This window comes from Crassostrea angulata, chromosome 5, assembly GCF_025612915.1.
Source record: "Crassostrea angulata isolate pt1a10 chromosome 5, ASM2561291v2, whole genome shotgun sequence".
NCBI classification, from domain to species: domain Eukaryota; kingdom Metazoa; phylum Mollusca; class Bivalvia; order Ostreida; family Ostreidae; genus Magallana; species Magallana angulata.
In genome coordinates this window covers 8,557,941-8,630,029 of record NC_069115.1, presented here as the reverse complement: position 1 = coordinate 8,630,029, position 72,089 = coordinate 8,557,941, and the positions used below count along the sequence as shown (strand labels likewise).

Below are 72,089 nucleotides of genomic sequence, written 5' to 3'. Positions count from 1 at the left end.
GTGCTGAAAATTTAAAGATGTCACATACATTGTCACATTTTGTTCTATAAAGATAAAGAATGAGTGTGCGTTAGAACTCTTCCATTTAAAGTCATGTTTTAAAATAGAATGTATGCATTAACTTCGCTTTTTTTTTTACAATTATAACTTCCGTAATCTGTACTACCGATTAAATTCTTAAATTTCTTTTGGCTTGAGATAACTGTTTTATTTGATTACTTACTTATAATGTCAGTAGTTGCCTGGCATTTTATTTTTGCATTGATTGACTCAGAGTTTCATTAAAACAAAAATAGCAATTTTCTGTATCTTTACAGCCTTACACTAATTGCATTTTTAAATAACATTCACAATAATGTCTAATATGCATTAACATGTTTTAAAATGTGTTAAACAGCTAGTCTTGTCAATAAATGCATTTCAATTTTGGTGTTCTAAGAAGTAAGGAAATGATGACGTCAGCTAACGTCGTAATGAAAATATAAGGTTTTGAGAAACTTTTAAATCTTTAAAGTTTTTTTGCCAAAAATTGGCCGAGAACACATACTGATATTTTTTTATGAATTGATTCATAATTATCTCCTCTGTTTTTGTGCGGAGTATGATTAATTTCGTCTGAATCGTTCAAAAGTTTGGAGCATAGTTTTGTAATGCGTTTCTCGGTTAAAATGTGCATTTTACTATATATTTCATTGAAATGGAGTTGCTTGATTTTATCAATGACACTGTATTTGAAACACGATAACATTATTACCGCGCAGACGAATCTTAAATAAATTTTAGAAATAAAACTATAAAACCTATGGATCACGCGGACAAATTTTCAAGGTAGGTTTTCTCACAAGCAGGTAAACCCGCGAGCTACCTTAAGCGAGTACTACAAAGAAATCTGTAAACTGTATTTTGTTTTGGTAGATTAAATCTACAACGTATCGTATCATTACATAGCCTAATATTAAAAAAGTCAGAAAAAACTCTCTGGGAATAGTTGTTTTTTGTATTTTGATTGATTTTTCAAAAATATTTATTCGCCTTTTAATAACGTTATCTATCAGTAAGCGAGCGAAATAATTTGAAGAAAAATGGAAGAGTAAATAGAGAGAGAGAGAGAAAGAGGAAGAGAGAGAGACGAACGGACTGACAGAGAGTGGAAATTATATTCTTTATGTGATAACATCAAAGTGGAACAATCAAGGTTTAAAATTTGTTCTGCCTGTAAAATTGAATAAAGTGATGAAAATAAAAACCAATATTATTGATTTTTTCCTCCGATTTTATACCGCCTCTCAGCGGAATGAGAAGTAAAAGTAAGTTTGAAACATATATTTTCAAAAACAATGATGCCCAACTTAATTGAAATTTCATAACGCATATTAAGTTTTATAAAGTTTAAGATTTTTTAATGAAAGTATTTTATCAAACTGAACTTCAAGATTTTCTTTTACCAAAAAAAAATTTTTTCTCAGTTAATATGGTATCCTAAAAGTAAAAATAATGTGATTAAAACTTACGATCAGATCTTCTCGAAGAAGGCATAGCATTATGCTTGGTGTTTGTGTTAAAGGGACTTGGACACGATTTGACATTTTCAAATTTTATTTTTCCATTTTCAATGTTTATAATGATAAATATAGAAGGTTATAATGCTATTTTTATAATTTATTATAAAGTTAATAATATCAAGTTATATGCAAGATACAGAGTTCATAATTCTTTGATTTGTAAACAAAGCGCGAATATTATCATTGTTTACATATGTGTTGTATTGGTGTAAGTTTCAATCAAATGTATCTTTCTTTTGTTGATTTTAGTATTTATGAAGATATTGAATTAGTTAAAATTGTTTTTTACTTGTCATTTTGTCTAAAAAATGGTAATTCTCTTCATTACATTTTTTGTAAACAACTATAAGACTCGAGCTTTGTTTACATAACGATCAAATTTTACCTCTGTATCTCGCTTGTAACTCGACTTTAACATTGAATATTTTGGGCAATCATTTAAAATGCACCAGTAAGCTATTTTATACATAAAATATAAAAATAAAATTTTTGATCCCAAATCGTGTCCAAGTCCCTTTAAATATCCAGTCTTTGACTGAGGAGAAGCCTGGTTCAGGTGATAAATGAGTATTGACTGGGCCCAGGTAGAATTATGATAATAAATGTCCTGGTCTACATTTATACATGTAAGCTCTGCTAATTTGGTGAGTTCGGGTGTAAGGGACATTCCTATTAATTTTGAGTGATAAAAGCTAAAAAAGTTGAAAAAAAATATTATAAAAGGCACGGAGCATTCAATCGATCAAAATTCAGATTAACATTGTCTACAGTTTTGTTTCTTTATTTCTAACTGTTAATCTTAAATGAACATAATTTTATGAAATAAGATAATTAAATTAAGATTTTTTTTCTACATGTACATGTATTACCTTCATTCCTTGAAAACATTCAATGTAGTTTCATTGAAAATTATAATGCATGACATATTGTTTATATGACTTTGGTTATTATATTCATTATATGTTTGATATAATTGAAATATAATGTTACAGTAATAGTGAGAACAGATTATTGTTTCTGTTATAATTATCGAACAAATATTTGTTTAAATTTACACCGAGTAAATTTTGTTAAATAAATATATATATATATATCAAATCCCAAAATGTTTTATTAAAAATGAGTTGTCAAATATAGAGTAAAGGTAAATCGGATAGAACAGATTCTAAATTATTCAACAGTTTCAAAATTTGCTGTTCATTCAAAACTGTGATTGCTAGCACCCCTGGGCACTACCACCATTGGTTTTTTGCTTGAGTTGCACATGCTTAGTATTATAACTTTTTTAAAAATATAATTTTCCGTTTAATTGTATTTATAGATGTCACCTTGCATTGTATTTTTGCTAGCCAGCCCGCGGACTAAGTTATCAGTTACATTAGAATGAAACGTCAAAAAAGCTCGCTTAGCTATGAATAAGAAAATGTGTGTTTTAGAAAAAATGCTTAGTTTGTAGGTCAACCTGCACAATGTCTGTCACTCTTCTTTATTATAATACTGTATATGGATAACTGCAGCCAGGGTCTACAATTTGTTTGTATAATCGACCCTCTTATTCAGTTTGAAAATGAAATATTGGCAGTGGTTTGCGATAAGAGACCATAAAATTCAAATATTATTCTTCGCGACGTTACAAATTAAGACAGTACATACCCAGTTACTGTCAAATACTGTTTAAAGATTTACTGACGGACGGATTAATGAATCTCTATCCATCAAAACTTGTTGCACCGGCTATAAGAGTAACAAATTAGTTTGTTTTAGTTTAATTGTCATTACAATTTTTTTTTAAATTGATAACATATCTATTTCATTTGAATATCTTAATTTAGAAGTTTAAACAAACATCAGTTTCCCAACCAAATACAAGTTTCGTCATATTATGCAGCATATCAGTTTGAAATATTAGCCAGTCGACCTACATACAAACAACTGGTGCTTGTTTATCATCGGTACATGTAAACGAAATATCAGAACCAGATCAAAACAATCTGGTTTTGCTCTAATTGATTTTAACACAGGACAAAAATGTAATTAAAAATTCTCTGCGGTGTTTTCCCAAACACATTTACTTCAGATAGCGATTGCAAAATACTACTGAAGACCAATGTAATTGAAGTGTCATTAATAACATCGGGGGTGGGTGTGGGTTTTTTTTTTCAATTAAGTTTATCTTTACATGAAATTACTTGTGTACAACTATTTTTCGTATAATGAATGCATCTCATCTTTTTGTTGGATTTTTGTCATTCTTAATTTTTTGAAAGTTTAGTACTATCTAAGCATTTCTAATTCTCCACCATTATCAATTCTGTCGGTCATCTATATACTTTTTCGTATATTATTGAGTTATTAAAAGAGATCATAAGATCAATTTTATTCTAGTATTAAAATAATCTATACATAAAACACAGAACTTACACTAAACCCAAAGCAAATATTTTAGCATGTACTTTACATGCAGCAAATCAATAAAAAGCACGAATCTGTTCTTTGACATCACATCAATTTATTTTCAAGATATATTTTTATTTTACAAGTGACGTCATTCAAATCAGTCTAGGAGATTATCTTTAATACGTCATGGAGAACATTACTGGAGATTCACATTTTATCAACCTAGAGCATGATGACGTAAAATTATCCTACATATAGACTTGTTATATGACCCGATGTTAAACTAGTTTTCATTGTCGTGTTTTAAATTAATAAGAGACTATCAATGCAAAATAGCCATTTCAAAGTTGTTTACAATTTTGGTGTTTAAACACCATGTATTATCGTCTTGCCTTCCATATTCTATGCGGTAAAATATCACCATTGTGAATGATCACAATGTACAATTCGCAAATTAAATTTGCAAAAATTTTTAAAATATTTTTCGCGTGCCTTCTCTTCTGAAATTATTTAAAGTGAAATACAAACACCGCTAATGTAAAGGTACATGTATTAATATCAAACAATGAGTTGGCATTTTCATTATGGAAACAACGTAGCTATAAACAAAAGATACGTAGCCTAACCGAGTTAAAACACTTTGACATATATTTCAGTGAACTTTTATTTAGAATTTAAAATAGACGTTCCCAAACAAGAGTAGTAACTGTTATGTCATAAACGGTTCGATCGTTAAGGCGAGCGCAACATACAAAACATCAACTATTCATACGTATCGCTATAGATTGTTTTAGATCATAGTATTTAGTAATTAGATCCCTGAAAAAATCATTTATAAATAAAACTTGACTTGAAAAGTAGAATCATATCAAACTTAAGGATCGTAGACTAAGATGGTGCCGAAAATAATAATCCTTTTTATGCATTATGTTTTGGTGTTTGTTTGTTGGGGGTTTTTTGGGGGTTTTTTTTTTGGGGGGGGGGGGTTTGTTTTGTTTTGTTTTTTTTTTTGTTTTTTTTTTTTTGATAAGGTAGAGTTGTTATTGTAATCTCTTCCTAGAAGACATGATTTTGAATAGGTTTTTTTCTTGTCAAGTGATTAAATGTTCATGTATGTACAACTACTACTTTGGATCAATAACAGTATTGAAAATTTAAACCCGTCTAAAATGTGCTACTTATGAAAACTTTGAAAATACATGTAATGTAGGTTATTGCATGCGCATTTTCTTCTTTAATTGCTCAAAGTGAAGGGAAACCACCTCTCATGCAATGGTCCAATTGATGACGAGTCATAGGAAAGAACCAATTCAGCTGTTAACATAAGAAAAGTACAATAGCCAGGATTAAACACCTTGACATATATTAAAGTGAACTTTTCTAAAGAATTTAAAAAAGGCTTTTTCTGAACATGAGTAAATAGCTGTATTATGTTTTACGATTCAAAACGGTTAAGACAAGCACAGCATATAATACATCACATTTATATAAGTATCGTTACAACAAGTTAGGGATTTGAGGGGAGGGTATAGACGCACAGACTTGAAAACTAATTAAGAATAGTGATGAATAATAATATTCCCTCTCTTTTATAATAATTAATTATTTTGTTATTTTCTAAATATTTAGTAAGTCAGGTTTATGCTTGCTTATTTGGACAAACTTTTGATTCATTAATTGCATCTCTGATTGTACTTGTACTTAGATGAAATAATGCTGCATGCAACACTGTTTTTCTTGAAACATGTCAGAGATGTTTTAAGATAAATTTAAATTAAAACAGTCAATAAACTTCGAATCTAGCGTCTACATGTCTAACATCTGTATTGTGCAACTTTATTTCACGCTAAAAAAATCTTTAAAATTCTATGGACCATATGGATATTACGGAGTAACCAGATTCCAGAATGAATTATTTATAAATGAAACTTTACTCTTGACTAGTAGGATAATATCAAACTTTAGATTCGTAAAGGATGGACCAAAAGAATATTAACCTTCAGGCATGCAAAGTATATGAACAATATATAAATTTCTTAAAATTTGTAACCATATCTTATTATTTGTTTTATTTTTTAAATGGGTTTTACTTCTTATTGCATGCGTTTTTCTCGCAAGACTTTGCTTTAATTTTGTTTTGCTTGTCATGTGTTTAAAGTAGAAGAGATACTTAGCTCCTTAATTTCTGAAATATGTTCCTCTATCTCTAAAAGGTGCTATTTAATTGAAAGTTTATCTACTTAGTAAACTTTAAAAAATAAAAACGAATTTCTTGTAGAGAACAGCCAAGTATAAAGGTACTGCGACCACTTACCTTTAACGGGTATTATTTTGGATTTATGCTGGTATGTATTTCATTACAGACACCATTTCAAAACCAAAATAACTCAGAAGTATATAATGTTTCTAATATTTTTTTTACATTATATAAGGAGGAACATGTAAAATAGACACTGTAAAATATGAACTAAACCAAACATTGAATCACAAAGAAATGTTACTACTGGTTTCTGAACGATTTTCAAAGCTTTCAATGATGGTATTTTGTGAAATTAAATCAGTCGTAAAGTATCATCAGTTCCCGCAAAGCAAAAACGAGGAAAAATAATCATTTCTTAAAAAACAAGACCTTGTAAGACAAACGAAAATATGAAGAATGGAGTCTCATTTCTGTAAAAAAAAAAAGTACGTTGTGAACAGTAACATTTCTTTAGAATAAGTAACAGAGACATTGGTTGATCCTTGAAGATTGGTAAATAGAGGACAAACAAAGTGTTTTTGAACAGAGAATGCGCATTTGAAATCCTATTTAAACTAAAGAAACTTAGCACAATACGGATTAAGGAGGTTTGATTTCATTCAGTGAGATATGTAAGTTACAAGGTAATTTTATTTTCCTTGGCAACATCACATAAAAACATCGAAAAATAATTGTTAAAGAAATCGCTTACAAACAAACCAAATTGATTTTAAAAACCCAAGTAAAAATAACAAATGTTATAAGTTTATTGGCCAATTGCCTTAAAGTTACAATGAAACAATATTCAATCAAACGTATTTGTAGTAAATATTAAACATTACAATGTTTCTTTAAAATATAACAATCTAAAGTTTTCGAAGTAGATTTGGACATGCATCGAAAGTTCGCCCGACACCTATTAGCCAGTATTTCTGTATATTACACATCTGGTTTTATAACGAAGAAAATATTATTACAAATTCATTATAAGAACAAGGTGGTTTACGGCCCCAGCGAAGTGTACCATAGGGTTATTTGGAGTTTGCCTTTAGGATTGATATCTTCTGTATGATGTGAATCCATGAAGACGTAATATAATTGTGATCACAATCAAAATAATTCCTACTATGACGGAAATGATTACATAGTTGCGCGCGCGTCTGGACTCTATTTTCGCTTCTATTATATTCCCATATCTTGCTGCAGAGCTAGCCTGTTTAGAATAAAAACAAAAAATTTGAAAAATGAATTAGACATACATGTACGTTTTCAGAAAATGCTCAACACAGCAAACAAGAAGAAACAATTTCATCAATCATATAAAACCTTTGGCATATCTCTGCAAAATCACTTATCAGTATTGGACGCAGAGCGGGACCTTAATAAATTCACACTTTCAACAAAGTTTAAAACTATCCTTCACCCCCATCCCACATAATCCCGTACAAAAATGCTAATTTAACATGGTGATTGTGTTTGTGTTTGTTAAATTTTGTTTTATTTCATTACGGTCGTTATAGATAGTGTTTCTGCATATCATATGCCTATAACAAGTGGCTGCTTGTACATATAGAAGACATACTATCAAATGGATGAACCATTTATTCCCAGAGGCAATAGACAAAAAATCTGATATTTCACTTAAATTTAGAAAAAGAAAAAGAATTCCAAACTGTTGCTTATAAGACTGCCAGTGGGTAATTTCTTAGTAAGAAAAACAATACAGATTTATGATTTAATATTTTGAATATTTGTTACTGTGATGTACTATTAATAAAACCCCTAACACTGTTTGATATTTACATTGTTGGCAGCCATGATTGCACATATCCCCGTCGGCCAGAAACAGCACAAACAAGAGAGGACAGCAGGTACCATCCAGTCCCGGGCTTGAGGGGCTCTTTTGACATCCATAGGCACAACTCCAGGCTGTGTGATCTGCAAAGAGATAATATTAAAACTTACATCCTTGATGGTGAAAAACAAAGTCAAGTCATTATCTTTAGAAATTTTAGATATCAGCCTAATATAAATATTTTCTAAACGTATTTTCAGTACAAGCATAGGTACATGTACATTTTTTTATTTCTTGCAATATATTTTCGTGATTTCGTATAGGTTAGAAACATTGAAAACAAAGACAAGAAAGCATCTTTTAAGTATTTATTTGAGGTCAACTGCGCTAGCATCTTTATTATTTTTTAAAGTAATTTTTTTTAAAAAATAAAATAATCACATACGTAGATAACAGCCACCAAACAAAGTTATGTTAAGTTATATTTCCTAACATTTTCTCAGTATTGCTTTTTAAGTTTCTGAAAAAGGCTGACGACCGGTCCCACCCGCCGTGTGCTCATTGTCAAGATCATGAAAAACGGAAGAAATCGTAGTCAGTCCGTTGTATAAATAATGGTCTAACAAGTATGAAACACGTCGGTCAGCTTGTCTCTTAAGGAAACATTGTTGTATAGAACTTGTGTAAAGATGATTTTAGTCGAGGTTCTTGATATTCTTGTTCAAACAGCTTCCTCGTTTAAGAAATTGTATGTAGAGCATCATTTCTGTAAAATAGTTACAATTACTTATTTTTAAAAGAAACTCTGTGCCGAATAATTATATATGCCAGTGAAAAGGTTGCATTTGTGACCCTCTAAAGATGCAGTTTCGTAAAAATCCATATATTCCACATATTATGATTATATCTGTCGAAACCGATGATATAGCAACGGGTTTTGTATTGGGCTCGTTAAAATGTATGAGCATGCATCGGAGAAACTTGAATCATCAATATTGCATTTAACTCGTCCCTGTTTCTCTTAATACAGGAACTGCTCACTAAAACTCATAAGAAATAATACTAAACCTGAAAAATAAAATATTTCATTTCCACTCAAACTTAAATAAGAGAGTAAAGTCCCCCCCCCCCCCCTCTCTCTCTCTCTCTCTCTCTAATTACACATTGACCATTGCCTTTTTCTAAAAGGAATCATTCCTCAGAATAGCATTGTGTCCATTGACTGAGTACCCGGTATTCAACATAATTATTATTTCTGTTTATAAGACTTTGGTTATAAGACAGTTGTGTTATTAGAAAAAAATCACAAGACCCAGTAAATTTGAAAGTTGAAAAAAGTAATCTACCATTAAAAACGGCAGTGGGCAAATGAACGAAAATAAATAAGAGTTGAACATTTTTAACCGTTTGCCATAGATGTAAATCTGTAGCACTCTAAAACATCAGCTTCACTGATTTGAGAGCTACAGTTGTGTCCAAATAAGAAGCTCAATATTGTTTGCTGGAATATTGTTTCGTAGACAAGAATTGAATTTATTTAACATCTTGATTATGTTGTTCAGATTATGGATTTGCGAGTCATGTAGGCAAGTAAAATGTTTTAAGGAGCTTGGCATCGAATATTTTCACAGGTTGTCAGGAATTGCAATATCTCAAACTTGTCATCAAGAAATGTTCATACTTAGAGCGTTCTTGTGCGCAGGGAATTGCATCCTTCTCTTTTGTTTGGGCAATAGAATGCAATGATAATTCTATGGCCGTCTGGTCGGTCAATTCATTTTCCTAGAGAACCAAGCTACACTTACTACAGATTCAGGTTCTCTTAAACATGACTATGTACCAATCCTACAAAATAGATGAATTTATCTAAAGCTTTTCTGAAATTGTAAACAATTAATCAAAGACCAGTGGAGTATATGCAGAATAGCCCTCAAGCTTTATTTATCGTCAAACGAAACACACTATAAAGAGTGCTTATTTATCTGTTTACTTGTCCCCTACCGAGGAAACCGGAGGGGACTCTAGTATCTACCGCTGTTCGTCAGTAAATTTGTCCACACTTCGGAATCCCAGACTTATTTAAGTTGTTGTTTGGTGAATTGATATGCATATCTTTATGATGAAAAACTACAGATTTAACAAATAAAACGACGTCCTTTTAAAATTGTGATTGCCAGAAGAGAACATCGTCTCAAGTCACGCCTCAAATTGCATATCTCTCTCAAGATGGGAGAGGATCGTGCATATTGGCCGTAGTTTACGAAGATGGCATTGGACAAACATTTCTTAGGCAATATTTTCAGAATGCTTGTTTTTTTAATATAAGTTTTTCTAGTGGCTGCTTTATCTTTCTGGTCGCCCATGAAGGAAACAATTATTCCTAGGGTGCCAAATCAAAACAATTTTTATGGTTCTTGCAGAAACTACTTTCACAGTAAATTGTTCCCTGTTTCAGCCATAAAATAACCGCTTGAGTCAAAATGTTTAGTATACATAATATTATATTCAATCTGCAAAGAATTAAACTATAAAATACTGTTTTTGAAGTTTCTTGCCGGTTAGGAAGGTAGCGATAATTTCGAAATAATGCATAACCCGCTAACGAGGTTACGTCGTGTTCATTGGTCCTCCACCGGGCGGTGGGCGGGGCTTGGGTCGTTATGGCGGTTTGCCAGTCATTGTATCCATACTTATGCTTGTCAGGAATTCCGATAGGAATCCGGATAAGATCGAACATTTGTTAAGTTCAAGAATTAAACTTTTTTGTCAAAACTGATGATTCCAAAGATCGAACCGACAGATTTTGGGTGCACTTTAAAAATATCGTCGATGGACAGAAAACCTGAGATACATGAAGGGTGAAATCCTTGACGAACTTCCCATTCGCTATACCGGTACTGTAGATGAGTTTCATTAAATTGTTAGCTGAGAGGTTGGTACTTACAAATATGTATCAACCTTCCAAGAAAAGTATTTTTTTTTTTAGAATTTATATACAAACTATGCATGTACAATCGTAACATAAAAAGATGAATGAAATTGGAAACTCAAGTAACTAATATTTTTGAGATGATCCGCCAACTATCCTTGACCTCATTTTCTTTTCGTATGTTCAATGAATGGGTAGAGTAGATTTCAACATATCTAAACATTTAATGTATTCGAACAGTGATTTTGTAGAGGGTAAAATATACTTACATCTGTTAATATAAATAAACCGTTTTGCTAACAATATCAATAGATTAAGTGCTCTATATAATACAGGGATGGCATGGTTACATCCAAAAATTACTGTTTGTTCATTATAACATACATCAATATTGCACAAGTTCTTTAATTTTTTCCTGTATTGTAATCCAAATGGTTCGTGCACGCAGACAACCATAAAAAAGATGACTCATTGATTCCTTGGTTTCATGGCAAAATGAACACATTTCAGTATCTAATATTTTGAATATAAATAAACGAGAGTTAATGCACATAATTCTATGTAAAATTTGGAATTGGAAACTTATCAATTTTGTGTTCATTGGGACATTGAGGAATCGTAAAATATTGTTCCCATTAGTTTCCTACAATTTCTATAGACATTCTCTCTTCCCATTTGTGATTTACATTTACAGGGGTTTCGGCGACAGATGATAAAAATATAGGGTAAAAAAGTTTTGATACCTTTTGCGCCTTTCTTAATTTTTCAATATTGCCATCAAATATTTATGCTCTAGGGACATTCTTTATCAATTCTTTCCAATGTAATGGGATGGCTGATATTAACCCATTATAGGTTCAAAAATTACTATGAACATTGAATTTCTCTTGAAAGTGTTTGAGTGAAAGAAAATTACCGTCGTCATTGATAAGATCGTTGATAAGGAATATCCCCTTTTTGATCCAATGAGATTTACAAACACGTTGTTTATTAATTAATATTTCATTATTGTGCCATAATGGCTGGCGTAGAATTTCCGATGGGGCTGTGGTAGGATGCGGCATAATTTCGCTCCAAGCTTGCATGTTTCCCGTATAAGTTAAAACCAAACTTAAATTCATTGTGACGAAATCAGAAACTGATATCTCTTTTATGAGTCTCAATGTCATTTTTTACAATAATAAAGGATATACCAGTTAATCTACTTTACCTCATTTACATAGTGCATGTCATTAAAATGTCAAAGTGTATATAGTAATACAATACAATTTATGAACAAAAACGTACAAATTTTTTTAATCCATTTAGATATTTTTTTCTTGTGCAAGAAATTGAACAAATAATGCGAATAACTTACGATCTGATGTTTCTACAGAAGACATCTTGGCTCGTTTAGTATGTCAAATATCTGATCTGGAGCTGCAGATCTTTCTCGGGATATTAGAGAAAGTAATGATTAACGGAGCAGAACTATGTAAATGGCCTTCCTGCATGGTCTCCGTTTATAAACAGTACGAGTTTGACATGAACAAGTGGGAGGGGCATTGAAAATTTTAATATATATTTGTGATGAGGAACATCAGAAATGGAAATAAATGCATATGTTTTTGAGATAACGTTAATTTTACAATCCCCCCTCCATTTTTCGGGGCTTTTAGCGGGGTTAAAATATCCAGCTCATTATTTAGATTTAAAAGTCTCCTTTAAAAAAGAATATTGCCATAAATATACAAAAAAAATGAATAAATATTTTGAATTATTATTAAGCAGATAACATTTATTTGCTTAAGATATCGTTCAAGAAATTTTAAAGGAGATCAGATGTTCTTTTTTTTATCACCTGGCCTCCTTTATCTAAAATGAAAAATGTTAATGAAAATATAATAAGGGATTTAAAAAAGAAAACAAGTAGGTTTTCTTTAATATTATGTTGTTGGCATTTAATATTTATGTATTTTCCAAACAATACTTAACATCCTTTGTATTATGATTTATATTTTTTTTTCATCACTTTTCCTTGTTAACTTTTGAGAGCTCGATTGTCGTGGTTTTCTCGAATGTCATCCTCATCAATGACTAGCAAAGCTTATAATGATTTTATATGAAAAACACCAGTCATTAATACTCTATTTTGTTGTTGTTTTTTTGCAAAGTTTCCTCTAAAAAATCTTAAAGTTGCAACACAGCACCTTGAAAAAGTAGTTAAAATGATATTTGGCTATGGCATACAAATAATCGATTTTCACTTGTTGATCAATCCTTAAAGGGGCATGAACACGATTTTGGTCAAATATTATTTTTCGGATTTTAATATTTACAAGGTTCAGGAAAGGCATTTTTAATGGCAACCAAAATTTGAGTGACATTTGTCGAGTTATAAGCGAGTTACAGAGCGTGAATTTCTTCGCTATGTAAACAAAGCGTTTGTTTACATTTTGAACGTTGAGGTAAACATTTCAGTTTTATACTTAAAACGAATGTGTTAAACGTTAAAAACTGTTTATCTATGCTTAAATAAATATAAAGAAATAAGTTTGAAAAAGATTGTTTACTGGTATATTGAACCTATGTAAACAAAAACAGGGCACGAGCCTTGATTACATGTCAAAGAATTGTGACCCTGTATCTTGCTTGTTACTCTACAAATGACTTTCAAATTTTATTTGATCATTAGAAATGCATTTCTAAAGCATTGTAAATAATAAACATAAGAATAATAATTTTACGAAAATCGTGACCATGTCCCTTTAAACCATTTTAAGTGAAGAGAAAAATACTCACATGAAGTGGTATCATTTACGATGAAAAAATCCAAATCACAAATAAAAGTTGATAACTTGATAACATTTCCGCTTCACTTTAAACAAACGAACTCGATGGTCCTGTCCACTTTTGTACAGTGTTGATCCTTTTTATAAGAGCTCCATATTAAAATATAGAATTATACCCATCTGTGCTGTGGAGAGAGGAACCTTTGAAAAATATAATTTTTGACTGAGCTTTCGCTTGTGTAATACAATACAAAAGCATACTGAATTTAATGTTTAAAGAGGTTCTATAAATAAAAGCGACTGGCAAAAACAAAACATATTAAGTGCAAATAGAAATAAAGTGCATATCATATAATCATATTGAGTTTTGCATTTGTCCAAGAGGTTTAAACACTCATTCAAAAATTGCTAATGTATTCAAGATACACACACTTACGTATTATATTTACTCTAAAATGGCAAAACTTGAGAGGGAATCTACATTATTTGAAAAAAAATAGTTTAATAAGGATATACGAGTACGTTTATAAATGTTATATGTATTTTTCTATTCTTACTAAGACTGAATAATGATTATTACTCTTTTACAATTCCTTAAAATTCAGATGTTCAGATTCAGATTACAATGCGTTTGACTTATAAACATAAACAGCTCTATTGCAGGAGAGAATGTACACATAGCGAGTCTAAAGGTGGCATGGATTGGTCTCTACAAGACCGATATGATAGATATTACATTATAAAGAATGAAAAATTTAAAGTTTTAAGATTTCAATATGTCTCCGAACTTTAAGATGCGTATTTGATTTTCATCTTCCTTCCAATGAATCTTATTATAATTATAATTATTATTATAATTATTATAATCAATGAATATAATTATATGCAGTATTTTTCCTAAAAATTACTATAAGTATCTAAAGCAGGTCTTAAAATACAATGTACCTTAAATTCGATACAAGTGAAAAGCTGTCAATGTGACAGCAATTCGGGTTTTCTTTTATGTGAACTGTATCTATAATCCATGTCAACCCGTATCCAGTGAAATGGAGTACCCTATATGCAATATTTTGCCAAAAAATGACTAAGTTCAAAAGCTAGTATTTTTTTAATAAATAATCAGAAATCAAAATTCTAGCAAAATGCACACCTCTGATATATGTACAATTAATCTGCAAAAGAACAACTTCCTATCTTGAATACTGTAGGAGGAGTTATCCGTACAATGAGGGTACCCTACATGCAATATTTTGCCAAAATGACTTAAGTTCAAAAGCTGGTATTTTTTTGATAAATAATCGAAAATCAAAATCCTAGCAATATACACATTTCTGATATAAGTACAATTGATCTGCAAAAGAACAAATTCCTATCTTGAAAACTGTAGGAGGAGTTATCCGTACAATGAGGGTACCCTTTTGGCAGCCGCCCGCCCGCCATTTTCACCATTTTAATAACCGGATTTTTCCGTTGGAAAACCCGGTTCATAAAAAATCGGTAAATTAGTTAGAAATTATCTTTATGAACAATTAGTCTTGCATGTATCAAAGAATGCATACTTTCAAAATCAGCTGTCAGGGTTTAACGTTTTTTGATGTGCTAATCAATGACTGATAAAGCTTAGAAAAATTTTATATGCAAGAATACGCTGATCTTCTTTGTAACGTTTTCTCTAACATTTATTTATTTGTAACATATTACCTTGTAAATAACTACAATTTAAAATGATGTCAGACAATTTCTAATACAAATAATCTTTATCACTTGTTTATCCTTCAGTAAACCACTTTTAGTGAAGGGAATATACCATTCAGGAAATGGTACTATTTTCAATTAGTCATATAGTTTCATTGTAGAGACGAATATACATTTATTAAACATAGAAGAGCTTAATGAATTGAATATGTTTTGAAGTACATATATCAAGTTTTTAAAAAGAATTTTTAAAATTTATGCTTCACAAAATATTCCGCATCACTTAAATAAAATGAGGAAAATGAATGACATAGTTATCAATGCCGAAACTAGTAGAAAATACCCAGAAATACATTACTGTAAAGTATAACTTAATGATGTTATTTCAGTAAATATTCAAGACACTGTTTTTCCGGAAAGAGAGGGGAAGATTGGAAAAAAGGATAGACTAAGAAAGAAATAATGTTAGTCTTTTGGAATGAGAGAAATTTTATTTATTTCTACCATGATTCTAATTTTAGGGGACTGTCACTCAGATAGATTATTATTTCATCTGTGATGATTAAATAAATAAAATCATATTCATTTTAAATATAATGATCACCTGCGCAATGAAATCAAAACATGAGGAGTGAGATACCTTAAGCTTATTACAGATTAAAATGTTAGGTAAATTCACTTTTTTTAATTTTAGTACATGTATATCCAAAGACGTTTCATGACAATACTGGTCATGTTCATGGAAAACAATTAAGACAAATATCAACGTGAAAAAGTAACCTTAAAGAAAACTGTTCGCAAATGTTCAGTGAGCACAAGACTATTCAAAAGAATTAAACTACAAGACAACATGAAAAATTTGATTTTTATTTTTTTTTCAGCACTATTCAGAATTTACAAGATATCAGCTGAACACATCTTCAGTCAGGCGACCTATACACTGCCCATATCCCAATGGTGTCTTCATTACTACCTTATATGCAATCGTCACTGCCTGTGTGTGTCGAAGAAGACACCAGTCTTGTCACATACCATATCAAGAGCACGGAGAACATCTCTTCAAACTCAAGAGCAAAAGTGAACTTTTTGAAGAAATTAAAATTAGAGACTGAATATTTTGGTCAACGCCTTAAAACGTAAACTTCAGCGTCTCCTTATCTATTGAAAGTCAGACTTTTGACATGTTCATCTATGAATAGCCTGTAGTTTTCGCATGATTTATTCGAGGAGTAGTTCAAAAACTTCATAATTCACTATATACTGATATATAATTCGCAATCAAGTTATTAAAAATGGTTTCGTTATAAAAAAAATTAACAGTTTCGGATACATCTGATGATCTCAATAAAAAATGTTTTAAAAAAATGTGGTTTTTGTGATCGGCTTCGGCTGGTCACTGTTGTGTCCATATGAGGTATCCGGCAAATGCTTCCACGTGCGCGCACATTCCGCTTGCATAAGTAGTTCTTATAAAACCTTGAAGTTTGGTTTTGTATTTATATAACATTTTACTCAGTTTTATTTCAATTCATTTACCATAAAAGATGCATACATAAAATACAGTTCGACCTGTTAAATCAAGAATGCACATGTCTAACGCATAAGAAGATTCATTCAGTAATGCAGTTGACCTCGATGAACTGACCATAATCATAAGAAGATGCTCCATGAACTGACCTCGATCTACTGATGTTGCATAATAGTAGCTAGGAAGGCGGATTGATTTATAAACAAGGTTACGTTATAATGCGACCTCAAAAGCAAGTAATGATGGCATTCAATGTTTTTCAGTCGCATTAAATTATTTTAATACAACTCTTTCTTTGTATACGTGTTAATGCTCTTGGAAGAGCCTTACTCAGTGTAACGATTTTATGTTATGTAATGTTGAATCATGCGTACGGCACATGCCGGCTGTGTTTGTATTGTCGCCTAGCAACCAGCGGAGATTGTCACGTGACCCACAGAGGGTATATAAACGAGCGTGTCGCAACCGCAGCGTTCTTTTCCCTAGCAGTCTTGAAAGAGAAGGACCGAGAGAGAAATTGCGAGACTAAGGTACGGTTTTGGTAGGTGGATTGCCTTAAGAGAGAGGTTTACCATATTCCGGTCGAAACCGGAAGTGAAACAAATTTTTCGTAAAAATGAATTTTCTGATCAAATAAAAAATGAATATGTGTTTAGTAGATCTTATTAAGCTGAACCTAACACTGAAATCCTTTTGAAAATCGGACGATGCATTACAGAGATATTGGGGTTTAAAAATTGATTCTTCCGGAAATTTTGATTCCGCGTCCTTGGTTTAAAAAATAGTGTAATGTTTATAGGGGGGGGGTATACCTATACTTCCAAAAGTAACCAATTTTTTTTTCCCAAAATCATGAAATTCCTAATCCGGGGGGCGGGGGGGGGGGGGGGGCTAGTATGCTTCTGAATCCAACTTCTCAATCTTTCAAGGTAAATTTTGGAACAATAATCTTTCCTGCGAGAAAAAGTGGGGGGGGGGGGGGGGGGGGGGGGCTGAACCCTCTACCATACTATGTTTCTAATGGTTAGGTATAACTTTGCAAAAAAATTGGGGGGCGCCCCCCCCCCCCCCGTTCCGACGCCTATGTAGTATTAGGGAAGGGGTACGCCTTTAGTTAGAGGTTGTATACTGTCCGTCCTGCATAAGGCATTAACACAGTGACTGCCTCTACTAAGGGTTTACCTCTTCAGTAGGTTATCCAGCTAGGGCGTGCCGCGGGTATTCACTACCGCCTGAATATGGCATATAATAGTGTTTACCTCGTGGTATTAATAAAGTTTCAATCCCGGCCGACCAGATTCATTTGTGATTTTACCCTCAGTAAGGGAAGGCCATTTTGTAAATATTTGTAGGCCAATTGTAATCACTAATCATTTTAGAGAGGAAAATTATTATTGTTTGTTATTTTATTTATATTCTAGACCCTAGAATTGACTAGGTACGGACCCCTCGACACGTTACACTCAGTTTATTAAGTTAAAAATATAAAACTAGACAAGGAGTTTACGAAAGGCTTTCCTCAAATTTATTTCAAAATTAAATTTGTTGACTGTTTATAATGATGAAAATATGGGGTTCAGTTTCAAAATATTCTATATTTTGTAAAAATACAGTACTTTTTAAATTATTTTAAATCAAACTGATCATGCTGATTGCTTCTAGCTATCAATGTATCATTATTGCCGATCATTCCTTTAAAAGGAATATTTGTTATTCTATTTCAGTTACTTTGAAAGCCTTGTGTGAAAAATGAGGGGAGGGTGTGTGTCTTACAATGTAACATGATAGGCACTAATTTATAGATATTTATACGCACTATTTAATTAATTTTTTTATTTCAATGTTTGTTTTTATTGAAAATTAATATACACGAACATATTAAAAATTGAATATATATTTATACATATTTAATCTTATAAATTTGAATAATCAAATGTATGTGATTAGCCTATAGATATCATTTTTTATTTTACAATGGATGGAAAATCGCATTAGTGATAAAATACAATCGTCGTTTCATAATATATGCTTACTTATGTTTACGCCCAAACTTACGCCTACCTATGAGTGGACGTAAAATTTTGGCTAACTTAAGTCGGACGTAAATATTCAAACTAGTCCTGTATATACAACGGTGCACGACTCTTTATGAAACGAGACCCAGACATCTATCCGCAAAACAATACAGGTGCTGGGTTAGTTTTTATGATTGTTAACGTAAAGCTGAACCAGAGTTGTTAGGATGTGCGGCCATGTTTTCTTTTAGGTGACATCAGGAAATTCGAAACTGGACCACATGATCCCTGCCATCGTTGATTTATCTGACAGTTATTCTAAAATTTATATGCCAGTAAAGAATTTTTTATATAAGATTTAAAACAATTTACTGCATGGCTATATTGGCCCTATGTCAAGGTCTGAACCCCTGAACAAGGTGTCATGAATTTCACAATTTTGGTAGAGGGCGTTATGGACATCATTGTCATGCATTAAGTCCTATATATACAATGTATGGGAAAACATACATGGAATGGGAAAAACTCATACCATAGAGATGCTTCACATACAAATAGCAACAATTGGTCTTGTATTTACAAGGAAAAAATATTAACTCATCAAAAACGACGACAACGGACGAAGGCGAATTTCAAAAGGCCTTTTTGTGACTCCGTAATTTAATTTTAACTAGACTTTTACCCGTGCACGGGTTGACATTGCATATGATATCGGACATTAGGTAGATACATCGACACACCGTATTGTTGACATTTACATAACCATGCAAGCTTTAAGTCTACAATAATGATATTAATTTCACTACACTCTGCTTAGTTAGAATAATCTGTGTCTTGGGACTGGCCTTCACCCGCTTAAAATGCCTCCCATATACCCGTAAGGTAGCAAAAAATTGCAGAATCTTCCCGAAATGATTATGAAGAAAACCAGAGGCCCAGGGGCCACATCACTCACCTGAGCAACAATTGCCTTAATTCTGATCAAATTAGCATAACAGTATCAAAATATCTTGACAACTAAGTACAGTAGATCTTGCCAAAAAAATGAAAATCTGCCAATTTTTATCCATCTCTTTTTTTTTGGTAATGCCAAGCCCCTGTTGTTGTTGTACCTGTAAGAAGATTTTTCTCTATTCCTATGTTCCCCCCTCCCCATCTCGTGGCCCCACTTTTCTCTAGGGAATCATAGTTTCATCAAACTTAAATCTGCATAACCTGTTCTTTCACACTAAGTAATGAGTTTTGGACCGAAAACTTTTCCAGAATATTTTTAAAAATTTTCTCTATAAATTCCGATAGTAGTAAGGTATATAGTCTGCGGTCAGTGTGGGGTCAGTGACGTCACATCCCATCCCATCAGTGTGGGTCAATGACCTTACAACCATGAACCTGTCTGGGGTCAAAAATCGTCTAGGGTCACCCATCCCATAAAGCAGTCTGGGGTCACCCTCCCATAAATCCATCTGGGGTCACCCATCCCATAAAGCAGTCTGGGGTCACCCATCCCATAAGTCTGTCTAGGGTCACCCATCCCTAAAATCCTTTATATTCAAAATGATTGGTATATAAACTCGAAGTTTCATTCAATTTCTCATATTGCGAAAATGAAATACTTTGGTTTTAATCGAGGACAAGATAATCCAATTCAAAAAAGGAAGAGAACGCTTTGATATACCGGTATACAAGACAGCTGTATAAGTAATTATATTCTTTTTACTTAAATTAACTCTTTTCCTTCGAACCCAATATGTTTTCCCCAGATACATTTTATACAAATAATCCTTATTTTAACGAGGCTGGGGTGTGGCAGCATTTTTATTTTTTTATAAATGAAGTGCTCCATATAAAGATATAGAAATTGGTAAAATTTCAAACTTAAAATTTTTCTTCATCAAATAATTGTTGACAAATATATAGACGATATCTAAATTTTTCAGCTAAATTTGATCGTTAATTAAAATTTTAAGCTAACAACCCCCCAGCCTCCTTAAATGAATAAAAGAAACATAGGTATCATCAAAAATATTTAATATTCATTACATACATCTCAATACAAAACCAAAGACACAATTTTTTAATCTACAAACGACGTTTAAAACGTAGGCTTTGAAATAGTTCTCATTTTAAACATTTGATATCATTTCTTGATATGGGTACAAATAAAACTGAAATCAGCAAGTTCTAAATTACATATATTATAAAATAGTTCACTTAGAGCTAGGAAGCTTCACTTTTTGAACACTTTAATTATAAGATTTCAAATAATCCTGAATGTAGTTAACAATCATCGAGGTTTGTAAAAGGTCCACACGAACTGAATCCACGAGTTCGCAGAGAGCGCTTAGCTCCGCCTTGAGTGGATACTGCCCAGAGGTTTGCGCGGGAGTTGTTTGGGGCACTGTTGTATTTCTGGATGGTGTTAAGTTGTGATCAGGTGTTGGAAGGTTAGAGATCGAGTTCAATTCTGGTACGCTGATTTGCAATGCAATGTTGGATGACACGTCGCTGGGCGATGATGGGCTATAGATTGGCAAGGGTGGGTTGGATGGCATGTTGCAGTTTTTGGGCGATGCAGGGGGCTGGATGCAATAGAGATGGGAGATGCGGGGCTATTTCCCAAAAATCTGCTTTCCAAGGCTTTATATTTTGTTGGGTTGTCCCTCCTGTAATTAAAGTTTGTGAATATACGTGTAAAACAGAAATGTCTGGATTTTTTTTTGTAATAGTTAGCATTTCAGATTTCATTGTCTTTAACATGCACAAATTTTAAAATATTTTTATGAATTTCTTTTACCTAAATTTCGTTAAAACGATGTCTTCTTTCTCAATTTCTTGGTTTTTAAAAGGGAACACATCGTCATTTTCTTCTGTGGTTTTGCTCATTTTTCTGAGGGGGGAAACATAATTAGGATTATAGAAAGAAGTGAAAGTATGTTAAGAAAAAAAATTTAAAATTATAAAATAAGTTTTGCTTAATACGACTTTAGAAAAGATAATAATGCATGAAAAAAAAATACCTCCGGGTCAGAATAAGCGAGTCTTCAGACTCACTTATTTTCCTTTTTACTCCAGTTTTAACTTTGGGCTCGTAAGGGTCATCTGGAGAATTTCTGTATTTATAAAGATTTTTTGAAAATATTTTATTTATTTTAAAACCTTAATGATTTTTTATACAAACTTCCAATAAAAAAAACCCCAGAAATCAATTTACCCTGACTCAAAGATCCCTACATACGACTCCTCTCCTAGTTTGATCCATTCTTCCTCAAAATCGCCATAAGATCTTGAGGGGGAAGATGTACATGGGTACATGTCAGATTCCCTGGAGAGACAGAATGATGCTTTACGACCCAAGAAAGATAACTCTACATAACTAAGAGAGCAATAAACGCTGTTCTTGTCAAATGTAGAAAAAAAAATACGTCATGACATAACTTGAGATAAATTTCATTGTTTTACTGAAACACAACAAGACCAACAAGACGTTTAAAACATTAGTTGTAATGTACCGAACAACAGAGCTTTTCTCCCAAATAATTCGCTGTCTTTGAACATTATTCATGGAGAAAAATACGACCTTCTCATAAAAATTATGTTTAACCATTACATGTATGTACACCTATACATAAAATACTTCTCAATAAGTCAAAAATGTTTTTAATAAGTTAGGTTTATAGCTCTCTTAAGTATGCTAATTAATTGAAGACACGCAGATCTTTATTCGTTATACACATATTAAGTTCAAGACGTGTATTTTGAAAATAAAATTGAAAAAAACTCTGAAATTTGTACATGTATTACGTTATAGTAAATTTTTAAAAAATCAAAAAAAATTAAAACTTTCATAAAAAAGAGTTAAATTGTACCATTTCAAAATATAGTCCGAGAGATCGGGGTTTTTTCTCCTATTTGAAAAATTAATTTAAATACTCACTGAAACTTGAAGAATTCTTCAGCCATGGTTGCTACGCTTTTAAGTTTGAGGTCTATAACTCAGTAACTTTTGTCAAATTCACCCTACCTATTTATACCCGAGGGTAGACTATTGGGGGTATGCATGATTTTTGTGGGTGGTAAAGGGATGGGAGTGAAAAACAAAAGAATTTGTTTAGAGCGTCTCTTTTCTTACGTGTTTATACCTAAAACGGGGTTTTTAAAAAACGCGCAATTAGAGTCATTGCACCTGCGCTTCAAGTGTTTCCGTATCAAACGTGATAAGAGCTGTATGACGAAATAATCATGATAACTTAATATTTCTCACACATTATCGACATATTAAAGTTTTAGTATCTTATTGCTTTTAAAGCGTTACATATCATTAGAAAGATAAAGTGCTCTAGTATTACTGCAAGTACAATAAAAAATTATCACAGTGTTCCAGTGATCCAATACCGAGGACAATGAATTATACCTAGATAGAGTTTAGGACTTAATATTTACAGTACATATTTTAAAAAGTAGAAAAAACAGACATTAAATGATCTGATTTTTTTCCATGAGTAGATGTGATATAAAAGCATAAAGTTTAAAATGGGTTAATATTTACACGTATCATCATTTGTTATCTCCAAGAATACAAAGTTCTTTACAAATCAGGTGCAAAGACCTATGAATGTGACGAATGTCATATTTAATGTAGGTCACGAGAAGTCAATACCCGGATAGAATCGTTCCATACAGACCGGGCAATGTCCGTTATATGTTGCATTACACTCCATGTAAATTGTTATAACATGTATGTCAATCACAATCTCAAACAGATTCAACTAAAGTTTTGCGCAAAAAAAGATACCCTTATCCAACACACTAATAATTAAGTGTGTGTCATCAATACCATTTACATGTAATTTATGAATTCCTTCGTTAAAGTGATAGTCTATATTTCACATTATTTTAACCCAAACCATGCCTCAATATCTGTCATCATGTGTGTATCACTGTATGAGGGTTTCCACGAGAGAGAAAGAGAGAGAGAGAGAGAGAGAGAGAGAAATGATCATGTGACCAAATTTTCGCGCGGATATGTTTCACGCACTACACACATGCAGGCGATGAGAAAAGATGGGGGAGAGACCCGTAAAGATGATGTTCCTTATGTCTATTGTTTTATGTCCTGTGGTTTTTGGTGCTGTATTGCCAAGGAGTACCAACAGAATCGTAAAGACATGTTACTCGCCTTGTATTAATATCACGGTGCACGCGTCAGAAGTTCGAGACGTTTTTGTGACATCATGTAGACTGAACTCTGTATTCGTAATTGGAAATATGTCATCGGTACGAATTCACCCACTAGACCAAAAAAACGGACAATGTGGTAAGTCTTATATTTTTCAGTTTCAATTAAGTTATCTTGTACATATCCCATATAACGAACCTCACCCCTACCCCCTTTTTTTGGACAAGTAGTACTGAAGTAATTAAATTTGCATCAATCTGTTTTTTCATGTTGGTATAGAGATGATCACTTGTAAATTAATCTTTTATCGGTCATTAAAAAAGTACACATAACTGCAAACAGACGCTCAATATTTAAATTAAGATCGGGTTCGACATAATATAAATTCGAAAATCAGAGGCATTCCGAATGTTTCATTAATTCTATTTTTAAATTTCAGAGCCAAAACAAATCCCAATTACAACAAGAACAACGATTCCAGCTAGCCCAGAGATCCAAACACTGAATCTCTCTAAAACAGGTAATGGAGGTAAGATATTTCAAAAGTATTTAACACGTGATGTTTGTGTATTAATCAATGCGTGGCAAGTACACTTTCTTGAACATTGTCAAGGTGAAAAGAAGAAAGAAATGTTCAGAATGACTTTGTTGATTTATCAGAACCAGTTGAGAAAACGACTCGGCCTGGGATTACAACAAGAACAACGACTCCAGCTAGCCCAGAGACCCAGACACTGAATCTCTCTAAAACAGGTAATGGAGGTAAGATATTTCAAAAGTATTTAACACATGATGTTTGTTTATAGTCAATGCGTGGCAAGTGCACTTTCTTGAACATTGTCAAGGTAAAAAGAAGAAAGAAATGTTCAGAATGACTTTGTTAATTTTTCAGAACCAGTTGAGAAAACGACTCAACCGGGGATTACAACAAAAACAACGATTCCAGCTAGCCCAGAGATCCAAACACTGAATATCTCTAAAGATGGTAATGGAGGTAAGATATTTCAAAAGTATTTAACACGTGATGTTTGTGTATAGTCTGATTAGTCAATGCGTGGTAAGTACAGTTTCTTGAACATTGTCAGGGTAAAAAAGAAGAAAGAAATGTTCAGAATGACTTTGTTGATTTTTCAGAACCAGTTGAGAAAACGGCTCGGCCTGAGCTTACAACAAGAACAACGACTCCAGCTAGCCCAGAGACCCAGACACTGAATCTCTCTAAAACAGGTAACGGAGGTGAGATATTTCAAAAGTATTTAACACGTGATGTTTGTGTATAGTCAATGCGTGGCAGGTACACTTTCTTGAACATTGTCAAGGTTTAACGAAGAAAGAAATGTTCAGAATGACTTTGTTTATTTTTCAGAACCAGTTGAGAAAACGACTTGGCCTGGGATTACAACAAGAACAAAGACTCCAGCTAGCCCAGAGATCCAAACACTGAATCTTTCTAAAACAGGTAATGGAGGTAAGATATTTCAAAAGTATTTAACACATGATGTTTGTTTATAGTCAATGCGTGGCAAGTACACTTTCTTGAACATTGTCAAGGTGAAAAGAAGAAAGAAATGTTCAGAATGACTTTGTTGATTTATCAGAACCAGTTGAGAAAACGACTCGGCCTGGGATTACAACAAGAACATCGACTCCAGCTAGCCCAGAGACCCAAGCACCGAATCTCTCTAAAGAAGGTAATGGAGGTAAGATATTTCAAAAGTATTTAACACGTGATGTTTGTGTATAGTCAATGCGTGGCAAGTATATTTTCTTGAACATTGTCTGAAGAAATGTTCAGAATGACTTTTTTGTATTTTTCAGAACCAGTTGAGAAAACGACTTGGTCTGGGATTATAGCAAGAACAACGACTCCAGATAGCCCCAAGACCCAAACACACGACATGATGGGTGATGAAAAAGAAGATCTTTCAGAGGGTATATCTGGTTCATCCATCTATATCATTGTCATTTGTTCACTTAATTTGTTATTACTCTTTTTATTTAAAACAAAGAAAATAAAAAATATGTTTGTAGATAAATGTAAGAAAAAAAGAAAACATGTGAAAAGAAAAAAAAAGTTTAGTTCATGGTTGTTTAGAAAAAATCAGATAGTTAAGGAAAACAAATTACCATCAAAATATGAGCTTCAGGAAATTATAAGACCTTGTACAAAGTCAAATGATGAATTTGATGATGATTTTTATGATGAAGTAAACTTTGATGCAAGATTGTACGCTAATAAAAAATAGATTTTGTAAAATTATTTTTTTTCTAAAACACATGTAAAGTATATGGTGTTTCATAAATTATGTGAAGAAATCTTGTTTTTTGAGAACTACATTTGTTTTGTAGATTATCTGATATGGGCTATCATTGTTACGATTTGCTGTAAAGTGTCTGTGGTCATCATAATTCGACTTTCAATTAAAATTCGATACACAAGAATGCATGACATACCAATGCAATTGATGGATATTGACTCCCCTGCTCCTACCACACCACCACCAGCTGCTCCTTCCGCACCACCAGCTACTACACCACCAACTGCTTCTGCACCTGTCACTCCAACAGAAACACCACATACTTCTACACCTGCAACCCTGAAACCTTTAATTGGTCCTTCCACTCCCGTCAGCAAGAATACCAGGTTGCAGAGCAAGAAGAAGCTATTATTTCAAGAAAGTCAAATGTAAATTATTTCGGGAAAGTGAAATGTAACAGGAGGGATTCTGTGACTAGTCATGTTTCTTTTTTTCTTTTGTTTTTCGGAAAAGACCAGGTGTGCTTCTGCATGTAGGGATTTTTTTTTATTTTTATGTTGCATTAAAATTTTATGACATCATTATATACCTGAAAACTTTTACCTCAATTTTTTTTTTAATTTCTAAAGTGTTTTGTGATCCAGGGTGATCTAGTATTTTGTACATTCCTAAATAGAAAAGTTTGCTTTTTGCGATATGTGGTTTTTTAAACACTGGGTGTACATTGTTAACATTGGACAAAGGGTCCACATTTTTTTTTTACTGGTTGTGAAATATTTTTATGACTTTTTTGTGTAATCTAGTCTTGTTAACTAAATAGTTATGAGTGATTTGATATCAAGCACTGTGATTGAATTGTGGATTTTGTTAGCTTAGTATTTTAGATAGAGATTTACGATTTTGTAGTCTTTAATGACAATATTATATCATTGGCTGTGATTATGTCACAAATTTTTCTCACTTATCTTGTAACTGAAACTGTATACTCACTCATCATGGGTTCAAACTTTAAAACAGAAATAGAGTAAATATTTAATATGTAAAAATTTTCTATTTACAAACCAATATTTTTTACTAAATAAATGTTATATCAGGAAAAAAAACCCCACAGTTGTGAGTTATATGAGTATGAAGTTACTAAGATAATTTTTAGTAGTAGGATGAGACTACATCCTTCTCCAGAGAGAGACTTGATTGTTGAACAGTTTTGATTAAAAGTTATTTTTAAAAATAAAATAGCTTTTCTTATTTTTTTTTAATTAAAAAAAAAGGATGGTTGATTGGTAACATTTCTTTATTTCGGGAAAGTGAAATGTAACATGAGGGATTCTGTGACTAGTCATGTTTCTTTTTTTCTTTTGTTTTTCGGAAAAGACCAGGTGTGCTTCTGCATGTAGGGATTTTTTTTTATTTTTATGTTGCATTAAAATTTTATGACAATATTATATACCTGAAAACTTTTACCTCAATTTTTTTTTTAAATTTCTAAAGTGTTTTGTGATCCAGGGTGATCTAGTATTTTGTACATTCCTAAATAGAAAAGTTTGCTTTTTGCGATATGTGGTTTTTTAAACACTGGGTGTACATTGTTAACATTGGACAAAGGGTCCACCTTTTTTTTTTACTGGTTGTGAAATATTTTTATGACTTTTTTGTGTAATCTAGTCTTGTTAACTAAATAGTTATGAGTGATTTGATATCAAGTACTGTGATTGAATTGTGGATTTTGTTAGCTTAGTATTTTAGATAGAGATTTACGATTTTGTAGTCTTTTATGACAATATTATATCATTGGCTATGATTATGTCACAAATTTTTCTCACTTATCTTGTAACTGAAACTGTATACTCACTCATCATGGGTTCAAACTTTAAAACAGAAATAGAGTAAATATTTAATATGTAAAAATTTTCTATTTACAAACCAATATTTTTTACTAAATAAATGTTATATCAGGAAAAAAAACCCCACAGTTGTGAGTTATATGAGTATGAAGTTACTAAGATAATTTTTAGTAGTAGGATGAGACTACATCCTTCTCCAGAGAGAGACTTGATTGTTGAACAGTTTTGATTAAAAGTTATTTCTAAAAATAAAGTAGCTTTTCTTATTTTTTTAATTAAAAAAAAAAAGGATGGTTGATTGGTAACATTTCTTAACAAAGTAAACTGAGAATAAGAAGCTTTCGTACTAAATATTTATTTTAATTGTTGTGTATTTCTAAATTAAAGATATGACAGACAATAGTCTCTTGAAAGAAATCCTGGACTCCTTAACTGATGTCGACACTATCAATCTGTTTGCTGCAGCCAATGGTCTAACCGGTGACATTGAGGTCGAGAACCGAATAAAGGAACTTGAATGGAACGAACATATAGATCATTTATGGGAAGAGCTCCTCCTTGATCTGGAGCCTGCATCCAAGCGACCAAGACAATCGCCTGACAATGACCAGTCATCAACTAGCGTTCAGTTGGGCGATGGGGATGATGATGAAGCAGAAAAACCTTATTTTATATGGAAAAAAGAAACTCGAACCTATAAAACGAAACTGGCCCGTGACACGACCTTCAAGGTAAAATTCAATGACCAATGGAGAGGAGATAAGTTAATTGATATTTATGACAAATTGCATGGCATGTTCGATGACGTATTGTCACAGGCTAGGGGTCATGATGCTGATTTAGGCAGAGTGGTGTTAAGTCATCCTAATTTAAACAACTCCATTGTCGTCCCATTACAATCGTGGGAAAAGCTCAATGCAGATACCGTGATGTCCGAGATTACAAAGGTGCTAAATTCGAACGAAACGATCCCCGTGGACGAACATTTACTCGTCACTGTAGGATCTATCGACTTGCCCAAGGGCGGGAGCTGGAGTGGAAATAAGTTACCGGTTACGTCACTGTTTGGGCCCAACAATTCCCTTCATAAGAAGAAATCCGTATTGTACGTTGAAAATGACAACAATCTCTGTTTACCCATTGCCATAGGTCTCTGTTTCATGAAAACCTGTAAAAAGGTTAATGCCGAGACGTGGTCTCGTTTGACCGGAAACGACTCTTGCGCCACAATGCAACACGTGATTGAACACCGAACCGTTCCCAAACACTATTACGGTAATCTACTCAAAAAATCGCGCAGGAAATGCCAGACGGATATGGCAATTTGGCTATGTAACAAAGCAGGCGTACCTTTTGACAGATACCTAGGGTTAAATGATATCGAACCTTTCGAAACCCTTCTGAATGTGAATATCAATGTAGTGTCGTCTCGGGTAGGAAACAAATTCGTCCGGGTTGCAAAAGAGGACACAGAGAGAATAAGTCTTTATTTATATCATGTGGAAACAGAAAACGAGAAACATTGGCATGGTATTGGAAACATCCAGGGCTTTTTCAATGCTGCTTATTTTTGCCATACGTGTTTGAAACCTTACAAAACCAAAAGTGCACATTCTTGTGCGACTTCCTGTGACGTATGTCTACACGATAACTGTTCCGAGTCCGAATTGCAGGTAGGATGTCTATCCTGCGGTCGAGTCTGTCGTTCACTAGCCTGCTTCGAGAGACACAAAGTCGGTAAAATGGTGCACAAAAACAAGGTTCCCCCTGCATGTGAATTGTGGTATCAGTGTAAGAAATGTCGCGTTAAACTGGCAACGGCTAAACGCAACCCTCAGCTCCATGTATGCGGCGAGTGGCAGTGTTCCAGTTGTTCCAAATACCATGTAGGGACACATCTTTGTTATCAAAAGGCATACAATACGGATCCAGAAAAAGCGGAGAAGAAATTCATCTTTTACGATTTTGAGACTCGTCAGGATGACATTTTTGAATGCGATCAAGGCTATACCCCCTCTTGCATCAGATGTCGAGAATGTGCCAAGAAAGATCGGCAGTGTGCAAGCTGCAGATTGTGCCTAAATTGTAAAGATCCGTCTTGCGGACTACACCTTCATAAAGTCAATTTTACGGTATTACAGACTTCTTGCCCCTCGTGTGAAAAAAAAGAATTGAAAAAAGATTCAAAATGTAGCCACTGTGGTGCGCGCTGCGCAAGATGCTTTCAAATGAAAAAATCAAAATTCGTTCGCCCTCCCTGTCCAGATACTTGCGGTCACCGAGAACTGATCTTTTGCGGCGAAAACGCTGCACAGCAGTTTTGTGCCTACATTACTCAGCCACACGTTAAGAACACGATTTTAATCGCCCACAACGCCAAGAGTTTCGACTTGTATCCGATATTAGATGTACTCATTGACCGACATTCGATTCGACCAGATAAAATCATTTACAACGGATCCAAAATAATGTACATGCACATCGCCAAGAAACTCAATCTCACATTCTTGGATTCGTTAAATTTCCTTCCCATGAAATTAGCAAAGATTCCGGAAGCGTTTGGTCTAGAGGAACTTAGCAAGGGATACTTTCCTCATTTTTTTAATACGAAGGAACATCAAAATTACGTGGGTCCCTATCCTGCTCTAGAAGACTACGGATACAATTTCATGTCGTCGGGAGAGAGGAAAAAATTGGTCACGTGGCATGCAAGTAAGAGTTCGGAAATATTTAACTTTCAAGAAGAGATGTTAAAATACTGTCGCTCGGACGTTGACATCTTAAGAAGGGGTTGTATGGCGTTTCGAAATACTGTCCTACAAGCCACGACGACAGAAACGTCAAACGTTCGACCCGATGGAACCATTTCTACGAACATCAAAGATGGTGTAGACCCCTTTGATTACGTAACCATCGCAAGTGTTTGCATGGGTATATATAAAACTTTATTTTTGAAACACAACACCGAAGTAGAAATCACAAAAGACCAGACGTCTACCTGGCATGCGTTGGACAAGTTTGAAGGGGTACAAGGGGTTCGGCTTGATGAAGATTGGATTGCGCTCAGTGACCTAGAAAAGGAGGAGAATACGGAAGTGGGAAAACAACGACTAACGAGTCCCATTGCGGTCGTACCTTCCCAAGGATATGTCAGCAAGGACAATTACAGTAAAATATCTATTCAATGGTTAGAATGGATCATGCAACGAAGTCGACAACGAGGTACACCTGTACACATCCGTCATGCTCTGAATGGAGGAGAATACCATGTACCAGACACCAATTATCGATGCGACGGTTTTGCCGAGAATCCTCAGGGGAAAGACACCATCTACGAATTCTATGGTAAAACATTTTACTGTGGAAAAATGTTGGTTCTGAATTTGCCCCTTCCTTTTCCCTAACGGAGGGGAGGGGGGGGGCGGCGGCGGCGGCGAATCTGTTTTTAAAAACATGATTTATACATTTGTGTTTGTAGGTTGTGTGTACCATGGATGTCCGGATTGCTTCCAGCAGGACCGATTAGATGTCAAACACCCGGCGACAAACCAAACGTTGGACGAACTCTTCAAAATGACCAAAAAGCGAAAACGAGAACTCAAAGAGCGTGGATACAGGCTAGTCGTCGTATGGGAGCACCAGTTTCGATATCAATTGACAAAAAACACAGAATTGCAACACTTTGTCTCTACGTTGGATTTGCAAGACAGACTGGACCCTCGTGAAAGTTTTTTTGGCGGTCGCACAAATGCCATAAAACTACATTATAAAGCTCAAGAGGACAAAAAGATTCAGTATTACGATTTCACGAGTCTCTACCCTTGGACGAATAAATATTGTCGTTATCCCGTGGGTCACCCGACCATCATCACGGATGATTTTGAGGACATGTCTACGAAAGCCGAGAAGGATCATTCGAGATTCGAGATTCGAAATACGAGATTCGAAATACGAGATTCGAGATTCGAAATTCGAGATTCAATATCTAAATTAACCAATCAAATCAAGGATCTGAAAATATGTATCCTAGCGACATCAAACTGTTCTAAATAAAACATACGTACATGCTTTTACACAGGATATCTAAGTAGACTAGTAATAATGCAGTGTGCTTCGCGGATCTAAGTGATTTTGTTTGCCCTGGTGCATTTCCACCTGATGCGTTTGAACCCTAAGGTATTTCACCACCAGTAATAGTTTAAAACCCGGGTTTATTCACCCCTTTTGTGTAAAAATGCGGTTATGGTAGAGAACTTCATAAGCGTAGCTAATTTTTTCTGTAGGGGGTCCTAGGCCAATTTTAAAAAATTTTACTATGTAAATTGAATAAGCTCCAATTTTCCCGAGGAGGGGGTCCAGAACCCCTGACCCCCTCCTTTCTAGATCCCCGCATGAAGATTAGTGCATGTATCTAAATAATCTAAATATAAATAATCTGTCCTGTTTCACTAATTAATATAAGCATTACTTATCGTTTTTATGTATGCAAACAGTGATACACTAGTACTATGATTATAAACAAATCATTGAGATATTATCACATCATACGGAATTTTTAATAAATACAATTTTTTTCCTTTTCCTCAGTAAACAACTTATTATGAGTCTTACTTTTGGAATTGTTTTCAATATAGAAGGATACCTACTCTCTACAATTAAAGGTAGGGATGATAGGGTGCCAATTTGTTCACATTGCCGATTTCTTGCGCAGAGAACAGTAAAACCTTTTATTTGATTGTGCATGAATATTTCAAAATTAATTGTTGTACATATATTTTGTTATAATTCATTCATTGATATATCAACAAGAAAGAATAAAAGCATATGTTTCACAGCCAAGTTAAGTTTCTCTGTAGTTTCCTACCCCCTACCCCCACCGCACCAAAATTGACAATAATTACATATAAGTCACACAAATGTTTACTTTTTTTGTAAGTAAATCTCTAAAGATGTAAATAAGCACTGCAAACAAAGATGTATGTATTTAATATACTACTACATTACAGTTAGCCAGATAAAATGTAATCAGGATGAAGCTACAAGGGGTGAGTGGTGCAAATTTACCAATTTGTCGCCATACACACAGAACACCAAATAAAGAAACTGTGAGTGGTGTGTGGAATGCATAAAAGATGGCGGCAAATTATCTCAAATAATCAGTGCAAAAACCCACAAATAGGCTGTTATTTGTTACATATCCTGCAAAAACATTGATAAAAAATGTTATCGTCCCATAACATAGCCGATTAAGTTAATGTGTACATATGGTCAACGTACATGTAATTCTAATATACAAGAAGGCGGACGTATCAGGCGGGGATCCAGAAAATTAAATTTCAAAAATGATCGGTTGAATTACATTAAATGCTTTGAAAATTGTTTTAAACTATCGCACGGTTCAAAATGCGTGATAGAAGCTATGTACAGTGTAATTGGAAACTTTCATTTTATATCAATATGTAGTATTACCTATTATAACAAATGAGAGTATAGCACAACTGTCACAAGCAATACATGTCCTTTACCTGCACCACCTCCCTCCCCTTAAAAAATGAAACAATTGCCGTTTTATTTGCTAAAATGTGTGTGGTTCAAGATTTTTCTAAAGGACATACCCGATTAGAATTGAAAAAGAGTCGTACGTTTAAAACTAATTTTGTCAAAATATTTAGATTCATTTGGTTATATTTTGGTCCATTTGGGTAAATATATGCACCAGCGCAGCTCTAATTTATATATAATCAGGCCATAAATTCAAAATATTTTCAAAAATTAATAGCTTTAAATCCAGTGGATGAAAGAAAAGGAAAGCAAGTCAAACTCGATGAGTGCTAATACCTGTGTTGAATGAATGGTACAGTAGGATATGCGCAAAAAAGTCCCGTCTACTCTTTCCTACCCTATAATTATTGGAATATTAAATCCGATTATAAGAGTAAAATTAAAAATCAAGTACGGATATGTACCTGTTTATCAAAAGTAAAACTACTCATAATTTATCTACAGTGCATCGTTATGGAGCTACACAGAAAGTTTTATATTAATTTGCCGAGCCAAATAAAAAAAAAACCTGGAAAACGAAGAGAAAACAAAGTGGGGACAGAATAACTGACAAATTAATTAGGACTATATAGCCCCCCCCCCCCCCCCCCCTCTTGAAATGTATATACTGCAAACAGATATTTGGCGTACAACATCCGCACACAATTTAAAGAAAATTTCATGTTTTTTTTTTATCATTTTCGCTAGCTAATGTAAGACATCACAAATACCCCAAACCCCCTCACGGAAAAGGAAATGCTAGGTGATGAGAGAGAGAGAGAGAGAGAGAGAGAGAGAGAGAGAGTCGATGTAAATCACAGGTGCGCTAACATCGTTAAAATTAAAGCTTGCTAGTTGGTCTGCCCTACCCTACCTACCTCCTCTCTTTTCTCGTTTTAGAGGCTTAATTATTGTCTATATATGCTTGTAACAAATCAAATCAATTTCAAATTCTAAATCAAACTGAATTTGACACTACAAAACTCTCTCTGTGTCTGTCTGTCTGTCTGTCTCTCTCTCTCTCTCTCTCTTTCTCTCTCTCTCTCTCATATCGACAACGGCATTGCCATACCCTACCATACACTATTCTTATCTGGATTTTTGTCTTTGAGGTTGTAAATCATTATATCTTCTATGGTTTAAAACTTTATCATAACCTATATTTTGACATGTCGATTATTTCATTGAGTTTCGTTTCATAGCTAAAACATTTGGATTAAACAGATCTTTCTTCGCGAGCCGATTTTTACACAGTTGGGGCGAATACACTTCGGGTTAAAATTGTTCGGGGGAAATACATACAGGGCAAACAAAACCACTTAGATTCGCAAAGCCAACAGTGTTATTTCTAATTTAATGGTTTATACTGTGTGAGGTTAATTCATCAAAGTTAATTTAACCATTTTATAACCACTATATAAGAGCTATTAAGACATTTATTTGTAGGAAAGAGCATGTACGAATGATCTTTATTTAGAACAGTTTGATGTTGCTAAGATACAGGTTTCAGATCCATGATTTGATTGGTTAATTTAGATATTGAATCTCGAATTTCGAATCTCGAATCTCGTATTTCGAATCTCGTATTTCGAATCTCGAATCTCGAATGATCCTTCTCGGCTTTCGTACATGTCAAGTTATTTCGGTCTTGCTAAAATCAAAGTCCTTCCTCCTAGTAATTTGTACCACCCCGTGCTTCCATATCGATCCCAAGGAAAACTGAAGTTTCCGTTGTGCCGAACGTGTGCGGACAATGAAAATCAGCATGATTGTGTCTGTTCTATAGAGGAAAGAGCTATTATAGGTACATGGTGTACCCCCGAAATCCAAATGGCATTGCAAAAAGGGTACAAAATTTTACAAATTTATGAAATCTATCATTTTGAGCAATCGTCCCAATATGACCCTTTGTCTGGTGAGGGGGGTTTGTTTGCAAACTACGTCAACACGTTCCTAAAAATCAAACAAGAGGCATCGGGATTTCCTCCCGAGTGTGACACTGAAGAGTCGAAACGGAATTACATTCGACGATATAAAGAAAATGAGGGTATAGATTTAGAGTATGAAAAAATTCAGACGAATCCAGGTCTGCGCTGTTTAGCCAAACTCTGCCTCAATAGTTTTTGGGGAAAGTTTGGTCAGAGGCTAAGCATGAAACAATCCTTGTTTTTTCACGAATCCGAAACTGATAAGTTTTTTCAAATTCTGTCAGATCCCACAAAAGTCCCGCACAATTTTCACATTGTTTCTAGGGACACTCTTCAATTTGAGTGGAGTAACCATCCCATGTTCATGCCCCCGGATTGCAAAACAAACATATTTCTAGCAAGTTTTACTACTGCACATGCGCGGCTGCGACTTTATAGTGTATTAGATAGATTAGGGGAAAACGTTTTGTATTTCGACACAGATAGTGTTATTTTCAAAACACAAAAGTCGGATGACTTGCATTATCTGCCTATTGGAAATTATTTAGGGGAATTAACCAACGAGATCAAACCAGAAGACGGTCACATAGTGGAATTCGTATCTGGGGGCCCCAAAAATTATGCCTATCGCACACCCTCGGGCAAGGAAGAATGTAAAGTTCGAAGGTTTACATTAAATTGGACCAACTCTAAAATGATCAATTTTGAAGCTATTAAATCATTAATTTGCACAGGGCAAGATAAGCAAATCGAAATTATTAACCCATGTAAAATATCCAGGGACAGTCGGAAAAGAAAGTTGTTAAACCGGGTAGAAACCAAACATTATCAAATGGTATACACTAAAAGAAGAATTCTGCCCAATTTAGATACGCTGCCATTTGGATTTCATTGAAAGAAAAAGTATGAAAATAAAACTGTTTACCCGAATTTATTATGATATTCACATTTCAGTTCAATGTTTTTGATTACATCATTACAGTATATACAATAAAATGTTATCATAAAAGGAGTCTTTTTCTTTCTTTCAATTTAACACTCAGTACGTAAGCCAGGGAACTTGTTTCTTGCGTCGTTTCATGGTTAAACCAGGGGGTTTTCCTATTGTTTGAGTTCTGCTGACGTAACCACTCCCTGTCTGTGAGGTGTCGTTGATTGATTCACTCGGTGTTGTATCGGTTAATGTCTTTTCAGGCATTTGTTTTTCATCCTTACTGTCATTCATTGTGTCTGGTTTAACAGGCTCTTCTTTGTCCTCGATTTTTTTAAGAAGATGTTCGTATTTTAATTTAGGTACTAGTATCATTTCTCTCGCCATATTTGTCGATATGATGTACAATAGGTTTCAATAACAGCGAAATTAATGGTAGATGTTTCAATAAAATCCCACATTTCGTTTTCGTACTGACTTCTCTTGATTCAAGGGACCGAATGTACGATTGGTAAGGTTTCAATTTATTTATATCGTTCTTTGTGAGAGGAAATGTTCCCGTGTAGATATTTAGGGCTATTTCACAGATAACATCGTATTGTTCACTGGTCAAAGACTTTACAATCATTTTCTGTTGAGAACTGTTTGTACTTAGCATAAAGCGTATAAATGCTTTCTGCTTCCGTATTCTTCGATTCATTTTTGCAATATGAGTAAAAATGATCAAGTGTATGTATTTATAGGGGTTGGTAAATAACCATGTCCTCTCCAGGCAAAATATGAGATCGCAGTTGGTATTCTTTGTTCTGGGTAGGTTCTAAACACACATGCAAATAGCCAAAATTTGGACGTGTTGCAGCTTCGTATGCTGCTTTGAAAAATGGTACACATCCTGGTAATATTTGTGATCCGAAGGTGATGATCTGGCGAGAATCACGGTAATTCTTGAATAAAATCACATTTAGACAGTTCAAGGATATGGTCCTGGCATATTTACCAGGAGGGTACAAATTTTGAGATAGCATCACGGTGGTAACGTTACGGTGATGAGACGTCACAGTAAATAGATGTACACAATCTTGAGATTGCGCAACTTGCAGCATAAGATCGTCTAATACCACTATTGTGTGGTTTACACCCTCTGTATACTGCTCTATGTCTTCCTTGGAGGGTAACCCTTGATGAAGAATAAATCTCGGTATGTTTGCCATCATTTCGTCAAACATGGGTTGATATTCAGAATAAGCATAGATGATTTTATCTACAGAAGTGGAAAACATGCCATCTGCATTTTGCAAGAGTCGTTTAGTGAAATGTGTCTTTCCACTTTGTGTACTACCACAAATTAAAATTGTGGTGGGTGCTAAAAATGGTAGTAAGGATTTTGTTTTCCACCATTCGCTCTGTGTTGCCATGTTTCCCTTTCCTCTACTGATTCTCTAATGAATTGACACGTAAAACTGAACGAATATTTATAAGAACTCATCCATGTCGTATATAATGTTTATTGAAACAAGAATTCATGTATCAAACTATGTACAAAATCATCATTTAATTGAATGCTTTTAGAAAATAAAGTATAAACACGTGGCAAAGACATTTTAAGACACAATCTAGATATTAAAAACACAAGTACGTAAAGCCCACACAAATCTGAATAGGAAGGTTGAAGTCGTTTACATTTAAAGTTACAGTATTCACTATTCTTATAAATAAAGTTCTCAATCTCTTGGTAATTCCCAGGTGGTTTCCCTAGACTATCGAAAAAGTCGGCCTCCGAGGAACTGTGTATGATTACAGCGACCCAATGCTCTCCTGGAAATGGCAAAGGTTGCGTATTGATGATGAAGGCACAAGGGTAATGCGTCACGACTTCCGGTAAAGTATTACTGGCATATACTCCTTTTACAAATCGTTTTAGGACAGGTTCATTGTGCACGAAATCGAGGAGCTGTTTTGAATTCATGGTTGAATGTAATTGATGTCCCGGGACTTGTCCACTTCTAGTAGAGAGGAAAAGGTGGCAAACACCAAAACGTTGGCAGCTTTTGCTGTTGCTTGTTTGAACTTGAGTTCGAGTCTGGTGTTTCCTCTTCGAATCAGGTTTAAATATTCTTCACCAAAACCACATGGATCTATGGTAAAGACGAACAGAGAATATCCACTTCCAAAGTTGTCTCGAGTAATTACTAGACCGGCGTCTTGACTCCATTTTCCAGAGGCCTCAAACAGTCGAGCATATGCTGATGAATATTGCCCTGTCGTGAATTCTGTTTTTAAGGGTCTTCCTGGGACGCTTTCTCCGTTTACGTATATTCCTACATCCGTTACACCAAAATGCTCGAAATTGAACGGATTGGTTGTGTAATCCCCATTTACAGCTTTCTGATCTACCAATCCTACAACGATGCGGTCGGGTACTGCCTGAGGAAAAATGTTGTCCCAATAAAATTCAGTAGATCCTTTAGGAATGGTGTTCATTTTCAATTCATTTCTTGCGATGGTGTATTTTACAGGGGTAGATTCTATCTGCTTGCTGTGATTCAATAGAACACCAGGATGGACTCGCACTTTGGCCACTTTGTATACAACATCTAGTAATTCTACTTTGTAAGCCGGAGAGTCCTGTGTCGACATTATTAGAAAAGGTGCACTAGATCTAAAAAGCTTGATGTAGATATCTACATCATTGATCAGGTATTTGTCGATGTCAAAAATATCTTCCATCAGGTTACCCTCCAGTTCAAATACTTTACTTTCCTGTGTATAGCCATAGCGCAGGACTAGTCCAGCATTGCCACCATTGTAGGCGTTCGCGTCACCCAAATTTCCATCGTCCTTAAAAAACAACTGGGACTGCTTTTGGGAGGATAATTCCTCTTTTCCACCAAACAAGACTGTTTTCAGGTATGCCTTCCAAGGATAATTATTCGTATTAAAGGAAACCAACTTATTATTTAAGTAGACATCCATCTGAGAAAACATGCTTTGCAATGGTAGATTCACAATTCCAGTCTTCTCATCGGTCGCTAATGAGGAGCCATCCGCTTTTAAAATTCTGGTTTTTACATACAATCGACTTCTTTTTAAATCGATATATTCCGCTCCCGATCCAGATACAACTATTTCTATGGGGGTATCTGACACTCCAATACTGGAAATCGGTCTGGCTTCAGTAAAATACACTTTTTCGACTGCTACTTGATTAGTGGGTGATGCAAAGAGAGAAAGTTCCATTGGTTGGGCTATGTCTTTATTATCACTGCTTAAGAAGGCCATCTTCACTGCTTAAAAACGTTCTTGTATCTATCGATCTTAAAGAGTTTTTTTGGCTTTTGTGATGCCTTTTTCCCTCCAGATGTATGTCGCTTTTTAGATCTTCCGTTTGTTTTCTTTTTCGAGACTGGTTTTTTCTTCACAAGATTGATTTTCTTGTCCTTCCGCCTCTTGTGCGATGTTGACGTCTTCAATTTTTAAGTAGGAATGACAGAGGAGTGCTGCGATGGTCTTTTTATACCATTGGTGACCTTGATAAAGGGAACGCCTTCTTGTACGTCTTTAACATGTTCTGATTTGGCTCTCTCTTCCACCGCAGCCATAGGTGTCACTTGAGGAATAGGGTTAACGGGTTCTAACAGTGAATGAGGTCTAATGGGAATTACGTAAGATTTTTGTTTTCTCATACCCCTTCCAATCTGTTTGGGTTTATATTTGTACGGGTTGAACTTTTTCTCTGCCATGTTTTTATAAAAAGCTTCCCAGATTTTAGGGTCACTTATGTACGTCTGACTATTCATTATAAAACGTAAGGGAATTTCTTAAAGTGAAGTGTAGCGCTCACCGGTCCGTCTAAGAATGACACTAAGTTGCCTGCTCTGTCCGTTATATATATACAGATTTGTTGTAATTGACCAATCTTTACGGGAAGGTAATAAGGTAACGTGTAGATGATGTTGTTTTCCTGTTTTTCTCCAAGAAAAACTCGTCGTAAGAGGGGTACGTCCTTGCCACCAACAATGGTTTCCTCACATATGTCACAGCATATGTACACATCGGAAGTTTTCTTAGATGGATCCCAGCTCTCTGTAGTAAATTCTGTTAAAGCAACTGTCCAGTATCCATCCAATTGAATTTGTTTATTCAAGTGAACTCGAAAACAATTGGGTTTATTGTCAAAATATTCGGAGCTGTCTGTGGACGTCAACACCATTCGTAGACTCATCCTGATTGATACCGAATATTGAAAGTCAACTGCTTTTTAAGTTTTTTCCAGGGAACTTTCCGGAATCCAGGAATTGAATTTAGTAGGCCATCCGTCCCATTTTACAAGCACTTCCTTTTTATTGCCACGCTTTCTTCTTTTCAGTACCCTTTCAACTCTGTACAAAACATCACTTGACTTTACGACTTTTTGAAGTTCTGATTGATAAAATGTACCCTCAATTTGTTCATCAGTTAAATCCTTCACCTTATACACAGGGATTCCGTCTCTTTTGTATCTCTGGGTCACTTTAAAATACTCCTCTGTCCATTTTTGTTGATAATCTCTTTGGAAAGGATGTTTCAGTTGTGAGATGCGTACATTGTCTCCAATTTTGTATTTAAACTTAGGCTTGTTTCTTAATTTTGTATCCATTGACTTCAACGGGGTTTTCATACTGACTTTCGCCTTAGGTCTTTGTTTTCTGGTTGTGAGATAAGTAACTAGTCTTATTTCATCCGCATTTTCCTTATTGACAGTTGAAGGTGCTCGTTCTCCTAACGATCTGTGAGGTCTTTGGTTATAACTACTCACTAAATCTTGTAAAACATCAACATATCGATAAGTTCTGTTTTTAAGAAAATAACGGTACATCAGGTTTTTCATTGTCCTGATAACTCTCTCCGCATAATTTGCTTTAGTTTCGTTTTGAGTGTATATGGTGTGAATTCCCTCTTTTTTAAAAAACGCTTTCACCCAGCGATTTTTAAATTCGCTTCCTTTGTCTGTTCTAATCGTATTTGGTTTGCGTCCACTTTGAAAAACCAATTTAAAACCATCAGTTATACTTTGATGTTGTTTATTTTTCAGTGGTATTAAGAACAGAAAGCGACTAAATATATCGATTAACACTAGCAAAAATTTATATCCGTCATTATGGGAAGAAATGTTGCTAACGTCAGCTAAATCTCCGTCCCACATCGAGTCAATGGTGTCCACCACGACCCTTGAACGAGGAAATGTGCGTCGGATAGGTTTCATTAAACTGTAAGGGTCTTCATTGTTTAAAAACTGTCTTATCCTCACTCTTCCAATTTTATATTTTCCCTCCTTTTTTACAGCTTGGTAAAGTTTTTCTGGTCCTGCAAATGCCTCGGGATTTCCTGGAGTATAATATATTTTTTTTAGATAGTCTGTGTTCTTTGCCATCCTGACTCATACTGATTAATTCTTGTTTTTAGCTAGTATTTAATAATAAAATGAAAACAGGAGTCATTTATAAATATACAATATATATGATTTTATTCAGAGGGTCAATAATTGTTTGCACAAATACGATTGTACTCGCGAATATGTTATTAAAACAATATTTTCATAGATACACATCATACAATATCTTTGGTTTAGTCAGTGTCACATTCGATTATCAATGTTTCTTGTGAGTCACCGTCATTGCATTCCATGGACGTATTAACTTCCTGAGGTTCGTATCCGAAGGGAGTGCATTCTGGGCAATTTAACATCCCAAGCTGGTTTTGATGTGATTCACTGAATGCGCACAGATCTGTATCATTTAGCTCTGGGACACATTCTCTTAATTCCTGGGTAGCTTGAAGCAATCTACTCAGTTTTTGTCTGTTTAGGGTCACACCCTTTCTTGTTGGTACCGGTTTGACAGCATCTTCTGGCTTCCAAAAGTGTCTGATGTCCACTGTTGAATATCCAGGGTTAATGGAGACGTACACTCCACCTCCAATGTGCCACTTCATTTCACAATTGTTCTCTTTGTTCTGCATACATCTTTCTATATCCGGGAGCAGAGATTCAAACATCACCCATCGAGGAAGTGAAAACGTAACCCCTTTCTTTGTTGCGATATAGCGACCGTTGGACTCTGTGAAGTGACGAATGTGAATATTGATCTTATTTTTGAAAGGAACGGCTGTCAGGAAAATGTCACTGAAGTCATCCAGGCTGATTCTGCATCGTTCCTCTTGAGATTTTTGTCGTTCTGTACGGTAGGTCTTTGGCTGGTTGACACCAACAGATGTTTCTGTCGTATCGTGAACTAGTGATCTGGCCATGGCTAACTTTTTGTCGTATTCAGATACAGTATTATCTTCAGGTAAAAGAAGCTTAAACAAGTCTCTTTGATTGGCTTTCAGGAGTGCCATCCTGAGACCTGTAAAAGCTCTCGGACCTCTCCGTAGAATGATGCTTAATAGTTTTCTATTTCGATCATAGCTGGTTTTTTCAGCTTCAATCTGCTGCCGCATTTCATAGGTAATAATGTTGGAAGCAAATAGATGTCCGGCAACCGATGAGGTCGTTATGTTTTGCACTAAAGTAGAGTAGTTTGCCTTGATAATGTCTTGGTGCCTTTTCTCCATATTTTGTTTTATAAAGAGAGAGAGAGAGAGAGAGAGAGAGATGTTGGTTCTTCTAAGTGTAGCTTAGATCTGATGAAAGTCACATAAAAATGCGACGTTTTTATACCAAAAATAACACGTGATTTAATTGACCGCAGACATAAATTTTGCGTGATAAAAAATGACCCTAGACATTTTTTGACTGCAGACATTTTTAATAGTAAAGTCCTGATTCTAGACTTAATCAACAGTATACATCTTTAATTAAAATGACCCCAGACATTTTTGACTGCAGACTTTTGTTAATAGTAAAACCCCGATGCTAGACCATAATGGTCGTATTCAACTTATATTCGATTAGTTTTTTACGTAGTACTGGTGCTAGAGATTCTTCGGCCTTTTCAATTCTTCTCTTAAAATGGGCTCTGTCTATTGCATATTGCATCCATATTCCTTTTCTGTCTTCTAATGGAATCAAATATGTGCACACATTATCATCAAATTTGATTTTCTTTTCCATCGTTAATATTATACTTAGTTCAATTATCTTCAACAATATTAACAGCACTTGACTTCCCAACGACTTTGAAAGAGAGATCTCAGTTCATACAAGTACCATTCTTTTTTCTCAACCTGATCTCGTGATCGCCATATTCCATCTGGACATAAGAACTCCATCGTACCATTGTTATAACTTTCATCAATTGACTTTGAAAGAGCATGTTCCATTATTTCTTTAGGTACACGGTCAGCCATGGTGATTTTAAGGACCTCTGCAAAGTCGGTCATTTCTTTCAAAGACTCTTTTTCAAAACCATCTGCACGCAAACAAAATGTAGACATTTTTGTGGGATCCTTTCTGGATTCCAGGGCCAATCTCACGAGACAATGTTTCTCATGTACCACTTTTGTTCTTAAATAGTACTGTTTTTTACAAAAATCACAAGTTATAGAGTTCTCATTATTCGCTATATATTCATCAATCAGTTTTTTAACAGCAGCTCCATTTTGCAAGAAATTTCTTAGATTTTTTTCTGTTTGTGTTAAATCGTTTTCATTTGTTATGTATTCTTCCATTATTGTTTATTTTAGATGTTTAATAATACAACTCTCTTATATAGACGTATTCTGATCCCAGAATTTATAGGATGGGTGGCCCCAGACGCTGATGGGTGACCCCAGACTGCTTTATGGGATGGGTGACCCCAGACGGATTTATCACGCTGATGGGTGACCCCAGACTGCTTTATGGGATGGGTGACCCTAGACGATTTTTGACCCCAGACAGGTTCATGGTTGTAAGGTCATTGACCCACACTGATGGGATGGGTCGTGACGTCACTGACCCCACACTGACCGCAGACTATATACCTTACTACTTCCGATGTAAAAATTCAAACCGCCATCACGGCCCCACCCTTCCACTAGGGACTGAGATTTTGCAAACTTGAATTTACACTACCCGAAAATGCCTCTACACAGGTTAAAGCTTTTCTGGCCAAATAGTCTTTAAAAAGAAGATTTTTAAAGATTTTCTCCATATATCTATGTAAAACTTCATCCCCCATTGTGGCCTCACCCTACCCCTGGACTATTATTTAAAGAAACTTGAATCTATACGATCTGGGGATGCTTCCAACCAAATTTGGGCTTTCCTGGCCTAATAGTTTTGAGAAGATTTTTAAAGATTTTATTTATATATAAAAATGTATCCCCATTGTGGCCCCGCCCTACCTCCAGGGACCATGATTTGAACAAACTTGAGTCTACACTATCTGAGGATGGTTACATACCAATTTGAGCTTTCTAGGTCTAATTGTTTTTGAGAAGAAGATTTTAAAAGATGTTCTCTATATATTCCTATGTTAAACTTGATCCCCAAATTGTGGCCCCACCCTACCCCCGGGGAGCATGATTTGGACAAACTTGAATCTACGCTATCTGACGATGCTCCCATTTTAATTTGAGCCTTTCTGGCCCCATAGTTTTTGAGAAGAAGATTTTTAAAGATTTTCTCTTTATAACTTTATCCCCCTATTGTGGACCCGCCCTACCCCCGGGGACCATGATATGATCAAATTGAATCTACACTACCTGAGGATGCTTCTATTCTAATTTGAGCTTTTTTGGCTTAATAGTTTTTGAGAAGAAGATTTTGAAAGATTTTCTCTATATATTCCTATGCAAAACTTGATCCCCCTATTGTGGCCCCACCCTACCCCCGGGGAGCATGATTTGGACAAACTTGAATCTACACTACCTGAGGATGCTTCTATTATAATTTGAGCTTTTCTGGCTTAATAGTTTTTGAGAAGAAGATTTTTTAAGATTTTCTCTATATATTCCTATGCAAAACTTGATCCCCCTATTGTGGCCCCACCCTACCCCCGGGGACAATGATTTGGATAAACTTGAATCTACACTACCTGAGGATGCTTCTATTTCAATTTGAGCTTCTCTGGCCTAATTGTTTTTGAGAGTAAGATTTTTTAAGATTTTCTCTATATATTCCTATGTAAAAACCCATTCCCACATCGTGGCCCCACCATACATGTACCACCAGGGAGTATGAGTTGAAGAAATTTGAATCTACACTACCGGAGAGTGCTTCCACTTTAATTTGAGCTTTTCTTGCCTAATAGTTTTTGACAAGAAGATTTTAAAAGATTTTCTCTTTATATTCATTTGTAAAACTCGATCCCCTTATTGTCGCCCCACCCTACCCCCGGGGACCATGATTTGAACAAACTTGAATTTACACTATCTGAGGATGCTCCCATTTCAATTTGAGCTGTTTTGGCCTGATAGTTTTTTAGAAGAAGATTTTTCAAAGATTTTTTCTACATATTCCTTTGTAAATCTTGATCCCCCTCTTGTGGCCCCTCCCTATTCCCGGGGGCCATGATTTGAACAAACTTGAATCTACACTACCTGAGAATGCCTCCACACAAGTTTAAGCTTTTCAGGCCTAAAAGTTTTTGAGAAGAAGATTTTTGAAAAATACCAACAAATTTTTAATCATTCTCAATTAGCTTCCCTTTAAAGAAGGCGTGGCCCTTCATTTGAACAAACTTTAATCCCCTTTACCTAGTGGTTCTTTGTGCCAAATTTGGTTGAAATCTGTCCAGCGGATGTGAAAATGTGAAAAGTTTACAACGACGACAACGAACAAATTGTGATCGAAAAAGCTCACTTAAGCCTTTGATAATTTTGATTTTTAAAAAGAATTTTCGTTGATTATTAATTAGCAAAGCTTGATTGAGAATAAAAATAAAAACAAATTAGTAATCTTCAAGTACAATAATGTTTAACATATATAAAACAAAAGACAATACTCTTCCGATTTCTCGGTTTTAAAACCCAACAATTCGAGTCTATTGTATTAAAATAGTGGTATAGATTAAACCTTTGATTAGGTATGGGTAATTTATATATACATGTGATAGTGGGTTGTCCCAAAGAAACAAACAAGTCCACTTTAAGGGTTCTTCATTTTATTCGGATACATGGATAGGACTAAAGGATTTAAACCCTGTTTATGGAACAAGGTTTCATGCACAATCCTGCAGATTACTCTGACAATGGTAGCTAGTCTCTAATATAAATGACTAATTCAAATATGTTGATGAAATAAATAAATAAGTGAAATCGTCTCTTGAAGAAATTAGGTCTTACTCCTAGGAATACTAGCCTTGGTCTGTCACAAAGGCTACTCAGTTAAAGCGGGAAAAATCATAAAAACATACTATTGGCTAAGTAAACCACCTGATCTTGTCCACATGTATGTAACTGACCATACAGGTGAAATGACTTAGGGCTATAAAATATTAGAAACCACTAGAATAGGTAATTAAGTAATGATTACTTGATAGATGCATAAAAGACAGGGAGTTATAGGGATATTAGTCTGTTTCTAAATATGTACATGTAAAATATGGAATATAGGATGATGATGATGAAATATGAATAATATGCATGAATGTAATTATCATAAAATGCACCCTATTACATACACATCTTAAAAGAATTGAGGAAATGCTTTCAACAAACATCTATATTTAGCGTACGTAACGGAAAATATGAAAACAATAGTTATGTAGCAATTTAGATATGATAAGCTTTATTTAAAGTCTGCATGTAGATTTTAAGGCAACAAACTCTAATTTGACTGAAAAAAAAATAATTAAAATAAATATCAGTTAACAGTGAACAAAAGAAAAAAAAATAATGACAAATAATCCAAAACTGACTGATTCTGCCTTTCAAAGTTTCTCCTAAGTCGTAGTAAAAGACTAAAAATATTTGATCAAACCAACTTTTTATTTCAAAGACCTCTCATCAGCGTTTAAAGAACATTTTGAGTGAGTTGATTATTATGTGGAAGTCGGTATAAAATAGCCCAGGGCCGGACAAAAATGAAAAAAACAGATGTTGGTTGCAATTTTGGATTTTGGGCTTTGGTAAAAGTATATTGTGGGATTGAAGGCGATTCATGTACATGAAGTTTAAAATAATGTGAGATATGTGTAGTTTATGCTGCGCTTACCCCAACAGTCACACTGTAAAATCTATTGTAATCATTATAGAATACAAAATTCTCCTGATAAACAAATTTATTTGACAAGTTCAATACAACAGAAATAACAATTCAATTTATTGATAAGCAACAGCGAAAAAAATTAAATTTTGTTTGCTTTCTGCAATGTCTTGTATCACAAACGCTGATCTAAAACAAAAATAACAAACAAGTGTACTTAAATATGTATTTATAATTTAACGAGGTTCATGTAATATAGACACAAACAATGTAAACTCTCTTTTATAATTACACTTACAAATAATGAACATAGACAACAAAATATATGTATCATATTTAAAATGTCAAGGCATATCTGATTGGTAATGATTTAACAGTATATCCTCTTTTAATGAAAACGCAACCTTCAAAGCATCTTAGATGGTGTGTTTAAATAAGTGAGAAAATTGTTCAGTATTTTTAACTTTTCAATGTAACTACCATTCATTGAAGGATGAGCACTAATGGATCCTATTCATATCGTTAGATGGTTGAAGAAACACCTGAAAAACAATGATCAGAATTATCCCAATAATTCCCAATATCACGGAAACAATCACATGCGTGCGCGCACTTCTTGACTGTCTTTCCGCTTCTATCACATCCCCGGCTTCTGCTGCTTGATTAGCCTGTTAAAAAAGAAAAAGTTCATCAGAAAGAAAATAAATACAAAAGTTTGCAAACATTTTTAAAAAACAACGCTCTATGAACTAGAAACATTTTAATGCACTTGAAATATTCAAGGTTCAATAAAATTAAAACGGAATCGACTTTCATAAAATTTATAATATTTATCCATTGTTCTATTGCATAATTCGTTGTAAATCTTTGACTTTGCTACATAATAATTTTCTTTTAATTTAATTATATCAATTCCATGAACAACATATGATTTGTTTATAAGATTATATAACAATTTGAAATTTACCACACTGAAGGTTGGAAACCTTTATTGTTAAAATCTCATCCATTTGAAACATATGGGCATGCAAAACAAATCAGAAGTAATTATTATATTCAGCATTGGTTGGTACAACAAATATGCTTATACTCAATTAGAGTCACGCTTTCAGAGAAGATTATTCTCCCATCCCTTATATGGAACTGTTATGAATATTGTATGATATTTACATTGCTAGCAGCAATAATAGCACATAGTCCCGTCGGCCAAAAGCAGCACAAACAAGAGAGGACAGCCGGAGCCATCCAATCCCGGTATTGAGCTCGGTTGACAACCGTAGGCGCAACTCCAGGCTGTCTGACCTGCACAAAGATAAATACAAAACTTGATGTCCTTATTGATGTAAATAATTACAACCAAAAATTAAGCATTCAATAGAACATGCGTAACCTGGATTCAAATATAGATAGTGAAAATGTCCAAAAATAACGTAATAAAAATATAATTGTGTCTGTTTTCTTGACATCCCTCGTCTATTTTAGGCATTTTTATTGTTTGATTTCATTTTTTATTTATTGTATCATGACATTGTATTAAAACTTAAACCCAAATTTGCATCAAGGTTTCTAGTTCATCCTTCACAAGCCAATGAAAAAAACACCGCAGAAAATGAACGTCCTGCTAAAACCTGGGTCGCATGAATGTCCGTTTTTTAATACGTAGATCACCAGCGACCAGGCACAGTTTAGGCCACAACCTTTTACGTTTCTACCAATTTAATTTGTTCTTCTCAAGTCTACTCAAAATTAGACATAAACTAAATACTTACTATATGTTTACGCATTTACAAAAGTTATTCACTAAAGAACTTAGATGGTAGTTTTCGTACAAGAAATGAGAACATTTTATGTACTACTAAAGATAGGATGTCTTTTAGCCTTAGTGTCTGTCAAAAATATCTGATTCGATAGTTAAGCAAAGTCTATCACAACTTTTTGTAAGTATCAGTATATAATTGATGCAGGTACGCGCATCATATAAAGTGATTTCAGGTTGAAAATACTGCCTGCGCTAAATGTAATTAAGGGTATGTGCTCATATGCTTGAATACATATATGAAAAAACATTACTGTACCACTGATGTCATATCTTGGCCCTGGGGGTTGTATAGAGGTTGGTAACTGTGTTGGTTGCCTGAATATTGAAAGCCATGTGGTCCTAAAGAAATAAAAACGCAAAATATTAAACAAAAAACCCTACATTTTAGTATAATTCACGAAATAAAACAAAAAAATTATTAATTGATGTGTCTTTACACTTATAGCGAAAATTTAACATTATTTCCAAAATTCACATTAATTTTGGAACAATCATTTGGTTATTAATTCATTAAAAAGTAAGTTATGCTGACAAATTGAATATGCCGTATAATTAAGGAAAGTTCATCATATATTTGTCATATCAAAATTTATGTTTCAGTAAATGTCAGGATCCAAAAAATTTTAAGTACATTTTCACATTTAATTCAATTTAATACCTTACTAGTATCTGTTAAATAATGAACAGTTATATTTTTTAAATCACAAAGTTACAAAACAAAGATCATATATTAGTAATGGCATTCGGAAATTGTTGTTATAATCATTAATCATATCACAAATAGAATTATTATACATGTATAAGGTACAATAAAATACAAATAAATCGGTTCAATTATCATGCATGTTCCGAAAAATAAAAAAATAATGCGAAAAAACTCACGTTCTGATACTGTAACAGACGACATGGTGTTCTGCCCGGTGCTTGTTAAATATTGGATAAATAGTTGCAATGTAAGATCTCTTTTAGAGTTTTTAAGTAAATTTTAGACCAAACACAATTAGATATATGATAGAACATTTCCTGATTTTCATTTATAAATGCTTCAAATTTCAGTATAGGAAGGCAGTGAAGTAAAATTTATGTAATGAGGAAATTAAATAAACGGAAATGGAAATAAACGGAATTACAGGGTTTATATCCATGCATTTCCTCCTGGACCTTGTCTTTAATTTTTGTTTTCTTTCAAAATGCTTGAATCTACTTAAATGATTACGATTTAGGAAATATTTATTCAGAAATCTATAAAATTGAATAAGTGCTTTTTGTTAATATTGCGTTGTTTGATGGGAAAACAGCTATCAGTTAACAGTCATTAGGTTTAATTGTTTTCATTCTTTGGTAATTTGATTCATATCGCTGTTATCTTTGAAAATATGTCATAAAAGTATTAATGCCTACTGATTCCACTTCCCATACATCAAACAAACTCAAAAATGTGCTGAGAAAAGTTATTGATCAGCATATGATAACATGTATTAATAAGTTAGAAAAATATAATTAATTAAGTTTTCTTTACATGTATTAATTAGTTAAAGAAACATACTCAATTTAATGTAAAAAAAAAGTTTATTCTAAAACAAAGATTTACAAAGACGGGACAAAAGTGAAAATGTGGATATAGTACATCATTTATGTACTTTATATAATTTTTAAAGTACATCTATTTCATCAAAAACAAGGTTCTAGTTTTATAAGAAAAAGAATATGAATTTCAGTTATGTTTTAATATCTCACTAAATACATTGTAGATGTCTTTTGAAGTAACAGGTGCGAATTTGTTATTTCGTCTCTCGATGAATGGTTTTTTAATATTCTTCTTACATGTAACAGTCAAAGCAGGTCTTTCAAATACCTTCTATTCATCAAGAAAAAAACGTAACTGAATTTAGAAGTGGTTTTTTTTTATAACTTTTTTGCATGTAGAAAACAATAAAATATATCAAATGATTGTCACTTCGTGACTTCAAATATTGTGCTTATTATTTAACTAGAAAAGGCATGAATGATTTTACACGCAAGACACCAGTCATGAATAATTTTCTTTTAATATATTTTGTGCAAAACATCATTAAGCAGTGAAATGTGCAAAAACACAAATCATACTTTTAAAGTACAACTAGCAGATAAGTATACAGATAATCTATTTTCACTTGATTTTTCTTCTGTCAACCACTCTTAGTGAAGGAGAATACACATCAGAAATGGTACAATTTAAAATCAGTCATATATATGTAGTTTTATTTTAAAAAGTTAATTTATTCAAAGTCCTACAAATAACACTGGTATTCACTCAAAACAAATACAAATAATTATGAAATAGATATCAATGCAAAAACGAGGGGGGAAACCGAGATATATATTGAATGATATTATAATTAATATGTTTACTATTGTTCTGGATAAAGAAGTCCGTTTGTGAGAGACTATGAGTTGCATTTTAATCTGGAGAGAGCAAGAAAGAGAAATATGCTTTCTTTTACGTGAATCTTAATAAGTGTTGTCTTTTAACCTATCTATAAAACATAAAGATAGATACGACGCCTCAGTTGAATAACATACAGGTAAATCGGTCCTGAAGTGTATTCATGTGACTTCACCAGTCGCCATGTTTCGTTCTGTACGATTTGTACTGTGTTTATGAACAGAACGTAACGCTTTTGTAAGGAAGGGTTCGCTTCTTGCACGGCACGGTTCGATTTACTTACTTATTTTACGTTCAAACAGTACTAAACGGATGTTTATTGACAAGGACGACGATTAATGTAAACTATAATTAAAAAATTGTGAGAATTTTTTTTTACCCAAAATACGAAACCGCGAAAGGACAACAACACTGATCGCCGTTATTTCCCTGACCTGATTGACAACAATCATTGTTTATACAAAGATAATTTAAAAGATAACATTATGCATAACTGTTAAAAACGATAAACCGTTAAATCCATTAAAAATTGGATAATTGATAATGATCATGTCAATACAAATTTGTTATAGACGTTAATTTTAGTACGCATTATCTAATCAAGTATCTATGGTAATCAAAAGTCATGGTACGCATAACATTGAACTTATCTCTTTGTTATTTCCGCCATTTAATGCCTAATCTGTTAGGCAATAATATTCGACCTTTGTTGTCAAGAGGACGTGATCAATTATGAAAAGATTACAATGACCTGATAAATATAACTTCCTGGTTGCGTGCATTTTGAATAAAGGTTACATCTCAATGATCATGGTTCGAGCATTTTTTAAAATGTTATCTTTAATCATTATATCAAATATTTAATTCCCGACAATAAGCGAGGGCTTCACCGACGTTATAAGCATCCGGTGTTTCTCTACCATGACGCATAAATGATATTAGGACTCGGACATTAAAAAACCGGGATTTAAACAGCTGTTTCCTTAACGTAAGAAAATAATTAAAAATTTCAAAACTCACAAGGATGTTAACTTGGTTGGTATGTGATTGAAGCAACTCAAAAGTCCATCGCATTTTACAGGATTGAACACATAGCAACCAGGTTCGACTCCAATCCATCTTTTAACTTCGATACAGTATTTATTTCTTCATCAACAACAGTAACTGTACATATAAATCATTGTAAGAATTGTCAGCAATGTTTTTGTAAGATTAAAAAGTATTGCAGTTGTTGTCTGCCTTATAAAGCATAGTACGATGAGTAGAAAATAACACGAATAACGATGATGAACACGTAGATGATTATTCCCAACACTATGGACACAATCACGAATTTGCGCGCGCGGATTGACTGCGCTTGCGCTTCAACAACGTCCCCATTAGCTGCTGCAGACCTCGCCTGTGTGAAAAAAAACATCATGTATTTAAATCTCAGAAATTAAATTCGGATATGATTTCTTATTTTATTTTTCTTAGACTTTTGTATTAAAACAAGCAATGCTTTTAAATATTTAAAAATTGTAAAGTGAAATTTACAGAAAAAAATATTGCAAGCTTTCCGAGAAGAAAGGTACAACTTTGTCCGGTCTTGTTTTTGGAATAAACACAAATTTAATGTCACCAAAACAGCCAAAAACAATTAAAAAGAACACGTTTTTTTGCACCATTTCTGTAATATGAACTAGCAAAACAAGATATTTGGAAGCCAATGCTCACTAGTGATGCCCCTGCACAGATGTGAATATGCAAAATAAGCAAAGGCTGCTTTTAACAGGAATAATATTAAGTAAAACTAAGTAAATGTTGACAATTATGTACTAAGCAATAAAACAACATTAATTTTATAACAAGCATTCTGAGAGTATTGCATAAGCAATACAAGTCCCCTACCGGTTTGTAGATATTTGTGAAAACAATGCACTGTAACATAGCAGAATATCATTTCTTACCGTCTCAACAGACCAACCCGATAATGAACCCGATTGTAATAATACAAAAAACCCTGTCGATTAAATTTACAACACAATGCTTGACACTATTTTACAGAACCTTTTTGTTTGTTAGAAACAATAAAAGGAATTGTCCAAGTAATGCATGGTATTATTACTGACAACATACTTTCCTCGTTTATTTGATACACATCGAGCCCGATAACAAACCCGAACATTAAATATTGGAATATAAAAAATTAATGTCAAATAGACGCTACAAAAGTGTAAACTTGATCTGTAGTTTGATATTTTGAAGCTGTTCAGCAAATTTCATATTATTCCTCAAACGCATAAAGAAAAAAAGTGGGGAAAACTGAAGTGGTAAAGACAGACGGACGAACAGACGGACAGACTGGCGGACGCAGAGGAAAGCTATAGTCCCCTCCGGTGAAAACCGGTTGGGGACTAAAAAAGAGACTAAATATAAATAAATTTTGCAAGAGTTTAAAAATATATATCATGATACTTATATATTTGTTGCGTCTCTTTAAAGTTAATTCTTTTTTTTCAAATCAATAGTTGCATTTATCGCTTAAAACTATAATCTATATTAAATAATAATTGTAGGTTGATTTTTATAAACAAAATATTTCAAAAACATTTCCTCTAAATAAAGCAACATATTTCGTTGTCCAAGTTTTTTTGTTTGTGCTAGGGATATTTATTAGTTTATTAAAGAGAAAAAAAAAGCTATCAGTGTATTTTATTCGTCCTTAACATTGGTTCCCAAAGACACCAATCTAGTTTGGATCTCACTTTGCAAAATTAAAGATATTTTACTGAACGATCTCTACTCAATAAAATGAACTATTATCCATCCCAAGTCGAAGAAAAAATGTTAATTTTTTTGCCTAACTATTTTTTTGTTCAATACCAATTCATTAGAAATAAAAATTTCTGATAGGGCTCCTAAAGAAAGATAAATGTATTTCATTGAATTGAACAAGAATCCCACTTGTTTAAGGCAACATAATTGTCCTGATCCAGAAACTGCAGATAATCTGCAAAGAAAATGAAACATAAACGCACCTTGACTGCTGCAAGTATAGCAATGATCCCCGTGGGCCAGAAGCAGAAAAAGCAAGCTAGAACTGCGGGCACCATCCACTCCTGCTGGGGAGGGACTGGACTCACGACGAACGGGGCGGGACCAGGCTGTGTTAGCTAAATGAAATGATGTAGTCCTGAGAAACAATTTGGAAATACTTCATATACAGTACATCGCTTAAATCAAAAACAAAATTGAAACAAATCTTAAAATAATAATTAAATTATATACAATATATCAGCATTTGTATGTCAAGATATTGTCGAGGGTTGTTTCCAGTGCGCCATTTCTATTTTTCATTTCTTGTAAAAATAATTATAGCTATTTACAGTCAAACATGTTTAAGAGGCCTAGTCGAGAGAACTTAAGACAGGTGGCCTCTTATTCCAGTTCGCGATCGTCTCACAAGTCATTAGTGCAGTTTATGTGTACGTAGTAACTAAATTTATCCATAGTTTATTCTACGACACAAAATAATGATTTTCCTCACAACTTTTTCAAGAAAACTATTTATATATATATATATATATATATATATATATATATATATATATATATATATATATATATATATATATATATTTATATATATATATATATATATTGATTATTACGTATGTATAACTCTGTAAAATCTTATATTTGAAACAGATTATTTTTTTTTTAATTCTGCGGCCATATCGAAGCCATTGTTTGGAACACGTGCGTATGTCACTTATTATCTCGGACATATCTTTGTGCAATACTATTTTCAAAACATCAATAATTCCCTGTATAACCCTCTTGTTTGAGATACGTAACCATATTGAGCAGTTCAAATTATATTATGATGATTTATAAAACATTGAATATCATTACAGAATCGCGATCAATTGCAATTGGCTTGAAAAATTGTTAATAACATGGTGGGTAAAGATTTGACTGGGGGCTGGCCACGTTACATGAGTGGCCGCTCATTCCGGGACAAATATGTAAGAAAAATCGTTCGGGTGAAAGAGAACTGGCCGCTTGTCAAGAGTGGCGGCTGTTTTTTGGGTGGTCGCTAAGAAAATTTTGACTGCATAATTTATTTGATAAAAAATAATACCAATAAAAAGATTGGTTACCACTACAGTGATTGGCTGCTGCCCTGCATTGCCGCTTATCGGTTGATATTGGCAGCTCGGAAATTGAGCGCCAATCGGTGGGGTCTGATATTTGTAGCCCGGATCTTGAGGCCCTGACGATGGTTGAAAATGGTAGCCCGGATGCTGAGGCTCTGTTGGCGGTTGAAATTGGTAACCTTCATGTTGAGGCACAGGTGGCTGTTGATATTGTGTGTCTACATACTGACCAACAGCTTGTTTATCGTGGTTTTCCTGATAACCTCCCTGTGTGAGTTTGGACTGTTCATTTGGGTCAGCAGCCTCACTGTAGCTTGGAGGCACTGGAATAAAAACATCACATGTTGTCATTACTGTGAAAGTGTTTGCAAACAAATGGGCATTGAAAATGTCAATTTACAATGTTATCCTATTGTATCAAGAATAATAATGTTACCTGTCGGTATGAGCAAATGACCCAAAACCGGCTCAATGTTTAAGACTGATTTTATATGGATATGTTCTAAAATATTTATACATCACACTAAGTATAAACTTTTTCACAGTGTTCACAATATTCACTTATTAAGAATTTTGTAACTTTTACGGAATTGAATAATTTTAATATGTATGGAACTATGAATTTAGAACTATAAAGATTAAGAGATAATGACATACATCTTACCAGCCTACATCTGCCAACTCTCCCATACTATGTACATGTAATGATTTGACGTGAACACACATCCTTTTACTCTACCTTAAATCACTTTTATATACGACAATATAACAATGGGGTGGATCTAAAATCCAACACCTGGCTACATACAATAATAAATTATTGAAGAACGATTTTTGCCAAAGAAATATTTTAGCTGACAGAGTTAGAGAGATAGAAAGAATACTTATTAATAACGTCATAATCAATCAACACTTCGTGATTGTAACAAAGTATGTAGTGTCTGCTGTTTCAACAGTATAGTACATGTACATTCACATTTATGCTAAGTAATATTTTGCTCAATTTGACCTTGTAATTATATATAGAAAATGAAAATATTAATTCCACGTCCCGTCCTGTTTGTGGAGAACAGAAGTAGTTTCAACATAGATCGTTATACATAACGGTTGTATATATATAACTAACAGTAATATAAGTTTATTTTCTATACACCGCTGAACATTAAGCTCAGAATCCAAATAAATATCATAAGACAAGTTCTCTCTCTCTCTCTTTCTCTCTCAATCAAGCAAACAAACATATGAATTAATATGGAAAAAAATCAAACCAAAGTAAACCAAACTAAAAAAGATAACATTCTGAAATTCATAAAAGGACATTGTACTTGATCTTACGGCCGGTCAAAAAATGTAAGTATACGCAAAAGATACTCTTTCCAAGTACAATTGTTGGATCTGTGCCGGCGACTCTTACACACAGGACACGAAAGACAACTCTCGTATTGCTCTCTTACACTTCAACTCGAGTATATCTCTCTCCTTTCACCACCTTTAATGCGAGTCAAAGAAAGAGATAATCATATTGCGTCTTCCCCATAATTTTTAAAATTTAATTAGAAAACAACATTAGAGCATGATTAGAAACAAGATTGACACCAGAACATGAGTCGGGATAAGATCAATTTTTCTAATCCCCTAATGATCACGCTTGTTATTACTGGGGTATATTATACAGCACTTTGATCGATAAACTGCACGCACACTGAATTATTAACAGTCTACTTACCGTATAAAATGTAATAGTTTCAAACAATTACTTTTTCAGGATTAAGGATCGGTTTACAACGTAAACTGTAGATGTATTAATATCCAATTAATAATTTCTAAATTATAAACAATTAAATTAATATGGAATTACACAGCTATAACATGACAGGTTTCCGTGACCCGAGGTATGAAGAAAATCGATTTATGAAACAAAGCTAACAGAGCCTACAAGTTAGATTCTGTTTAGCTGTAGATCAATACTTACGACCAGCTTTGTTACCGATAGAATTCATTATGCATCTATTGGAACGATCCTTTTGAGTTTCCTTCTGTTAATAACACCATGTGTGTTTAAACGCTTCCACAATACCGTAGTTATAGGAATAATAAATAAACTTATCTTTTAACAGCGGTTTAGTGGTGTTGTGAAGGTATTACTCCTAGTCGAAAACAATTTGAATATAGAGCGTACCAAGACCAAAGCAAATTATAGTGCTGTCGTATTACGATCCCGATGAAAAATTTAATGCCGATTCAATACATAGAGGTAAACATGTACATGTAACAAGGGCACAGCAAAGTGGAGCATCCCCTCGCGAAATGAAATCTTGTGGGGATGCATTATTACAATTCCTCCTACATTTTGTATTACTATCGAAATCACACCATAAATGTTTTAAACTTTAGTAATATATACATACTGTAGTTTATCTTTTTATCCAATGACATATATTACGCAATAGTGTAGGCATATTTAAATCCATAATGAATATGAAACGTTTTACTAAAGATCCAGCCATTTGTAGTTTGCCAATGTAAAAAATTCCTATCGTTTTTTTTTCAAACTCGATTTCTTTTAAATAGAGTATCTACACCGATTAATATGAAATCAATTCCCGGTTAATCTTCTGAACAATGAACCTGTTCTTTTCATAATAATTTTGGAAAAATAGCCCGAAATTCGGCTCAGACGGTTGATTCTTTTGAGTAAGTTTGGAGGAATATATTTTCCTGCTCGTTTCAATTTTTCACTTCGGACATCCTTCTTACTCACCATTTCTATTATTTCGCAGGACAGATAAGGCAACACATCGTTTTGATATGCTAATGAAGGGATAATGAGTTATGACGTCATAATATCTCCGCCTCTCTATTACCATATATAGAATATATACCGAAAACAGCAGTTTAAGCGTAAAATACGGCTGATTTAATACTTCATAAGCAAAATATAACTACGAATCACTCATGTGTGTTTTTATAAGTTTACAACAATCAGAATATACGAAGAATTTCCATAACGCATCTGTCGTATGGGTGTGAATCTGCGTCCCAAAAGCGCTCGTCAGACGATGTAAACACGTGTAGCTGGTATTCCCGATGATGGCGATCTTTTGATGATTTATCAGGTATTTAGATTAGATATACAGTGTATTTGTAATATACCAGATAGCTCAATAACTATTTTATTGTGATTTTATACTGTTGATGCATTTCTGATCGACTTAATGTGTTGTTTCGTTCAAAACATGAGGAGAGACTGCATTGTTTACATTTAGGCCTATACAATGTACATTGTACATGTAGCTTTATTGCCAGTCCGTTAAATTGTTGATCATTTTCACCAATCGACACGAATCAGTTCATAGTACTTGTACTGACAATATTTAGCTTTACACAGCTGTTTGTTTTTATTTCAATTTGTAAGTAAACAATACAAAGACTGTGTGAAAACAGCTGATTTGATTTTCTGAAAATCAGTACAGTGCAGGCTAAAAGATGCTGATTTCATTTTCTGGAAATTGATGAACAGCTGATCAATAGCACCTTTCTACTGTGTTCAAAATTCTTCCATGACAGTTCATTTATATTGTTTACACAGTCATCCAGTTGATATATTAATTAAGATGTTTATGCACAGTAATTCTTAATTATTACTAGTTTGTTTTTAGAACTCGGTATATTACTACCATAACAGTTTGAAATCTTGTCACCTGGGTTCATACTTATGATGCTGTACTATTGGTAATAAAAAAAACCCAAATAATAATAAACAAATGACTGCATGTCTCCATCTGATTTTCTCTAAATGAGGAATCTACATTCATGGTCATATACTGGTATTGTTTGTGTAGAATGTGCATATGTAACTTTCAAATAAAATTTGAAGTGTTGGTCATTTTACCCATCCATGCATAATATATGTAGACCTTTCACAAAAATGTTCAAATTACTGTTGACATGTCCTTATATGCATGTAAATTAAATTGTATGACTTCTCATAATTATAATTTGTTATTTGCAGAGTAATTTGAAAAGTGTCACACTGATTTGAAAAAAAAGGCTGGAAGAAAATGTAAGCAAATAACATACAGTCATGTATAAGTTCAATAATTTATCATTGAAATAATGACCAATCTGATTATTCTATGAGAATTCAATTAGAAAAAGTATTTTCAAGTACGAATGGTTTCATTTAATGTTTTAAAATGATTGATATAAACCTATGTTATTTATAAATCTACAATTTTGAATATTGCTCATCAACAAATCAACAATACATGATATGTTTTAATTCACACTGCATGACTGCACCAGCATTATATAATATCAATGTGTGTGTGTGAGAGAGAGAGAGAGAGAGAGAGAGAGAGAGAGAGAGAGAGAGGTGCATTTTTAAGGTCAGGCCAGGTAAAATAAAGGGGTGCGATTAAACTATTATCATGCACATATCAGGGGTGAGTATGCGAATAATTTCAAATCGATCAAACTGAAAAGCTGTATTTGAATTTGTGCAAAATTAAATGCACATCTAAACATAATGAAATGTTTATTAAGATAAATAAATTCCATTGAATATCAAATTGTAGAAAATCCTCCATTTCAGTCTTTCAGCCATTTTGATAACAAGTTAAACTTACTGAAATATATATAATTTTCATTTTAGCTGGTACCTGCTTTGTCTTGAGATTTACATAAATGATGTTCTTATTGGTGATCATTTACCCGCACCCTAATCCTGGTGTCATATACAAGATGAAATGATGAAAAGAAAAACCTGAACTTTAGAAACAGGAAGACTGTGTTTTTGAAGAGAGAAGAGGACCAGAACTAAGAAGTCATACAATAAACACATTGACATCATAAAAAGAAATTGCAATTTTGAGTTTGCATGCATATGTCAGGTTTAAATGTTGTCACAGAATTTTTTTCAGAAAGGCCCTTTATCTTCTTGAATTAATAAAACAAATGAACCAAATATAATTGTTTCTATATATATAATTTTGTTTGAGAAGTGGAAAGGGGATGATATGTAAATGGGCGGGAGAGAGAGTCTCTCACATGGGAGAATTCAGACTTATTTAAATTCAATATATTGATGTGAACCAAAAATGACTTTTGATCGCCTTGTTGCAGGATTTACACACTCTCTTTCCTTTCTCGGTAATGAGAAATGAGCGTTTAGAATTTAAATTATTTTGTGAATGAATAGATATGCTAACCCTCCCCCTCTCTTTAATCTTAATCATTCTGCATGTGTTGAATGAAAATAAAAGTCAATTTTAATGAGTGTTTAAATTACAAGTGTAACATGTGTATAATACAAAGGTGAATACTGTTGATTGCTTATGGGGGATGGGAAAAGGCCTCATACATGGACAGATCTACATGTATAGTCCCCGTGGCAAATTCTAATTTAATTCACAATTTACATAGTAAAACACCATGGTACCTGGCCCCTGGCAAACAGAATAAAGTTACCCCTTTGAACCCCTTCCCCAGAATAATATTAACAGACCCAAGCAGTGCTATAGAATATGCAGTCATTGGCCAAAGGCTGCACATAAATAATGAAAAAAATACTCCATATCTTATTCTTTAATATATATTATGAGAACAATTTAGTTAGTTTATTAATATCAGGGGCTTCATTTGTCTATGTTGACATCTAATCCCTCAAATAATTGTGTACAATTAGCTCTTATATATTTTTCTCCCATTACTAAAAAAATATTAAGAAACCAATAACTCCGCGAATGCGGTTAACCAAGAGAACTGATACACAACGGGTTTTTGTTTACATCCATGATACAACAGAGGAAATGCGGACGATTCATCGTAACCATCTTGTCTCTTTTAAAATAAATAAAACAGAAGCACTATGTTTAAATTAACATTTACATAATGTACTGTTGAAACATATCCTAAAATTAATTCGGATTATGTGATAAAATGACATCGCGCCTATATCAAAAGAGTTATCGCTCAAACAGTTACCTCCCCTTTTGGGATCACTTGTGCGTTTGAAATGTGTATTGATTTGAGAGGACTTCTAGATTGAGAAATTAAATGCAAAAGTTCAAGTGCAAGACGGCTATAGATATTATTAAACTTGGTATGATTTTCTTCCCTTTTACGAGTTCTTAATAAAAACTGATGCTCATTTGTTGAGAGATGAAGGTTTACTTTGTAATTGTAATGAAAATATACAAAAATGCACTATTTTAGGAACAAGTAGCCAGTTTTTAAAGAAATTTACATAACTAGTAAACTTTACAACTGAATGAGCATTGATTTCTATGATGTATGGATAATTTTGAATATGTTGCCATATTACTTACTCTTAAATTTCTTTGCCTTGCCCTTGAACTTTTTGTCTCATTTTAGCATTGACGATTTTTGTCTAAAAGACGCCCACGTGACCATAAAAAGTCACGTGACCGACAGATTTAGACATGGTCAAGTAAAGGAGACCCATATCTTTACAATTACACCCAAAATAGTTTAGAACTATTCATTATGCAGAAATGAATAGACAAAAGCAAAACGACCTCCTTTTACTGCTGTTTAAAAGCAAAATGTTGCCTTAACTGTCCTGCGTTGAAAATGATTTGGGTTTGTCCTGTGACCATGCTTATAAAGTATAGGATAGGTTTGATGAACATACATGCGAGGGTTTTCTTTAAATCTTACTTAAAAGACTGAAATGGACACGCATACACACACACACGCAAAGCAGCGATGCTATATGCCCTTCACAAGTTGCGCGAGGGGATAAAGGTAGCAAGAGACAGTCTCGAATAAAGTACCCGGTCGAAGAAGGAGGGCATATTGCTTTGCTGCTGTCTGTCGGTCGGTCCACCAACAGTTTCCGTTCATTTTCTTCGCAGAGGAAGAACATATTGAAAAGAAATTTGGTATACAGTACAGGTTTATCATGAGAATATTTAGGTCAAGTTCAATATTGGGTACGATCGAGCAATTTTCAACAGAGTTATGGCCCTTGGACGTAGAAAAATTCCCTTTATTTGCAGTTTCCGCTCATTTTCTTTGTAGAGGGGGAACATATTGAAATGGAATTTGGTATACAGGTTTATCATGATAATATCTAGGTCAAGTTTGATTTTGGGTATTATAGAGCATTGTTCGACAGAGTTATACCCTTGGACTTAGAAAAATCCAGTTATTTACAGTCATTTTCTTTGTGGATGTTTCCAAGGGAGGGGGCATAAGTGTTTTACAATCATCTCTTGTTTTTGTAAAATTGAGAGTTGCTGAAGTTGAAGCAACGATGAAAACCAAGATGACTCCCTAGAAAGTCTCAAAGATGCAGCGTCCGAAATGCAAGATTTGTCTTCATCAGCTCTCCTTCTACGGATGATGCCAATAATGCAAATGACAGCGATATAGTTTTGAAAACACCGTTTAGGAATCCTGAGATCAATTCCATGAATGGCTGTTGTTTAACAAACGAACAGATCTTATATTATAAAGAATGAACATGTCGAAAAGCATGAGAAGGTTCCATTTGGTTTAAAGGATTAAAGTGTTCTTTGTTTTAAACAAGTCTTCGAAAAGCGAAATTTGTAGATGACCGTGGATTATGAAGGGGACATTCTATGAAAATAACTGAATTCCTGACAAATCAGGGGGTTTAAGAAAAACTAAACAAGAAGAAAATAAATATTGTAAAAGAGTTAAAAGGACACACGTTATATTATATCCACAACCAGAAACATATGCCATCAAGACAATGAAGAGATATTACCATATCAGTCTGATTTCAAAAATAACAAAGAATAATTACTTAATTTGATTAAATGCCATATGAAGAAATGAAGGTGGTTGTAGAGTACCTAGGTGAGTGACAAGGTTCGTCCTTTCATTGGAATACCAATAGAACAACCCAGCCTTACAAAAGAACCGCCACTGAACAACAATCAGTGCTAAGGGAATGCGTGAAGTACGAGAAGATGCCAATATAGATCCTACAAAATGTCAATTCATTGGATCAAGATGATCCTATCAATATAAAGCCAGTCAAAATGAAAAGTACAGATATGAAAGAGAACAGAAACCAAAGTTTGCCAGTAAAAAAAAACTGCAAATGATTTCCAAATTCTTATAAACTAACTTCAATCTCCATTTTAACTTTAATTAGAGCAATTCATGCAAACAATGATAAAAAAACCAAATGTCATTTCATTTTCTCACGAGCAGCTGTGCTGTTAGATATGAAAAAATGTCCTTCACATGGATCTGCTGTAAGAATTGATAGAACATTTAATTTGGGTGCTTGCTATTTGACAACAATGTTAATCACCAAACAAATTCGTTGAAAAAAGAAACAGTGAAGGGGCATATTTCACTGTAATGTTTTAGTAATCCGATGAAATTTAGGCTATGACATGCCGGAAGAAAAATTCACCTCTGGCACAGACGAGGAAAAAGCATTGGTGAATGCAAATAAACAAACTTTCATAGATTGTCTGTGCTTGTCATCTTCAGTAAGATGCCATGAGTAATCTGAACATCACTAAAGAAGCAAAAAAAAAGTTATTACAATCAATTCTTCTAACAGTCTTTTAATGATCCTGAAGAGAAAACAAATTCTTGATTAATTTGAAGACAATCCTGCTTACAAGTATTTAATGAGAAATTCTTTTCAACAATTAAAGTAAAAGTTTACACCCCAAGCTTTGAAACTAAAAAATTCACCTACTATGGAAAATACTTTTCGTGAGCATATGAACAGTACGATAAAATTGATTGGCGATTGGAAAGTATCTAAACTTGCGCAACTATTTGAATGTTTTAAGAAAGAAATTCAAGAAAGTCAGTTGATGGACAACAGAGGAAGTACTTATTTGTCCCACATGAGTAGCAATAAAAGAGGGTTAAATGGACTCTCAATTTTTAAGTCTTTATTTTCTGGCATACTTTCTCATCCGCCCGACGTAATTACAGAGACGATGCTAGGGTAAAAATTCATAGGCTCTTGTATGCATATATTCTGTGGAATCGGTAGATTTCGTAGTGGCTCATTTTTCGAGGAATTCGAGGGTATCCCTCATCCACGAATTAACATCCTCCACGAATTAATTAATTAATGTTATAATGTCATGTTTTAGCAATCCACAAGGTATTTACAGTCTCAAAAAGGTTTGTTATGATTGATTTAACCCATTATGTGCTACGCCGTTACGTAACAATTTTTCAAAAACACCTAGTGAAAAGCTGTCAATATGACAGCAAACCGGTTTTTCTTTTAAGTGAACTGTACCCATAATCCATGTCAACCCGTATCCAGTGAAATGGAGTACCCTATAGGCAAAATTTTGCCAAAAAATGACTAAGTTCACAAGCTAGTATTTTCTAATGAATTATCAGAAATCAAAATCCTAGCAATATACACACCTCTGATATATGTACAATTGATCTGCAAAAGAACAACTTCCTATCTTGAGAACTGTAGGAGGAGTTATCCGTACAATGAGGGTAGGTACCCTATATGCAATTTCATATTAAAATGGTGAAAATGGCGGGCGGGTGGGCGGCTGCCAAAAGTTCAGTTCAAATAAAAGAAAACCCGGTTTGCTGTCACATTGACAGCTTTTCACTTGTTTGCTCTAATTTACATAAAAAAGTAGCAGGCAATCCATGCACATCATGGACTTTGCAAATAGAATGTTTCAAGACAACTTAATCTGTTACATGTAGCAGCGCTATTGGCCAAGATGGACTTAAAGAAAACAGGTTCAATAGGTTAAGTAGCCTATTAGATCCCCGAATATACAGAGTTATTTCTGCTTAATCTTATATTTGCCTGACCCCGCTTTTAAATGATTTAGCCCCGCTTTAAAGCCCAACACACAATCAAACCCATTTAAGGAGAGATTTTGATTTAGCCCAAATGTTAATCAATTACTTGTAAATGTGAGTCAACAAAACTAAAATTATTGAGATGAAAATAACTCTGTATACAATATTTGGACACATTTAAGCAAGTGATGGAGATCAACCTAGCAAATGCTTAAAGTTTGCAGTTTGATCAAAGACATCAGGATCAGAAAGACACATGTTTAACTAATGTGAGGGCTCAAATGGACATTTTTCTCAAACATAGGTACAGTGTAAATACTAGGGTCAGGAGGGAAACGTCAGAAAACTTGCATTTGTCGTCAATAGTTCAAAGTATAAGAATATGAAATGTAATCATGTATGACATATATTTGGGACAATCTTAAGACATCTCTGAACCCTTTGTGTGAAATCACAGTAACTGCGACCGTGAATCCTCTGAAGTGTGGTTAATTTTTCCGAGTCTTTAAATGATATGTTCCTTTAGTTTCTTTAGTTCGGAGCACTCTTATATCTTCCTCATGCATCAATTTCTCAAATTAAGATAACACTTGATGATATCCCGCGGGAATTAACACTTTACACATTAATGACACCAATGCCTAAATGTTGAACTATATTTTTTTTATCATTTCATTTCTTTTTTTCATTATATACTTTGTCCAACTCTTTCTTGATTGTTTCTTAACCCATTTAATTTACAATTGACTCAAACAACTCAAATTGCTCAGCTGGATATTTAGCTTAGAGATGAATATTCTAAACTGTCAGGTGGTCCCACTTCGCTAGCTTCTATCTATTCAAACTAAAATAGCGCATTCAAGAAACGAATTGCCTATTTCATTTATTCAGCATTGGTCAAATCTTAACTTCTATGTTTATTATTCAAGTAAGTCCTTAATAAATATATTCACTGTTTACGTAGTTATTCAATATTATTTCATGGCAAGGATATATTTCGACACTCCCATTTACTAGGATTCGACAAAGCGGGACCACTACCTTACTCTCATTTTTGCTATTTCGAGCTGTATTATCGAAAATGAACGTAGGTTTTTAATTTATTTCTCATTAATTATTTATCAGGTTAAATTCAATCATATCTTACGGACATCATATCACATTTGTTGAAATACCAAAGGTATAGGCAGTTACTCTGGTGCAGGCGTTTTGTAGTTTATTGGCGAAACGTCTTGATTTAGGAATATAGATAATTCATTGCTTTAGACTGGTTTTAAACATTTTGCAATCCCTCCAGTTAGCATACCGCAACCTATTAGTGATAAATTGGCCTTCTATATGGAAAAAATGAGTCCCAGGTTATAGCTCAACAGTTCATAATGGGTTTCACTGCATAAGGAACGTATAACTTCATTAATGTTTGAAAATATTATAAGAACGGGGGGGGGGGGTTATAGAAGTCGTCCGATTTCAGGGATACTGGCTCCAGTCTTTAACAGTATCTCTTTTGTTTGTAAAAAGGTATATATTTTTTTTTAGTAATTACACATATCATTAGTGCCCTCTTATTTTTCTTGATTATCATTCAAGGGCACATTGTGTAGCAAATGTACAATCAAGAATTGACCTAAAATTTTGGAGAAAATAGCATCCATTCAGGCAAGTTTATGAATCATTTTCTCTCGACAGAAACTCGAAAGAAACTTTTTTTAAGTACCAAGCTCCGCAAAAAAACCCAAATCCATGTAATGGAAGATTACCTTGACGTAGATATACCGAAACGTTGAGCAATATAAATTGTTAAAATTCCAATATTTAGGCGCATCTAAACTGCCAACAACTAGTCATTGAAAGGGAGGTGTTTTTGAAAGAAGAACGTTTTAACATGTAAGGTATTTGAAGCCTTGCACGAAATTAACTTATTCCTTAGTACATGCCTATTTTTTTATTGTACATGTTTATATTTCAAACATGTAACGCTCATTTTTTAAAATAACACGACCAAGCTGGCTAATTCTGTATTGAATCTAGTGACACGATCATCATACTTGATGTGTTCACACAACACCGTAACTTCAGTAGCTGTACCTTTACATGTTGTTTTTAAAGGTGGTCTGTTTCACACTGTTATCGTAATTCATATGCACAGAACATTTAAAATGTAAGAACAGATATAGTGAGTATGTGATTCGTGAGTTCAATACAAACTGTTTGGAATACAGATCCAAATATCGGCCAAATCATTGTGCATATTGCAAAATGATAGATTTCATTTAGTATGTTATAATACGTTTTCGGAGAAAAAAGCCTTTCAGTTGTTTAGACTCTGCTTGAGTAAATATCATCTGTCTGTCATAAATTTACAACAGATAATTTGTCTGGTGATGCTTGCAGCTCTTCTAATAAACTTGACTGCAGATGGACAGATAATGCGTGTAAAATGACGAAATGAAGAAAGACAAGATACTAAAAAAATAAAATTTCAACTCACCTTATAATTTGTTTCAATCATTGAAAACCATGCATATTTCACATATAATCGATTTGTAACCCTTGAATATGTTAAATATTTGTATTATGTTGATTTAAGCTGGCATGTGCTTGAAAAAACCTCTAAAAAGTGTCATTCTTTGAACGTCAATGCCTCTTAGGTCTCCTGAGTCACTAAGATCACCTATTACTATCTGTTCTTGTCCGTCTTTCGTAAACTTTTGAACATTTTTAGCTTCTTATCTTGAACTACTTAATCCATTTCAGCCAAATTTGGCATATGACATATTTTGGTGAAGGGGAGTAAAAATTGTGAAAATAATGGCCCTGTCCCTCTAGGGTCTTAAGGGTGGGGCTAAAACCAGAAAAAAGAATGTAATCTTTTACTTTACTTCTGGGCATCAAGCAGTCAAACTACTGGCATGATTGTAATAAGCATTGATAACTCTTCCAAAATTGTGAAATTCATAGCCCTAAGGTCAGCAGTTCTGGCGTTATAGTGGGGCTCTGGTGATTTAAATGTATATTGAAAAAAAACATTTAATTTTCTTGTCTTCTGCTCCTGAATATGTAGCTAATGAAATAAGTACATTGTACATACAATACTGAGACTGTACACGCAACGTTATTATTTACAATCCTATTTTATCGTATCGTGCGTGTAATCTGTTCTATCATGCGTTAATCCTATCAGGTTTAACGTTCAATTTTAACAGTTTTCCTTTTATCCTATCGTGTTGATCGTTTTGTGCCTTTTTATTAGCAAGTAACTTTTTTTCAAAACACAAGTCGTTCAAAGCGCCGTATACGAAAAGGTATCGAACAAGAAATGTAAAATCATATCCAGCATTCTATCTTTATGCTAATTTATTAGTTCTTAAGAGTAATTATCAACCAATATTACATGTAAATCATACAGCATTAGACATGAGAAAGTAATGTAAACTATCGAAGTTCTTTGGAACAAGGTACTTTATTTGCCTCTATACTGAATATATTAAATCGTGCGCAGATTTCACACCTGTGGTAACATTAACCTGCAAGTACATGTATTATAATTCGAATTTTTGAATCAATTTTACAGAAACAAAATTATATATGTTATAATTATATTTACGTAAACCAAGACTTGTATTTTAATTGAGTCCGCTATTTTCTACGTGATTTGATTTGGGCATGTGTTATAATGAAAATGTTAACAAATCGTACGCGAAATTGGTATCTGCGTAAATATTTATTGCTGTCCAAATATATCCTGAATTCAGATTTTGCTTAATTGCTTGATAATAATAAATACTTCAGTGTTCAAATGATGTTCATTCAAAAGTATGAACATTTTTCAAGATTTCTCAGTCGAAACGCCCCTGTTAGCTTATCAGGTTGCAATACAATGCTATAAAATGTGATGTCTACGGGGATTTTGTCTTGCAGCAAGCCTGGGTGATCACGTTGAAAAATTGCGCGATGTATTCCGAGTGTATTCCGAACGGAGAAAATATGTTAACATTCCCCATTTTAAATCTCCGTAAGGAATCTGTTTTTGTTCTTGTGAATTTTATTTTTCCGAGTGAAAGATGATAATGTGTCAATGAAATTATCTTGGAAATTATCCCTTTCAATTGCACATCTTTCACATGTATGTGTATTTTATTAAAAGTCGTCTAAATGTGCTGCATAAATATATTAGGACAGACTATAACTTGTATGTGATATAATTCGTTTTGAATGGATCAACTCGTATGTATACAAGGTATTATTGAATCATTATCATCAGCCGTGATGGACAATGAAAGTTATTTTTTGCAGTAACATATCATATAATCTTTTCTTAACTGATGTTATCTGTTTTAGGTATATTTGTTATATTTAATATCATATTAAATAATTGGCATAAATTATATTTGATTATGCATATGATGTAAAATGGTGACTTCCTCTGCAGGCGTTGCAGTCTCCCTTCGTCGACTAGCAATCTTTGCAGTGGCAGAAAATCTGCTTCCTTTCAGAGAAGTCAACCAGTGGTAGGTTGGTTGTGTGATACCCTTGTATTTTGTATGTTTATCCTGGTGTGCCAAACTTCAACCTGTAGAAATAAATATAACAAAATGAGTAACAGTACATATCCTTATTAGACAATCATTCCATAACATGTTTTAATTGTTTTGGTCTAACTCGTTAAGCTTTTAGATAACAATTGTATTTCCTCATTGTTTGTGCGAATGGACTGGTTAAATGTGCACCAGGATGAAATGAACCACGTCCTGATGTCAATCCATTTTTGCTGAACATAGATGAAGACATCTAGGAAATGGATGCATAAAAAGGGAAGGCCTGATGTGCTCCTCGCGGATGAGAGGGAGGGCCACCAGCTTCCTTATTAACTTGTTGATATTATCTCTTACCCTGTAGGTAACCTGAAAAACAACAAAACATTTCAGTTTTTAGTGTTGCTTAAGTATATAGAGAATCAATCTTAAGATAAAATGAATGAACATTGTATTTATATAGATATTAAACTGAAGACCATACTCCTGGACCTTGGTATATACTGCTTTGGTCCAATGGAAGGCACAAACACGGAGTTTGGTTCCAGGGAAACATTCTCTAATCCCCTTCCAGATGCCTTGTTCTTAACATGCTATAAACAGGGTTTCAGCCCGAGGGTGGGGGGGGGGGGGGTGTCTGGAAGGAATACCTGAAAAATTGAGCATACATGTTTATTAAATATTTACGTCATCCAAAAATACACATAAATCTCTAATGATATGCCATGGTATATGATTTCTATAAAATGAAAACAAAGCAAAACATGTGGTACATACTATTTTAATGTTTCATTAATGCTAATCGCAATGAGATTACCTTTTTGTAGTCCTTTCCATGTTTTCCTGACATCGGGACACATGTTAAGGGAACTTGCCTGATGTGGTTTCCGCTCCTGATGTAAGTATGAATGAACAGCAGTTGTACAAATGGCTTCCTTACGAGTTTGAATGCCCCATCCACAAACCACTGTTTGACGTTGGCAAGGCCTTCCAACTGCTCCGCTGTGAGGAACACCATATACCTTTCATCCAAACATCTGACCTGAAGAATCCTGCTTCAATGAAAACCTCTTCAAACTACAAAATTACAATACTAATATTAGTCAATACTTAAAAGGTTTATCGAAATGTAAACATTGAGGGGTTTCTATTTACCTTGAAGTTCAAGTCTTTCGGCACCTCCGGTCTGAATTTCTGGCGATGCCTGTTTGGTTACTCTACTGAGGCCCTGGTCTACTGGCCTCTGGCTCGGCTCTCTTAGGTTACAGTTCTCCACCATATTCTCCTCCACGATGGTCCTAGCTGCTTTAAAAATGTTTCCCTTTGCCTGCTTCTAAAATAAATACCATGCATGAATATCTAATGTATGTTCAGTCAAACTGAGGTTGAGCTTATAAAATCTGGTAAAAAAAAAATAGTTATGGTAAACTTGCAGCACGTATGGTCACAGCTATAATGTGGGATCCCGGTTTGGCTGGGTAGTTATGGAACTGATGTCCAAACAAAAAGTGTTCTCCTTCTGGATAATGGTAACCCTACATTGGTCTAGCGTGTGTCTTAAAGAGCACTGCCAGTAAGTTGATTCACCGCGCTGCATCTAAATATGCACATGCGTATATATTAAGCATGACTTCTTTTATCA

The 72,089-nt window shown here is 33.9% G+C and overlaps 5 protein-coding genes, 1 long non-coding RNA gene and 1 pseudogene across 6 annotated transcripts; 2 read left to right on the top strand and 5 right to left on the bottom strand.

Annotated features, from left to right (window-relative positions):
* Positions 1–21,137: 21,137 nt before the first annotated feature.
* LOC128183400 (uncharacterized) lies at positions 21,138–22,727 on the bottom strand (annotated as a pseudogene).
* A 1,255-nt stretch (positions 22,728–23,982) lies between these two features.
* Positions 23,983–26,797, top strand: LOC128183773 (mucin-2-like). Its single transcript, XM_052852928.1, has 9 exons — positions 23,983–24,088; positions 24,547–24,636; positions 24,768–24,869; positions 25,000–25,101; positions 25,242–25,343; positions 25,474–25,575; positions 25,706–25,807; positions 25,926–26,039; positions 26,457–26,797. Exons 1-9 carry the CDS (start codon positions 23,983–23,985, stop codon positions 26,795–26,797), a joined length of 1,161 nt encoding a protein of 386 aa, XP_052708888.1.
* An 11,774-nt stretch (positions 26,798–38,571) lies between these two features.
* Positions 38,572–39,888, bottom strand: LOC128183769 (uncharacterized protein F54H12.2-like). The gene has a single exon (XM_052852925.1). It carries the CDS (start codon positions 39,886–39,888, stop codon positions 38,572–38,574), a length of 1,317 nt encoding a protein of 438 aa, XP_052708885.1.
* Positions 39,889–42,213: 2,325 nt separating this feature from the next.
* LOC128183399 (uncharacterized) lies at positions 42,214–43,200 on the bottom strand. Its single transcript, XM_052852381.1, has one exon. It carries the CDS (start codon positions 43,198–43,200, stop codon positions 42,214–42,216), a length of 987 nt encoding a protein of 328 aa, XP_052708341.1.
* Positions 43,201–47,928: 4,728 nt separating this feature from the next.
* Positions 47,929–50,147, bottom strand: LOC128183405 (proline-rich transmembrane protein 1-like). Its single transcript, XM_052852387.1, has 3 exons — positions 49,792–50,147; positions 48,887–49,018; positions 47,929–48,384 (listed from the first exon to the last, which is right to left on the bottom strand). Exons 1-3 carry the CDS (start codon positions 49,801–49,803, stop codon positions 48,217–48,219), a joined length of 312 nt encoding a protein of 103 aa, XP_052708347.1. The 5' UTR covers positions 49,804–50,147; the 3' UTR covers positions 47,929–48,216.
* A 1,054-nt stretch (positions 50,148–51,201) lies between these two features.
* On the bottom strand, positions 51,202–58,303 carry LOC128183401 (proline-rich transmembrane protein 1-like). The gene is made up of 4 exons (XM_052852383.1): positions 58,075–58,303; positions 56,106–56,425; positions 54,981–55,115; positions 51,202–53,359 (listed from the first exon to the last, which is right to left on the bottom strand). Exons 1-4 carry the CDS (start codon positions 58,100–58,102, stop codon positions 53,201–53,203), a joined length of 642 nt encoding a protein of 213 aa, XP_052708343.1. The 5' UTR covers positions 58,103–58,303; the 3' UTR covers positions 51,202–53,200.
* Positions 58,304–58,968: 665 nt separating this feature from the next.
* On the top strand, positions 58,969–61,333 carry LOC128183406 (uncharacterized). Its single transcript, XR_008243590.1, has 3 exons — positions 58,969–59,218; positions 60,115–60,165; positions 60,757–61,333. It is a non-coding gene; the product is annotated as an uncharacterized LOC128183406 (long non-coding RNA).
* The last annotated feature ends 10,756 nt before the right edge of the window (positions 61,334–72,089 follow it).

Coding starts and splice junctions, on each gene's coding strand:
- LOC128183773 (XM_052852928.1), top strand. CDS start 23,983: ATGAGAAAAGATGGGGGAGAGACCCGTAAAGATGATGTTCCTTATGTC. Junction 24,637..24,767: donor CTCTAAAACAGGTAATGGAG/GTAAGATATTTC, acceptor TTGATTTATCAG/AACCAGTTGAGAAAACGACT. Junction 25,576..25,705: donor TTCTAAAACAGGTAATGGAG/GTAAGATATTTC, acceptor TTGATTTATCAG/AACCAGTTGAGAAAACGACT.
- LOC128183399 (XM_052852381.1), bottom strand. CDS start 43,200: ATGGAGAAAAGGCACCAAGACATTATCAAGGCAAACTACTCTACTTTA.
- LOC128183769 (XM_052852925.1), bottom strand. CDS start 39,888: ATGGCCTTCTTAAGCAGTGATAATAAAGACATAGCCCAACCAATGGAA.
- LOC128183401 (XM_052852383.1), bottom strand. CDS start 58,102: ATGAATTCTATCGGTAACAAAGCTGGTC. Junction 56,426..58,074: donor TATCGGTAACAAAGCTGGTC/GTAAGTATTGAT, acceptor TTTTTATTCCAG/TGCCTCCAAGCTACAGTGAG. Junction 53,360..54,980: donor CTATACTTGCAGCAGTCAAG/GTGCGTTTATGT, acceptor TTTTTCACACAG/GCGAGGTCTGCAGCAGCTAA.
- LOC128183405 (XM_052852387.1), bottom strand. Junction 48,385..48,886: donor CTATTATTGCTGCTAGCAAT/GTAAATATCATA, acceptor CTTTTTTAACAG/GCTAATCAAGCAGCAGAAGC.